The following is a 69,264-nucleotide window of genomic DNA, read 5'->3' as shown; positions in this document are numbered from 1 at the left end:
GGTTTTGCATATTTTCAGCTGTGGTGCTTGCCAGGATCTTTAAGTCAGGTTGAGGTACTCACATACTTGCTCATGGTGCTGAGTGGTACTTACCCATAGGCTAGCTACTTCCTGGCTATGGCACATGCTTTTATTTTTTGAAAAATAGTTTTTATTGAAAAAAATTGAGAGAAATGAGAGCGGGATAGACAGACAGACAGACAGACAGACTGACAGACAGAGAGCTCCAACAAGCAAACAAGCCATACGCACATGTTTTAGTTGTGGTACTTGCCAGGGGTCACATGACTTTTTGAACAATGTGGTGCTTGAACACAACTGGTTGTGATATAGCCAGAAATCATTTGTGGCACTAGGGGATCACAGATTGCAGAGCTGCCAACATCATATATGGCACTTATGGGACACTAGGGAATTGAACTCATGACTATGAGTTCATGTTTGCAAGTCAGATTTAAGTCATTGTACTAACGGCCAACTTAGGTTCGATTCCTCTGCCCCTCTCGGAGAGCCTGGCAAGCTACCGAGAGTATCCCACCCACACGGCAGAGTCTGGTAAGCTCCCCATGGCGTACTCGATATGCAAAAACAGTAACAACAAGTCTCACAATGGAGATAATACTGGTGCCCGCACGAGAAAATTGATGAACAGCGGGAGGACAGTGCAGTGCTACTATTCCTCTGGGTCCAGAAGATGAACATTTAATGGGAGTTGAAGGAAGGGTTGACCCACACTCACCCACACTGACCCCCTGGACATCACTGTATCAAACTAAGTGATACTTATGACTGACTGTGTGACCCCTAGCTATACTTAGGGTACCCTTACACAGTGCTAGGGAATTTGAACCAGGGTGAGTATAATGCAAGGCAAGTGTCTTAAAGAACTATCTTGCAAAAAAAAATGTAGCAAAGGATCTACATTTAATATAGCTGATAGGAGCCAGAGAGATAGCAGGTAAGGTGCTTACCTTACATACAACTGACCCAGGTTCAATCCCTGGCATCCCATATGGCTTCTGAGCCCACGAGGAATGATCCATGAGTAAGGAGTGAGCTCTGAGCACAAAAATAAATAAATAAATAAACCTCTTCACAGCACAGATTCAGTCTGATCCTAACTTTATCATACTTTGAGAAAGGGTCTGGTGAGTTTTATTTGTGTTTTAGAAAGCATTACTTAATAATCCAGGGGGCCAGAGAGATAGTACAGCAGGTAAGACATTTACCTTGCATGTGGCTGACCCAAGTTTGATCCCCAGGATTCCATATGGTTCCCTGAGCACTTCCAGGAGTAATTCCTGAGTACAGAGCCAAAAGTAACCCCTGAGCATTGCTGGTTTTGACCCAAAAAGCCAAAAAAAAAAAACCCAAAAAAACCCAAAACCCAGAAATTAATTCAGAACTGAGAAATAAATACAGGGATAAGGAAATATTACTGTCACTATCCTCTGGTTGTTCATCGATTTTCTCAAGCAGGCCCAGTAACGTCTCCATTGTGACAATTGTTACCGTGTTTGGCATATCCAATATGATATTCCTCCACCTCCGAGAGGGGCGGAGGAATCGAACTCGGGTTGGCCATATTGGCCGCTTGCAAGGCAAATGCCCTACCCACTGTGCTATCTCTCTGGCATGTTTTCAACCCTGGCTTCACCCGTGGCAGCGGCAGGCATAAACTCTAAGCACAGACATAAACTCATAGCCCCTGAACACTGCTAGGTATGGCCCAAACTTTGCCTCCCACAATTGATTCAATATTTATTTATGAAGTATCCACTATGCAGCAGGTCCTTTACCATGTTTAAAGGTACAGGGCACTACATTAAGCAGGAAAACAGCACTAGCTTTTAATCAGGGCTCTCTCTAAAGGAAGCTTTATAACTATATGAAGTTATAGTATGAAACAATTGTTTTTAGTCCTCACAAGCAGTGTATGGGACCACTCCTGGTGGTGGTGGTCAGATTCAGTTGTGCTAGGGGCCACCCTGTCTGTGCTTAGGGACAATGTGGAGACAAAAATAAAATCTGCAGCCTCTAGCTCTTTGAACTATCTACCCTGTGCAGAAAATGAATTTTGGAGAAGGTTATGAGAAATGCAACAATTCACCACACTAAAAAATGTTTTAAAAATAATTTTAAAATGGCCTTTTTTTTTTAAAAAAAAATAGAAAAGAAAAAGAAAAAAAGGTTTTGGCCAGAGTGGCAACACAACAGGCTGTAGCTGGATTAGCTAGACCATGACATGGAGCCGAAGACCTCCAGGACCAGCCACCACCATTCTGAGACCACTCTCCACACACATGAAGGTACTGGCAGAGGGACAAAGTCACGCGGGTTCCGGGGCCGAGATCTCCAAGCCTACTCGGATCGGGGCCGAGCATCCTCCACCCAGATCCTCCAAATTCCAGTAGGCGGGGGTCACACCCACCAACTGGCCCCCTGGCGCCGTGTAATCCCATCAGTGGCCAAGACTCAGAGACTATAAAAACCAGCTCCCGGAACCTATGACATCTCATTATCTCATTCCTTCTTTGGACAAACTGGCAGGCTACCGAATGTAGCCTGCCCACACGGCAGAGTCTGGCAAACTCCCCATGGCGTTCCCAATATGCCAAATACCAGTAACAATGATGGGTCTCATTCTCCTAAAGAGCCTTGAATATAATCTCAGGGCTAGGATGAAGGAGACGTTACTGGGGCCTGCCCCAGGCAATCGACGAATAACAGGATGATTTGTGATTTGTGATTTTGTGACATGCCACATGGTGGCAGTGTTTCTCTAGGAATGATGGTTTAGGTGGTACTGACTAGAAAAGCAAGTAATCCTCTTTTTATACTCTGGTGATACTAAAAATTTAACATGGTGGGCTTTCTAAATTTGTAGAAACAATTTTAGGAAATATACAGTTTAGCAACTTTCTTCAAACTTTCACAAGTCTTTAGGATCTAGTTTTGTTAAGAAAAATATATATACATGTATGTATATATAATATATATGCATATGCTGGGATCAGAGAAAGAATGCAGTGGGTAGGATGGTTGCCTTGTATGTGGCTGACCTGGGTTCAATTCCATGGCACTCCACATGATCCTCAGAACTCTGCTAGGAGTGATCACTGAGTACAAAGCCAGGAGGAAGCCCTGAGCACAGGCAAGTGTGGCCCAAACAACAACAAAAATGCTATTGTATTTTAAGCTAATGATATATCAGAGTTTCTTTAAAAGTATTAGCAAAACAGGGGAAAAGCTAAGATAGTAAATTCTGATGTATAGATTTTTTCACAATGAAGAAAAAGGAAGGGGAAGAATCTACTTTTGTCCGTCAGGATACTAATAAATAGTAAAGGCCCTCCCGTTGATCATCGATTTGCTCGAGCGGGCCCAGTAACGTCTTCATTGGAGACTTTGTTGTTACTGTGTCTAGCATATCGAATACTCTCGGTAGCTTGCCGGGCTCTCCGAGAGGGGCAGAGGAATCGAACCCGGGTCGGCCATGTTGGCTGCGTGCAAGGCAGACGCCCTACCCGCTGTGCTATCGCTCCAGCCCCTACTACTGAGAGTATTCGACTAATAAATAAGTACAAACAAAACTTGAGAAAAGGTTAAGCATGTTAAATCCCATGCTTTTTCTCTTCCACGCTCTTCCCTTTTTACATGACGTTTGTAAGATATAATGATAACTCCTACCAGTGAAAGCATTTCCTAAAACAAATGACCAGATTATCAGCGGTGAGAGGGCGTTATTCTCATTGGATGCCGATTCAGTGTAAAGGATGTGGTAGGGCCAGGCCTTGTAGTCAGTGCTGGGGACACCCAGGTCACCCTGGTGATTCTGGGACCTCCAGGACTGCATTTGGCGATGCTCTGGGGACTGTGTGGTGCTGGAGTCAAACCTGGGTGGGGACTATACTAGGCATGAGCCCTAACTGCTGTACTATCTCCCAGCCCTACCTGACCACGCTGAAGTGTGTCAGTACTACAAAGTATTTCCTGTTGAGTGCCATCCTTCCAAGTGCTCTGTCAATTAAACCCATGTGAGAATTATGAGCTAATTTAAAGGTTTCTAGCTTAAAATAAGGAAAATAGGGCCAGGTAGATAGTTCAATACACTAAGTGCATGCTTTGCGTGCTAGAGTCCTAGGTTTATTTCTTCTATCACATGGTCCTCTGAGCATCAATGGGAGCAACCTCTTAGCACTGAGTAAGTAGTAGCCTCACTGAGTGTAGTAAAAAAAATAAGAAAAACAAAGCTCTTAGAAACTGAATGATATACATAAGGTCACAAACTCACCTTATAGGACAAGTTCAGGATAAATTTTACAGGATAAATCTTATCTTTCCTTTACTGCCATCTATCAGCCTCATAAACAGGACCTGTTATTTTGTGGTTCTTTTTTTGCCACACCCACGTGTGTTTACCTTTGTCTGGCTTTGTGCTCAGGAGTCACTTCTGGCAGTGCTCAGGGGACCATATTGGATGATGGGGATCAAACTCGAGTCGGTCATAAGCAAGATAATGCCTACCTGTTGTTCTGTCTCTCTGGCACCCTAAACAGGACACATTGGATAGTTCACCTTGAGGAACAAGGGAGAGAGAAGCATCAAGGATACTCTCAGGTTTCTGAGTTGGTAAGAGGTGGATAATAGTGCCATTCACCAAATCTGAGAACACAGGTCACTAATCCCAAATGCAAGTTTACTTTAGCTGGGCATAAGCAAATATTAAATCAGAGGTTTCCTCTCCTAGTTCACTTCTTTATCCCTAGTTCAAATCAGACTTCTCTCTCAGCTTCTTAGTGACGAAGAGATGCTTCCCCAAAGAGAGAAGAATGCTAATTAGTTCTGAAAATGCTAATAGCTCATTTATGCACTTCCAGAGGGAATTTAAAAAGAATAATATAGTTGTCAAGTGACTGAATTAATTAGTTCAACAAATATTGATTTCCCTACCATGAGCCAGGTATGTTCTAAGCTCTTGGTTCTCAAAGTGTGAGGAAAGCAACATTAGCAGCATTAGCACCACCTGGGAACTTGTTAGAAATGCAAATTCCTGGGCTTCACATCAGATATATTGAGTCTAAAACTCTAAGAGTGGGATCCAACAATCTGCTTTAACCAGCCCTTCAGATCATTCTGATGTATGCTCAGGTTTGAGAGCAACTTTTCTAGATAGCAAGGATATGGTGTTCAAGACAACTGGTTGCTTATCCTCTTGGGATAATAATATCCAAGACGAATTTTAAAAATTACATTTTGGGGGGCCATGCAATAATACAGTGGGTAGGGTGTTAGCTTTGCAAGTGGTCGACCCTGGTTCGATCCCCGTCACCCCATATGGTTCCCTGAGTACTTCCAGGAGTAATTCCTGAGTGCAGAGCTAGTAGTAACCCCTGAGACTTGCTGGGTGTGACACACACAAAAAAGAAAATTACATCTTGGGAGCCAGAGTGATAGTACAGCAGGTAGGTCATTTGCCTTGCATGCAACTGACCTAAGTTCAATCACCTACATCCCATATGGTCCTCCAAGCACTGCCAGGAGTAGTTCCTGAGTGCAGATCCAGGAGTAACCCCTGAGCATTGTCAGGTGTGGCCCAAAACAAACAAAAATAACATTTTAGGCGGTGGGGATATAGGTCAGAGATAAAATGCATTCCTTGCATAGATGATACCTTGTGTTGTATCCTCAGAACCTCCCCAAACCAAAAGAATAGCATTTCAGGGTGACCCTAGGGGTCCTCAAGCACTGCTAGGAGTAGGCTCTATTTCAAGAAAATAACATTCAGGCTGGAAACACACTACAGTGGGTATGGAGCTTACCTTGCTTGCAGGGTTTGGTCCCTGGCACCATATACGGTCCTCTGGTCCTGCAAGGAGTTATCTGAGTGCAGAACGTGGAGTCAACCCCGTGCCCATCTGGGTGTGGCCCCAAACCAAAACAATAATAAATGAATAATGTTTCATATGGATGATTCTCAAAAAATTAGAATTTGATCTGCCATTTGACCCAGCTATAGCACTCCTGGGAATATATCCCAGAGAGGCAAAAAGGTATAGTCGAAGTGACATCTGCAATTGTTTGTTCATTGCAGCACTCTTTACAATAGCCAGAATCTGGAAAAAACCTGAGTGCCCAAGAACAGAAGACTGGTTAAAGAAACTTTTTACACAATGGAGTACTATGTAGCTGTTAGAAAAGATGAAGTCATGAAATTTACATACAAGTGGTACTACATGGAAAGTATCATGTTAAGCGAAATGAGTCAGAAAAAGCGGGATAGACACAGAAAGATTGCATTCATCTGGGGAACATAAAGCAACAAAACGGGAGACTAACACCCAGGAATGGCTGAGATTAGTACCAGGAATTTTGCTCCATGACTTGAAGGCCAGCCACACGTGCTAGGTGAAAAGGAAGCTCAGATAGAGAAGAGAGCACCAAATAAAGGGAGTTGTGAGGACCCTCCCAGGATGGGAGAGGCATGCTAAAAGTAGTCTATAGACCAAACATGATTGCCACTCAATGCCTCTCTTGCAAAACACAGTACCCAAAAGAAGATAGAGAGAACAAGGGGGAATGCCCTGCCACAGAGGCAGGGTGGGACCGGGGGGATGGGGGGTGGGAGGGACGCTGGGACCCGTGGTGGTGGAGGATGGGCACTGGTGGAGGGATGGGTACTTGATCATTGTATAACTGAAACCCAAGCACAAAAATTTATAAGTCTATAACTGTACCTCATGGTGTTTCACTAATAAAAAAATTTTTTTAAAAACGAATAAAACAATAAATAATGTTTCATGAAAAAGTGTTATCTGGAAAATCAAAAATAGAAGATAGAGGGAGAGGGGCCCAAGCAGGTAGGGTGCTTGCCTTGCTGATCCAAATTTGATCCCTTGTACCTCATATGGTTCCCTGGGACTGCCAGGAGTTACCCCTGAGCACAGAGCCAGGTGTAAGCTATATCCCTCCTCCCCCAAAAATGACAATAATAGAAGGTAGAAAGAGAATGTTGAGGAGTTTAGGCCATGTCTCGGAGGAGTATGAGCTCTGGATCAGGTGGAGCAGGACATGAATATTGGCTCCACTATTACCAGCATTTTAAAGATTTTCTTTCCTCATTGGCTGTCACTGTCACTGTCCTCCCATTGTTCATCGATTTGCTCGAGTGGGCCCAGTAACACTGTGAGACTTGTTACTGTATTTGGCATATTGAATATGTCTCAGGTAGCTTACCAGGCTCTGTCTTGCGGGCGAGATACTCTCAGTAGCTTGCCCAGCTCTCTGAGAGGGACTGAGGAATCGAACTCAGGTTGGCCGTGTCAGCCGCGTGCAAGGCAAACGCCCTACCCGCTATGCTATCTCATAGGCTAAATGAAAACATTGAAATTATTTACCTTAATAGATTACTCTGAAGATGAAATCAGGTTATGTTTACAAAAACTGCAACTATTTCGGTCAGAGGATAATCTGCTGATAAATATTAACCCTGCAAGTATGAGGGAGGAGGGGTGCTGTGGATATACATTTAGGACTCCACATAGAAATTAACAGTAAGGTGGCTACTTTTTCACCCATGTAAGAGGATGGATGGCAAGATCTTGTTGGTAGGGGCAGAGGTGGTTGAAGAGTGGGAAGGAGGTGAGGAAATGAATGAAGGAACTTTATACCTAGTCAAAGCTTGAAACTTGGAAAGGGAGGCAGTGCATAAGGTGAAGAGCTACCCTGCTACCTTGGGACTGAGGAGATTCCTAGGGTATGTGACTCTCAATGACAAAACTGAAAAAGTCCTGGGAAAACTGGGATGAGTTTATCACCCATCCAGTCCACAGAACTGTGAGAAATGAAATCGGAAGTGGTAAAACACTGACCTTTCTTTTCTTTCCTGGTGCCCTTCAAACTCCTCCTCACAGTAATATTGGAGGTGTCACTTAGCAGTTTGACCCAATCCGAGATCAGAAGACAAGGGAGCTTATGTTTTGCACTTGGGAGAGATCAACTTTGCCTGGAAGCCCAGATGAGACAGAGACTAAAGATGGGAGCTCACAAGAAAAATAAGCAGGCACTGTGACAGAGCTGGAATCAGAATTGTCTGCGATTAATCTGACTGCAGAACTTGCTCGCTTTCTTCCCTTTTTCTCCTTTGTAGAGACAGAAGGTCCTCTAAGAGTGGGGTGGGTGGGCATTTTCTGCATCCTCCAATTTAAATGTTATAAAGGTTAACCAGGGGGTAGTCTTTGATATCTAAGCAGTCCATCAAATTTTTCTTTTTTTAAGGTTCAATAGTCTGAGTATCGTGTATAAAGGGCAGGTAGGGTCTAACTGCTCCCGGGGATGGAGTTATTGAAGAAAATCTCCTCAAAGGCTCAAGTACAGGACCTGTCAGGGAGTCCAGGATCGTCTTTCTCTCCCCTCACTTCCGGCCTTAATAGCTTACTCTTCAAATTGCTTCTGATGGAAATGCGTCACATTTTCTGGTTAAGAAAAGACCACGAGCCGCCGAGTAGTATCTTGCAAAGCCTGAGGAGCCGAAGCGGGACAGCGAGGGCGCTACCAATTCCCTCCAGGCTCGATCGACCAGAGGAGCCAAGACCCCCCCCACCCGAGCCAGATTACACTTGTGGCGCTGAGCCGCGGTGCCCCGTGATTGGCAGCGAGGAGGGCGTGGCAGCGTCTAGAACGCCTCCACCGGATTGGTGAGAATCGCCAGGGGCGGGGCCTCCGCTCCGGCTGGGCGCGAAAGCTCGAACGTCGCAGCCGGGCTGGGGACGGCGGGAGCGACTGCTCGGCGAACTGAAGGAGCCCGAGCGCAGCTTCGTCGGCGGGAGGGGAGCGCCGGGAAAGTTGAAGTTATGACGGGCGAGGTGGTTTCTGAGGTGAGTTCACGTCCGTCCCTTCAACCCCGGCTGCCCGGTGCCGGGATAAGGTGGTGGCGTGAGGGGGAGGGGAGCAGGTCGTGCCCCGCTGAGGAGCTCACTAGACCCGGGAACTACAGCCCCCGGCGTGCCCTGCGCTGGCCTGGCCTCGCCGCCGCCGGGTGGTCGAGCTTCTCGTCACGCACTCGCGACCCCCGGGAGCTCCGGACGCTGGACTGGTCGAGCTGCGGTGCCCTGGGTCTTGCCGCCTGGGTGTTTGCGGCGCGCGCAGCCGGCAGCCGGTCCCTCGTCAGCCCGCGCTCTCCTTTGGCGCGTTTCCTGCTCTGGCTCTCAGCGGTCCCCCAGAGCGGCCGGGCTGCGGGGCCGGGGTCTGTAAACCGGGAGGGAGGTCTTCGAGTGTTCTGGAGGGGCTTCTTCTGGCTCGTGGCAGGGTCGGAGAGAGGAAGGGACAGTCCTTCGGGGTCCCCTCACGGGAGGAATCGCGCATCCGAACGGCCGGTGGATCCAGACCTGTATTCTGGGGCCGGGCGGAGGGGGCGACCCACTTTGCGAGCAAAGTTCAGAGGGCCTCCAAAAAACGGTGATCACGGAAAAAATATTTTAAAATTATTTTGAAAATTAAAACGCAAAAAAATAACCCCAAAACTCCTATGGCTTCAGCGTGGACATATTGCCCAAATTTTATTTAAGCGGTAGAAACGTTTACTGAAAAGTAGAAGAGACCGGAGTAAAGTGGGTAGGTAGGGCGCTTTGCCTTATACTAGGTTGACCCGGCTTCGATGCCCGCCACTCCAGAGGGTACCACTACCCCCCCACCACCACCACTCCAGAGGGTCCTCGAGTTCTCCAGGTGTGATCCCTAAGAGTCGCGCGGGGCCTGGCCCACCCAAACAAAACAAAAAAGAAAAGAAGAAGAGAAACTCCTTGCAGGAGAGGAACTTAATTTAAATTAAGATTGGCTACCAACGCTGCATTTGCCTGTCTCCTGTTACCTCACCCTTATTCTAGCTTTGGTTCCAATAAGACTTTGTTTACAAAACCCAGGTGGCTGGCCTTCTGAGCCATAACTTGCTAATTTTTTTAAAATTATTTTATTAGGGGCTTGAGCGATAGCACAGTGGGTAGGGCGTTTGCCTTGCACGCAGCTGACCCGGGTTCGATTCCCAGCATCCCATATGGTTCCCTGAGCACCGCCAGGAGTAATTCCTGAGTGCATGAGCCAAGAGAAAGCCTTGTGCAGTGCTGGGTGTGACCCAAAAAGCAAAAAAATTAAAATCTCTTGAAGGCCAGAGAGATAATACAGCTGGTAAGCATTTGTCTTGCTTGCAGTTGACCTTGGTTCAATCCCTGGCACCACATATGGTTCCTCAAGAGCCACCAGGAGTGGTCCCTTAGCGCAGAACCACAAGTAAGCCCTGTGTACCGCCAGTTGTGCCCCGCAAACCAATCACCAATATTATATCATCTTGACAGTATTTTGAGACCCTGTCCTCTGCCTTTGGAGTCTTACCCGAGATCTGCTGCATACTGCCTAGCATTGTGTAGTTAAGATCTCCCTCTTGTTTTGAAGTGTGTAGTTGCCTTCAGTATCTTTATCCACAAACAACTGATGGTCTTACTGCTTTGGACTTTTGGGAGAATCATCAACTTGCCCCCTCAGTGACTCATGAGTACATGTTATCTTAGGCTATTATTGTTATTACTTTTTTGCTTTTTTGGGTCACACCTGGTGATGCACAGGGGTTACTCCTGGTTGATGCACTCAGGTATTACTCTTGGCGGTGCTTGGGGAACCATATTGGATGCTGGGAATTGAACCTGGGTTGGCCATGTGCAAGGCAAATGCCCTACCCCTTGTGCTATCATTCCAGCCCCTTAGACTAATATTTTGATAATTTATTTAATAATTGTTAGAGAAACTATTAGAGTGAGGCTTTTTTTAAAAAATTTTTTGCTTTTTTTGAGTCACACCTGGTGATACACAGGGGTTACTCCTGGCTCTGCACTCAGGAGTCACTCCTGGCGGTGCTCAGGGAATCATATGGGATGCTGGGAATCGGACCCGGGTCAGCCGTGTGCAAGCAAATGCCCTACCCACTGTGCTATCGCTCCAGCCCCAGAATGAGGCTTTTTTGTTGGGGATTGTGGGCAGTGCCATGCCAGATGTACTCGGGACTTATTCCTGGTTCTATGCTCAAGCTTATTCCTAACTCTGACTTGGAGATCACTCATGGCAGTGTGTGATTGGGGAACCATATGTGGTGCGGGGGATTGAACCAGAGTGGACTCAGTGGAAGGCAAGCTCCTTACCCACTATACTCTCTGGTCAAGTTTTGCGCCTTTTTACATCATAATTGTTAATATTTTCACTCTTGCTAATAAATTGCACCCTATTTGTAAGAACACAGATGGCAGGCAGCTAAGTATATAGGGTTAGCTTGAATCTTATTCAAGTCATGTAACATACTTCTCCTTAGATTTCTACTTTTTTGGTGCTGCAAATTGAACGTAGTACATGACTGTGTATGACGCATGTGCTTTCTTTTTCATCTACATCCACCGCCTTTGTGCATAGATTTTTTTTTTGTTTAACCTGACTTTTAAAATGCCTTTATTTGGAAATTTTTTAACATACAAATGTAGACTGATATAATAAACCCATCACCCAGGTCCAACAATTATCAAATCACAGGCTGAAGAGATAACTCAATGAACTGGATCACATGTTCTACATGTAGGAGGCCCAGTATCGATCTCCAGTACCACATGATCCCCGTCATAATCAGGAGCAAACCCCAAGCACTAAGCTTGGAGTAGCCCTGAGTACCTGGGTAAGACCCCCAAAGTAAAAACCAAACAAAATAATAAAATCTTGCTTGTATGTTTTTTTTTAAAATCTACATACCCACTCATTTTTCCCCCATTAGATTTTTTTGAATCAAATTCTAGACATTTCTTCCATAAACAATTACCTCTAAAAGATAGGAGCTTTCAAAAAAAGATAGCTTTGTTATATATATCATACCTAAAGAATTGAGAATTTTTGTTTAATATCAAATGCTTAGATAATGTTCATATGTCTTTGTCTTGTACATATATTTTCAGTTTGCTTGAATCCTGTTTCAGTTTGCTTGGATCAGGATTCAAAGTCTATATATTAGACTTGTTGATAGATGTCTGCATATAACTTAACTACCTTTTTTTAATAGGTCCCCTCTTTTTTTCTTGCAATTTATTAAGATGCCACATAGTTTATACTCTAGAGTTTTCTGTATCTGGATTACTCTCTTCACTATTATTTAATATGACACTTGGATACACTGAGAAACAGTTCATCTAGTTACCATTACTCAAAATAAGTAGTTGGTTCTGTAGCATATTTTTTGTTTTGTTTTGTTTATGTTTTGGAACCAGAACCGGCAGTGCTCAAGGCTTCCTCCTGGCTCTGCACTCAGGAATCACTCCTTCTGGTAGGGCTCAGTGAACCATATGTGATACCAAGGAATAAAACCCAGGTTGGCTGCATATAAGGCATGCGCCCTACCTGCTACATTATTACTCCGGCCATCTGTAGTATTTTTAAAAAAGTAGACTATTAAAAACTGTACTCAGGGCTTAACTCCAGGCTCTGTGCTCAGGGATCACTCCTGGTAGTGGATAGGAACCATTTGTGGTGCTGGGGATAGAACCTGGGTTGGCTGCATGCAAAGCAAGCACCTAACCTGCAATACTATGTCTTGGGTTCTATACACTCCTTTAAAGTGTAAATTTTTATTTTTCCTGTTTGTCCAGTAATTCTTTATGTCATCCTTTGTTGGGCCTTTATATTATGGTTCTTCTTTATTTCAGCCTGGTGATTATGTATCACTATTTATTCAAAGCTTTCTGTCGCCTACTGGTTAGTGAAAATTATATTCTACTTTCCTAGGTACACCTAGAAATCAACGATCCAAAACTTACTTCACAAGAAGCAAATAGTCTTTCTGACAGTGGACAGGAGAGCTGTGAAACAGTTGGACTCTTGAGTGAAAGAGGTATGTAATACTCAATGCTTTTATTTTTAGGAATAGAATGTAGGAGGTTAGATTGTAAGTGAATTGGACTGATTTTATTATTCTCTTGATGTATTAAATTATTAATGCCAGCTTTATTGTTTGCACCTTTTGAGAACCATTTCTATTATATTATTGAATCTATAAAATGTCTAGCAGCTACTACTTTGCCTGATAGAAAGCATTGATTCTATAATAAAGGTATTTTTAACACCTGTCAGAAGGATTAGAACAACTTTACACATTGTAAATATATATAATTACATTGCTCAGTAAGAGATAGTTTTCTTTGGAAAATGTTTTTCAAGAAGTATTTTTAGATTTGTTTTGCTGCAGTCAGTTCTTAGTGGTAGTTATATAATTTCACAAGGTAACGTATCACTTGGATAATGGGGTGTATTTTTGAGGAATAGTAGGACTAGAAGAAAGACCAAATGACAGTCTTTTAAAAAATTTTGTGTTCCTCCCAGATTCAGATGAAGAGATATGTGTGGGTAAGAAATCAAAAAGCAGGAAAGTGCTACAAGAGAGTGATTCTGAAGAAGAGGACATAAAGGCCTTTTCAAAGAGAACTACTTATGACAGTGTTGAGGAGGAAAATAAAGAGAATTTATATGCTGGAAAAAATGGAAACATCAGAAGGATTTACAAAACTCTGGGGAACAGTGATGAAAGTGACCTAGAGGAGTCTTTGGATAAGGAAAATCTTGAGATTCAAGTGACACCTTGCCTAGAGCTGGGTCTCCAATCTGAAAACATGGTGGACTTTACAGTTGACAGAAAGAGTGTAAGAAAACCCATACCTTATAAAGAAGGAACTGGAGGAAAAACAAAAGTAAAATCAAAAAGAAGACTTGAGAAAGAGGAGAAAAAGATGGAAAAAATTAGGCGGCTTAAAAAGAAGGAAACAAAAACTGAGGTACGTCTTAAAGAATAATTTTCTATTCCCAGGCCCCAGATGAACATTTTAGAAAAAGATGCATCTAGTTCTTTAGTTTTTTTTTTTTCTGTGCTCAGAATATAGCTTTGAGTTGATTGTTTTGTATTGCAAGTAATGGAATATGTGATGTAAAACTTGGCGGTCTCATTTTCCATTTCAGATACACAAATAAATGGGTTTATGATTTTCATTAATCACTTGAAGTAATTTTTGTGTTTCTCATCTGATGAAAATAGTCAGAGGTAAACTTTTCAGGCATTCATCAGTTAGAAGTTTTGTTTGTTACCTTGAAAAACCATACTTGGTATATTCTCCATCCCAGAAGTTGCCTACATCTCAGCTTACAATGGTGTAGTCTAGATTCTCTCCCTTCTGGAGAAGCTCATCTTTTCCTCTTTTTTGTTTTTGTTTTTTGAGTCAAAATGCAGAGGTGCCCAGACTTAGTACTGGCTCTGTACTCAGGGATTACTCCTGGCAGGCTCAGGGGACCATATGGGATGCCAGGGACCAAACCTGAGTTGGCTGCTTGCAAAGCAAGTTCCTTTCCCACTTGATTATTTCTCCAGTCTCCATCTTGTCTTGAGCACATATCACTCTCTCCACTCATATTTCTCTAGATAAAACTATTTTACTTAAAAAAAAAAAAAGAAAGCCAGGCTTAAGTTTATAAACCAATTGATTTATAATTTATAGGTAATTTTATTGTTCAAAAAAAAATTTACTGTTTTGGATAGTTGTGTAAAATTACAGTCTGGACCGTGTGTTAGAAACTAACAAGAGTGTCATCTACCACTGACTAATTAGATAAGGAATATTGCATTTTTTTAATGATTGAGTTTTGCTTTTTTCTTATTGCATTTGTACAGGAAGATGAAGTGGAAAAGTCATTTAATGACAGTGGCTGTCTTCTTGTGGATAATGATCTTTTTGAAACTGGGTTGGAAGAGGAAAATGACTCTCCACTGGATGACGAAGAGTCTTTAGAATCAATAAGGGCATCTGTGAAAAACAAAGTGAAAAAGCACAAGGCAAGTAGATACTAGTAGTTAGAACTAACCAACTGTTTCTAACCTTTAGTTTTTATTTTTATTTATTTTTGTTTTGTTTTGGGTCACACCCGGCAATGCCTAGCGCTCTGGCTTTGCACTCAGGAATTATTCCTGGTGGTGCTCAGAGGACCATGTGGAATGCTGGGGATAACACCTGGGAGGACCTCATACAAGGCAAATGCCCTACCACTGTTTTATTGCTCTGAGTCCTTTTTTAATTTGTTGTTCAAACCTTTTTTTTTTTTTAATCTGAAGAAAAAAAACAGTTATTTAGGTTTTTTATTTTATTTATTTATTTGTTTTTGCTTTTTGGGTTATACCGGCATTGCACAGGGGTTATTCCTGGCTCATGCACTCAGGAATTACTCTTGGCAGTGTTCGGGGGACCATATGGGATGCTGGGAATCGAACCCGGGTTGGCCGAGTGCAAGGCAAATGCCCTACCTGCTGTGCTATCGCTCCAGCCCAGGCTTTTTATTTTAAATTTTGCAGTCTTGCAATGTAAATGATAGATGCTCTCTTGTTTGGATACCAGCATTTTGACAGTCCTTATGGAAATGTTGGGAAAGAACAGAAAAGTAAGATATATTATCTTATTTAAGAAGCAGGTAAGTATTGGGGGAGATATGTATATTTTTAAATTCTACAGCCTCTGAGAAATGAGCCTATAGGGTCTCACAAAGGATATTAAAGAGAAGCATCAGTCAAAGCTTTATTGTTCTGATTGTTTGGAAACATAATTATTCTTCCTAAGAAGACATTGTCTCTGCTAATAAAAAGATATAATAGGGATTCAACCTTATTTGAAACACGTAGTTTGTTTTCTATGCATTGTAGAATACATTTTTTAAAAATAATTGTTGATTTATTATTAGTACAGTCTGGTACTATGAAAATAATCTTTTGGGAGGGAGAGTAAAAAAAAAGTAATTGTGTGTGTGTGTGTGTGTGTGTGTGTGTGTGTGTGTGTTTTGTCTGGAATTTCATCTCAGAGCCTCTTACACATGAGAATTACTTGCTGTTACATACACACTGAGATATATCCCCAGCTTCAAAAAGTGGCCATGCATGCATGCATATATGTGTTAGGGAGGACATTCTTAGGAGACCACTTCTATTGTGGTGCTCAGGCATTGAATCCAGGATTCCTGCATGTATGCTCTGCAACCCTTTGAGCCATTCCCCCAGGTCCAAAAACAATTGTTTAGTATGCAACATCCTCTTGGTTCATTTGTTGGTTGATTTGGTTTTGAGGCTAGCGTAGAAGTTACTCCTTGCTCAGTGCTTAGAGGTCACTCCTGACAGTGCTGGTGATCATATGGTGACAGGGATTGTACTAGGTCCTCTCATATTAAAAGCATGTGCTCCAGTCCAATGAGTTATCTCTCCAGTCCTTCAGTTTAATCTTTTTGTTATTTGTTTTTTGTTTTTGGGCCATGCCCAGTGATGCTTAGGAATTACTCCTGGCTCTGCACTCAGGAATTACTCTTGGCAATACTCGGGGGACCATATGGGATGCTGGGTTTCTAATCCAGGTCGGCCGCGTGCAAGGCAAACACCCTGCCCACTGTACAATCTCTCCAGCTCCCTTAGTTTAATTTTTGTTCATACTAATATCTTAGTTTTTCTTTCAGGAAAAGAAACTGTCTTTGGAAAATGGCATCAGTTCCTTTGAGGAAGAAAATGAATTATCAAAAGGCATCATTAGGAAGGTGAGGCAGAGTCTGATGTAGTCATGTTGATCTCTTTTCAACTCTTGAGATCGTAGATTTCTTAGAAATGTTTTATTGCGCTTTTTATATTTTCCTGGTTCCTAAGATACTACTTTGTACATAATAGCAATACAAATACAAATTCATTTAACTCTTTGTGCCTTGCAAATGTAATTGTGTAGGTTTTTATTGTGCATTAATGCTTACTATACCTTTTCCATCTTTTTTCAAAAAGAGAAAACTCTTAAAATATGTATATATTTTCTTTTTGGATAATAATTAATCTCACCTTTTGTTTTATGTAAGGAAAGGAAGGCAGCCAAATTAAGTAAGGAAGCATTAAAAAAACTGCACAGTGAAACTCAGCGCCTTATTCGAGGTAAAGCAAACCAGAATACTAAATTAGATTATCTTGTAAGTTTAACTTGGAAGTTGGAAAATTTGTAGTGTTTTTTTGGTTATTATTTGGTTTGGGGGTCATACCCAGTGGCACTCAGGGCCTGTTCCTGGCTTTGTGCTCAGGGATTTCTTCCATCAATTCTATAGGGATCATGCGGTTCAAGGATCAAACACTGTCCTCTGACTTACAAAGAATGTGAACTAGCCCATTGAGCTATCTCCCTATCTCCCAAATTTTGTTTTTTAACATTTCTAATATGAATGGATTATAATATCAGGTTTATCCTAGTGAGTGGCTATTCCAATATCCCTTATGGTCCCCCGAACACCCGCCAGCAGTAATTACTGAGTGCATGAGCCAGGAATAACCCCTGAGCATCACCGGGTGTGATCCAAAAAGCAAAACAAACAAACAAGAAAAAAAGAATGGCCATTCTAAAGCTCTTGGAACATTCTGTTTTTGTTGTTATTTGTTTTGGGGTCACATTCAGCTTTTGTTGTTCGTTTTGGAGTCACATTCAGTGTTGCTCAGTGCTTACTTCTGGCTCTGTGGTCAGGGATCTCTCTTGGCAGTGCTCAGGGGGCCATGTGGTGTATCAGGGATTGAACCTGGGTTGGTCAGCTGCCTACAAGGCAAGTGCCCTAGCAACTGTACTATTTTTTCTGGCCCCAGGAATATTCTTATAAAAAGAAAATTTCCAGAATTATAGTGGCAGTGGGAGGAAGTTGGGTTTTTTTTTGTTGTTGTTTTTCTTTTTTTGTGGTGCTGGGTATTGGACCCAGGGTAAATATTCTACTGCTGAGCTTTCCTCAGCACTGAAGGGAGTTTTCTTCCTACCTGCTGTATGTACCACATCTCCATGTCTCTTTTATTTTGTTGCTGTTGTTGTTGGAAGATATATCCAGCCATGCTTAGAGCTATTTCCTGGCTCTGTGCTCAGGGATCAGTCCCTGGTGTGGCTCCAGAGATTCGGGGTCTCAGGGATCAAAACCAGGATTGCAAGGCAAGCACCCTGTCTACAGGGTGCAAATCCGGATTGCAAATCAAGACCCTGGAGAGAGTTTTCTTAGTGGTTGTCTGCGGACCAGCTTTATTAGGATGCCTTTGGGAATTTTTCAAATATATAAATTGTAAGCTCCACAGAAGTTCTGATTCAATAAACTTAAAATGTGGTTCTGAATTTATTTTTTTTTAAATCTCTGGGAACTGGAGAGATTGTACGGTGGATAGGATGCCTGCATTGCATGCAGCCAGTCTGGTTTTGATCCCCTGCATCCCGTGCACCACCAGGAATAATTCCTGAGTGCAGAGACAAGAGTAACCCCTGAGCATTGCCAGGTATGGCCCAAGATACAAACATTTAAAAATTTAAAATAATAAGATAAATAAAGCCACTGTCTTCATAGAATTATAACTTGAATTATACATGAAATGATACTTATATTACCAGCAAGATAGTTTTTATTTTTGGTGCTAACTTTGTACTATTTGTTGAATATAAAGTGACTTCAGAATATACAATATATGTATTTGTTTTATTTCATTTTATAGAGTCTGCACTTAATCTTCCATATCATATGCCGGAGAATAAAACCATTCATGATTTTTTCAAACGTAAACCCCGACCCACTTGTCCTGGAAGTGCCATGACATTATTGAAGTAAGAACATCTTTCTTTATGGTTATGTATTTTCATAAATATTCAGTTTTGCAGCAGACATCTGGTATTAAAAAGTTCATATTTCTGACTTCTAAAACTTTTAAAATTGGTTTTATGATGTGTTGAGGGATGAGAATACTTCATGCTTAGGTACACTTTTCAACTCTAGCTCATTTTCCTTTCCTAGGTCATCTAAATATCAAAAAGTCATAGACTCAGCAAACTCATCGGGAGTGAGTTGTGATCATCATAGCAAAGACTCTGAGCAGACAACAAGTGCAGGATGTGAAATGGAGATTAATACAGCCCCTTCAGTTTCAAAGGAAAGCCAGCTCATTACTGAATCAGCTGAGTCCTGCAGTAAGGATTTGATGGGAAGTGAGGAGCTAGTCATTCAGGAGAAACAGAAGCAGAGTGATGCTGCACTTCTATCTGGGGACTGCTCAGCAGGGCAACAGGAACTCACTTTCGTTAGAAACCAGGACAGTGAGGTGTATCAGGCTGGAGGGCTTTCAGCACCTGAACCTCATGCCCCTGAAGGAGAAGAAATACTGAAAAAAACAGAAGAGGTGGATAACCCTAGGCAGCAGATTAAATCAGCTGCAGGAGTGCCACCTGAAAAAATGAGACGGTTTACACTGGATAGACTCAAGCAATTGGGAGTAGACGTTTCCATTAAACCTCGGCTGGGTGCCAGCGAAGATTCTTTTGTGATACTTGAAGAACCTGAAACCAACAGAGGTAATCTTTTGAATTGTGGGGAATCTCTCCAGAATGACTTATTTTGACAGCTTTTGATTATTTGGGACTGTGAAGAACAGGAAGCACAAAATAATCACAACAGGACTTTATTCTATAGGTATCTAGGAATGAGTAGAATCCCATTAGACAAATTTGGCAGGGTTGCTGAATGATCTATTCCCCGTTTGTTTAAGTTTATTGAAGCCACACCTGGCAGTGTTTGGGGCTATTGCTACTTGTAGCTTTGTGCTGAGGTGGGGAAGAGGGTAGTGTACTGCCCCCTTCAGTCCTCTAGGAACTTTATGATGTGATTGGGCCTCCTGCATGCAGAGCATCTGCTCAGCCCTTGAGCTATTCCTGTGGCCATCTAATTAATCCCTGTTTAAAATGGAAGTGTAGGGTCTGGAAATAATACAGGTGGTATGATGTTTGCCTTCCATGAGTCCTACCTGGGTTCTATCCCTGGCATCCCATACGATCCACTGAGCATCACCAGAAGTAATTCCTGGGTACAGAGCTAGGAATGACCCCTAAACACTGCTGAGTATGTCTCAAAAATCAACGGAATAAACAAACAAAATAATTGGACTCTTAGTGGAGAAATAAAACAGAGTTTAAGCTCTTGTCTTGCCTGTTGCCCTACCCAGCACGCCATCTGGCCTCTGTAAGCCCTTCCAGAAATAAACCTTAAGCACAGGGTATGACCCCAAAACAGAAGTTTTAGTTAAAATGGAAGCCTAGAACTAGGGAGATGGCTTAAAGGGCTGGAACACATGCAAGAACCCTGAGAGCGTTGGCTCCCCCAAGCAAGCTAGGAACAGCAAAAAAATCCCCCTAATCATAAGTAAGTGAAATTTACATTTTTTTTAGATGAAATTTACTTAGGAAGCTATTGGTATATAATACATAGAAGAGGTACTTTTATATTGTGTTATAATACTGAGGAACTTGTCTCTGTCTTTCCAGCCTGAAATTCTAGACCCTCTCCTGGTAATGTTCAGTGTAGTATAAGCCTTACAATTTGGTGCTTGGGCTGATGGTACTAGTGGGTCACCAGCACTACCCCACCAATGCTGCAGGGTGGGAGGCATGCGTTGCTAGTGACTGAACTCAGGACCTTGTACATTATGCATGTGCTCTACCACTTGATCTATCTTCCAGACCTTATCTAATATTTTTACTAAAAGAAGTGCATGTAGGGCCCTGAGTGATGTACAGCAGATAGGGAACTTGCTTTGCATGAGGCCAACTTGGATTTGATCCCTGACACCTCATATGGTCCCAGCAGTATCAGGAGTAATCCTTGAGTACTACTGGATGTGGCCCCCAAATGAACAAAAATATATATTTAGAAACATTTAAGTCCCTCCCCTAAAATGATTTTTCAAAGGGTAAGTGGGAATCCCAGTGCTCAGACTTCACAACAGGGCCACTTCTGGGAATTTGACAAACTGTGTGGGTGGTTCAATGCTCAATTATGCTGGGGCCATCAGGGCAATACCAGGAGTATTTAGTGGCCCATGAGGTGCTAGTACTCAAGCTTGAGTCCTTATGCATGCAAGGCCTATGCTCCTGACCACTAAGCTATCTCTGTAGATCCTCTAAAATAATTTTTGTATATGAAAAAAGGACAGTTGGAACATTCCTTAGTTGGTGTTTGGGTTGAATTGTAGAAGTATATACTAGTGACAAAGGAATTTTTGGTGTCTATGTGGCTTTTTTCCTTCAACCTTTGTTGAACTAAGAAACTTAGTTTCTAATTCCTGTTAGGAATCTTAAGGAAAGAACCTGCATATGATAGACTCATGATTGGTATTTGGGTTTAGAATTGGAAGCCTTAAAGCAGCGTTTCTGGAAGCATGCTAATCCTGCAGCCAAACCCAGGACTCGTCAGAAACTGAATGTGAACATCATAGTGAAAGATACAGGCACTAATGGAAAGGAAGAGCTAAAGACCGATGTGGTACCTGTAACTTTGGCAGCTGAAAAACTGGATGAAACAGGCCACACAAAACCAGGTATGTCCATCCATCTTTTTTTGACTTTACACTTTGTGGTTAGAGATATTTATGGCTATTGAAATACTGTTGTGAACAGTTATAAAATTCTTTTCTTTGGAGACTTTAGAGATGGAATATCTGTACCTCTCCCATGATTCATGTGTATGTAACATTGCCTAAAGTTATGGCATGGTAGAACTGAGTGGTAACACAGCGGTAGAGCATTTGCCTTGCGCACAGTCGGCCCTGCCGAGCCGGGTTCAATTCTTCCGCCCCTCTCGGAGAGCCCGACAAGCTACTGAGAGTATCTTGCCCACACGGCAAAGCCTGGCAAGCTACCCGTGACGTATTCAATATGCCAAACACAGTAACAACAAGTCTCAAAATGGAGATGTTACTGGGCCTGCTCGAGCAAATCGATGAACAACGGGAGGACAGTGCTATGGCATGGTAAGGTGACTTTTTTTTTATGTAGGAGATTCAGCCATTGATTAGGCTGATTGAATTGGGCATGAACTCCACCTTACTTTTTTTTCCCCTTTTTTATAATTTTATTTATTGAATCACCGTGAGAGTGATTCAATAAATAATAATTTACAAAGCTTTTGGATTTAAGTCTCGGTCATACAATGAAACACCCATCCCTTCACCAGTGCACATTTTTCACCACCAAAAACCCCAGTATACCCCCATCCCACACTCTCCCCTTACCTGTGGGGCAGATAATTTCCACGTTACTCTCTCTCTACTTTGATTACATTCAATATTTTGACATCAGACCCACCATTGTTATTTGAGATTTTATCCCAATACTCATGTGCCGAAAAGGCAACTGTAGACAGTTTGTTTTCTATTTCTGGTTATGAATAACATATGATGTCACGCAGCTAGAGTAGTGGCTGCGCAATTTTGGAATTCCGAAATTTTAACAATTAAATCTGGAGGGATTTCTGGCAAAACTTGCTGGGTTCTGAGATTTGTTCCTGAGTCTCTTGGATCATGGCCATTAAGCAGCTTGATCGGGCGCCAGAGAGGCCGTTTGTGGGCAGCGACTGGGAGTCTCGTTGGGGCGGGGGAGAAAGGGCCGGCTCTACCCCCATCCCGTGAGGCCCCGTGTGTCTCGTCAATGCAGGCCCAAATCTCACAGTCCAATGGCCTCTGGAGGATGGCGGCCACAAAGCCTCCAAGGGGGAATAGGCGGAGGGACAGCACCCTTTCCCCCCTGGGGTGGCCGGATGACAGTAACTTACTGCGAGGTCCGGATGCATTCCTGCCAAAAGCCGCTGGGTTTCGAGATTTGTTTCTGAGTCTCTGGGATCATGGCTGTTAAGCAGCTTGATCAGGAGGAAGAGAGGCCGTTCGTGGGCAGTGACTCGGGGTCTCATTGGAGTGGGAAGGAAAGGGCCAGCTGTACCCCCCCATCCCGTGAGGCTCCGCTTGTCTCATTACTGCGGGCCCAAACCTGACTGTCCAATGGCCTCTGGAGGATGGCGGTCATCGAGCTGCCAGGGGGAACAGGCCAAGGCATGAAACCTCTTCACACTTGGGGTGGCCTGGCGCTGATAACCTACTGCAGGGACCGGATGCATTCCTGCCAAAAGCTGCTGGGTTCTGAGATTTGTTTCTGAGTCTCTTGGATCATGGACATTAAGCAGCTTAATCAGGAGCCAGAGAGGCCGTTTGTGGGCGGTGACTCAGGGTCTTGTTGGGGTGGGGAGGAAAGGGCCGGCTCCACCCCCAGCCCATGGGGCCCCATGTGTCTCGTCACTGTGGGCCCAAATCTGACTGTCCAATGGTCTCTGGAAGATGGCGACCACTGAGCTGCCAAGGGGGGGCAGGTGGAGGGACAGCACCCTTTTCCCTCTGGGGTGGTCCGGTGCCAGTAACCCATTGTGGGGACTGGATGCATCTCTGCCAAAAGCCACTGGGTTCCGAGATTTGTCTCTGAGTTTCTGGGATCATGGCCATTAAGCAGTTCAATCAGGAACCAGAGAGGCCTTGCCTCCAATTATATAGCTGAGCCAGAAGTTGTTTGTGATTGTGTCTCCCACATACCTAACTTTTGGCCGTTTACTTTCTTGGTAAACCTTTCTCCAAGTTCTTGGGGTCTGGCCAAAGGCACAGCAGCAATTTTGGGGTATCTGAAAGTCTGAAGGCACCATCAGGCTGCTGATGTACTCGCCTCACAGGTACAGGTTGACCTGCTGGCGGCACCATACCCCCAAGGTGACTATATTTTTAAATAGCTTGTCTTCCAAAAAACAATAATTACCCACAGTAGAAATTATAGATGATATGTATCTTTACATTATATTGGGTTTTTTTTTTTTTTGGTTGGCTGTCTTTAGGTTTTTGTTTTGTTTTGCGGCCACATGGGTGTTGCTCGGGGTTTACTCCTGGCTTTGCGCTCGGAAATCACTCTGGCAGTGCTTGGGGGACCATATGGGATGCTGGGGATTAAACCTGGTCAGCCACAAGAGTTTTACTTGCTGTACTATCTCTCCAGCCCCTACATTTTAGAAACAAGTTATACAACCTTCTATCAGAGACAATAGACAATATCTATAACTATATTGATTATCTGTTCTTTAAAAACTCTTAGTATGCATTTATAAACATATTAAATAATGCCACATCTGAACTTTTATAGTTCAGGGGGGAGATGGTACAGTTATAGACTTACACTGTTTCTTTTGAGGTGCAGAAGCTTCTTAGTTTAATACTTAGTCAGTACGAGGAATTAAACTCTGCCTCACACCTGTGACGCAAGTATTCTTCTCCTGAGCCACATGCCTAGCCCCTAATTTTTTTTTTATTAGTGAAGCACCATGAGGTACAGTTATAGACTTACAAATTTTTGTGCTTGGGTTTCAGTTATACAATGATCAAGTACCCATCCCTCCACCATCGCCCATCCTCCACCAGCACGGGTCCCAGCATCCCTCCCACCCCTCTTCTCCCCCATCTCACCCTGCCTCTGTGGCAGGGCATTCCCTTTTGTTCTCTCTCTCTTTCCTTTTGGGTCCTGTGGTTTGCAAGAGAGGCATTGAGTGGCAATCATGTTTGGTCTATAGTCTACTTTCAGCATGCTTCTCCCACCCTGAGAGGATCCTCCCAGCACCCTTTATTTGACGCTCTCTTTTCCCCTAGCATGTGTGGCTCTCCTCCAAGTCATGGAGCAAAATTCCTGGTACTAATCTTGACCACTCCTGGGTGTTAGTCTCCCATTTTGTTGCTTTATGTTCCCCAGATGAATGCAATCTTTCTGTGTCTATCCCGCTCTTTCTGACTCATTTCGCTTAACATGATACTTTCCATGTAGTACCACTTGTATGTGAATTTCATGACTTCATCTATTCTAACAGCTACATAGTACTCCATTATGTAAATGTACCAAAGTTTCTTTAACCAGTCATCTGTTCTCGGGCACTCAGGTTTTTCCAGATTCTGGCTATTATAAAGTGCTGCAATGAACAAACAAGTGCAGATGTCACTTTGACTATACCTTTTTGCCTCTCTGGGATATATTCCCGGGAGTGGTATTCCTGGGTCAAACGGGAGATCAAATTCTAATTTTTTGAGAATCGTCCATACTGTTTTCCAAAAGGGTTGGACCAGTCGGCATTCCCATCAGCAATGAAGGAGGGTCCTTTTCTTTTCTTTTTTTTTTTTTTTTTTATTTATTGAATCACCATGGGAAAGGTTACAAAGCTTTCAGGTTTAGGTCTCAGTCATGCAAATATCAAGCACATTTCCCTTTACCAAAACTTATTTTTTACCATGAAGAACCCCAATAAAACCCCACCCCCACCCCTCCCAGTCCCTGTGGGGCAGATGAATTCTAGTTAACACTCTATCTGCTTTGATTAGATTCATTGTTTCAATAAAAGATTCACCACTATTATTTAGAGTTTACCCCCCCCCCCCGAATCAGACATGCTGACAAAGCATTGTGAAGTGATTTGCTTTCTACAGCTGGGTTCAAGAATTATATGTTGGTTTTGGATTTCTGCTATTTTACTTATTGACCCTGGAAGTATTTCTACTGAAAGTCAGATAGTTAAGAAATTGGTTTCTGTGTTCTGGAGTCGTGGCCGTGCTGGAGAGCCGCTAGTGGGGGGCAACTGGTGGCCTCGGTAGGGCGTGAAGGGCAGACCGAAACGCCCCCCTTCCCATGAGGTTTTAGTCGCCCCCAGTCCCCCAGCTCATACCTGCTGTCCACAAGGCTCCCATGCGGCAGCCATCTTTCTTTCCAGAGAGGAGAAGGCGACTGGGGCAACACCCTTTCCCCGCCCTGGACAGACCTGATGGCCTGGATTAACGCATAGTCCGTTCACTTTTCTGCTCCAAGCTGCCGGGTTCTGCATTAAGTCCTTGTGCTTCTGGGGCCGTGGCCGTGCTGGAGAGCTGCTCACGGGGGGCAACTGGTGACCTCGGTAGGGCGTGAAGGACGGACCGGAACGCCCCCCTTCAAGGAGGGTCCTTTTCTCGCCACATTCGTGCCAGCATCGGTTGCTTTTGTTTTTTTGGATGTGTGCCAGTCTCTGTGGTGTGAAATGATATCTCATTGTTGTTTTGATCTGCATCTCCCTGATGATTAGTGATGTAGAGCATTTTCTCATGTGCCTTATAGCCATTCGGATTTCTTCTTTGCGAAAGTTTCTGTTCATTTCCTCGCCCCATTTTTTGATGGGGTTGGGTGTTTTCTTCTTGTGAAGTTCAACCAGTACCTTGTATATCCTTGATATCAACCCCTTGTCAAATGTGTATTTGGCGAATATCCTTTTCCATTCTGTAGACTGTATTTTGGTCACTGTTTCTTTTGAGGTACAGAAGCTTCTTAGTTTAAGATAGTCCCATTTGTCTATCTCTGTTTTCACTTGCTTCGCCAGTGGCATGACATCTTTGAAGATACCATTAGCTTCAATATCACGGAGGATTTTGCCAACTTTGTTTTCAGTGAACTTTATGGATTCCGGTCTGATGTTGAGGTCATAAATTCATTTTGATCTTAGCCCCTGATTTTTAAATTTAAGAATAATAGGATCAGGTTATTAATCCACTTCTCACTTTGAAAATAAAAGTGATAGGGCCAAAGAGATATAAAGGGTCTAGGGCATTTGCCTTGCATGCTGCTGACCCTGGTTCAATCCCTGGCACCACATATGTGGTTCTCTGGCCTATTCCAGAAGTGATTCCTGAGCGGAGAGCCAGGACTAAGCCCCAAATATCACTGTGACCCAAAGACCAAAAAAAGAAAATACAAATAATTTATATGATATAAAACAAAAATCAAAACATTTGATTTTGATTTTTGAGGAGTGCCAAGGGCTATGTGTGTTAAAGTGCTAAAGTATGTTCAGGACCCTGGGTTTGATTCCCAGCACTGCATGCCCCACCCTGTAACCCTGGTCCAAGTATCATTAGCCTAAGCACTGCTGGATGTGGCCCCTGAAAATGAAATAATTGCTAGGGATCAAACCCAGACCCTCACAATTTCAAGACAATAAATAACACTAGTATTCTTATTTATATATAAAAAAATTGAAATATAAAAATTTTGAAATAAAGCATTTAAACAACTTGCTCAAGTTTATACAAGTAAGTAGTAGCAGGAAGCTGCAGCTTATTCTATACCACCTCTCTGCAGAGCTCAGGTGTACTTTCTTTTTCTTTGTTGTTGGCCCACATCCAACTGACCCCATAGTACTTACTCAGGTCTCTATGCTTAGAGCTCATTACTGGCAGGACTTAGGAAACTATATGTGGTGTTGGGGATCAAACTCCGCTTAGCCGCATGCAAGGCAAGTGCCTAACCCACTGTACTACCTCTCTGACTAATCAATTGTGCTTTCTATTCGTGTATTACTGCTTTTCGTTTATTTTCTCTCTCTTGTTTTTCAAATGTCTGGAATCAAACCCAGAGCCTCACATATCTAAAATAAGTGCTTTATTATTGAGATTTTTTTTTTCTACTTTTTGGGGGTGGCAGGATCTTGGGGCCCATACCTGGTATTGCTCTTGCATCCCTCCTGTCACTACTCAGGGGAGCATAGGCAGTGCCAGGGAATCTAACTGAGGTTGGATGAATGCAAGGCAAGCACCTTAATCCTTGTATTATTTCTCCAGCCCTTTGTTTGTTTGGTTGACTTTTGGGGAGCAGAGTCTGGGATTAAACCAAGGACCTCACACATGCAAGGCAAGTGCTCTACCACTGAGCTACGTCCCCATCCATTGTTTGATTTATTTATTTTTAAGTTTGGTTTGTTTTTCTTTCATATCCTCCACCACTGAGCTATATCCCCATCCATTATTTATTTATTTTAAAGTTTGGTTTGTTTTCTTTTTCATATCCTACAATGTTCGGGGGCTATTCTCAGGTCTGTATCCAGAGGTTGCTTCCAGTGGTTACTTCACTGGTTCTTCGGACTATGCTGCTCAATGTATTGAATCCAGGCCTCCCACATACAAAGCATACAGTCCAACCTATTGAATTGTCTCTCCATCACTACTGATTGTTTTGTTTTGTTTTGTTTTGGATTTGGGGGCCACACCCAGCAGTGGTTATGACTTACTCCTGGCTCTGAACTCAAGAATTATTCCTGGCAGGGCTCGGGCATCATATGGGGTGCCAGGGCTTGAACCTGGGTAGACTGCATGCAAGGCAAATGCCCTACCACCATCCATCACTTCAGTCCTCCCATTGTTGTTATATCGGAGCTACATCCAGAGGTTTGCTGTACTTGGAGGCCACTTGGGCCACATGCCATGGCGTTATGATGAGAAAGTCAACTGCTTTTGAGATCTTTTCAAATGTATAACAATTCATTGTATGAATACAGTCATGGTTTGCCTAAAGTCATGGTTTTGGTTCAAGTCAACCACATATGTGGCAATGGTCTCAATAAGCTATATCTAAAACATATAACCTAGTTCTGCAGTATACTATGCCAGCATTCGTTCAACTCTTTAATTATTGTAGGTTTTTGGGCTGGAGAGATAGGATAGCGGGGAGGGGTTTGCCTTGCATGAGGCCGACCCGGGCTTGATTCCTCAGCCCCTCTCAGAGAGCCCAGCAAGCTACCGAGAGTATTCCGCCTGCATGGCAAAGCCTGGCAAGCTACCTGTGACATATTCCATATGCCAAAAACAGTAACAAGTCTCACAATGGAGACGTTACTGGTGCCTGCTGGAGCAAATCGATGAACGGGAGGACAGTGCCACAGTGCTGCAGTTTTTGGGCCACACCTGAATGTGCTCAAGTCTTACACCTGGCAGTGCTTGGGGGGCCAAGTGCAGTACTGGGGATCAAACTGGGGTTGGCCATATGTAATGCAAGTGCTTTACCCTCTGTACTGTATCTCTCAAGCCCACAACCTTTTTACTCTCGTGAACCTGTTCTGCATACCAGTTCTTTGACCCACAGTTATAACTAAGATCAGTGATTTTCAGCCTTTCTATATCAGCACTAATCCATGGACTGATTGTTGTAGACCACTAAGCTTGTGTAATTATACTCAGACTTTCTTACAACAACAAATTCATATAAAGTGGGCTAGAGATATGTCACAAAGTGGTGAAGATAGATACCGAGTATGTACAGGGAACAGCATTCAATTCTTGGCAACATACTTACCTCTATTCTTCTTTATCACTACCAGCCAGATATAGCCCTGGTGGGCTCTTGGCCCCTGAGCACCATTGGTTGTGGCCCTGGTGGCTTCCAGCACAATTAGGCCCAAAGCACTGCAGTGTCATGTTCAAACCATTAGGATGATTTTCACTAGGAGTGATAATCCTACTTCAAAAAATACAAAATCACCTAATGATGGATTCCTTGAAGTAATTTTCTTTGTTAAATGATCTTTGGGTATTGACGCTGGAGAGATAGTATAGTGGTTGGGTACCTACCTTGTAAGCAGTAGACCTAGATTCAATCCCCAGAATCCCACATGGTCCCACTGAGCACCAACAGGAGTGATCCCTGAGTGCAGAGCAGCCAAGAGTAAGAAGAGCATGGCTATGTAATCAAACTCATATTAATGGGTACCTTGATTATTTTGGTTTTGGGCTATTTTAACAATATTTCTTATTTTTAAAAAATATAAATCAGTATTTATCTTCATGGTTTCTGGCTTCTGAGCCATAAGACTTTTTTTGTTTTCATTTTTTACAATTTTATTTATTGAATCACCATGAGAGCAGTTACAAAGCTTTCGGGTCTGTCTCGGTCATACAATGAAACACCCGTACCTTCACCAGTGCCCATTCTCCACCCCCAACAACCCCAGTACACCCTCATCCCCCACCCTCTTCTACCCTCCCCCTACCCGTGGGGCAGATGATTTCTACATTACTCTCTCTCTACTTTGATCACATTCAATATTTTGACACCAGACCCACCGTTATTATTTGAGATTTTACCCCAACACTCGGCAAGCTACCGAGAGTATCTTGCCTGCACGGCAGAGCCTGGCAAGCTACCCGTGACGTATTCGATATGCCAAACACAGTAACAATAAATCTCACGATGGAGATGTTACTGGGCCTGCTCGAGCAAATGGATGAACAACGGGAAGACCGTGACCGTGACCCCAACACTCAGATCTGCTGAAAAGGCAACAGTAGACAATTTGTTTTCAAGCTGAAGTGATAGCACAGTGGTAGGGCATTTGCCTTACAAGCGGCCAACATGGCCGACCTGAGTTCGATTCTTCCGCCCCTCTTGGAGAGCCTGGCAAGCTTCCGAGAGTACCTCGCCCGCACGGCAGAGCCTGGCAAGCTACCCGTGATGTATTCGATATGCCAAACACAGTAAGAACAAAGTCTCACGATGGAGACGTTACTGGGCCCGCTCGAGAAAATCGATGAACAACGGGAGGACTGTGCTTCCAAATCCACCTTGCTGGTTATGAATAACATATGATGTCGCATGGCTGTAGTAGTGGCCGTGCGATTTTGAAATTTCAAAATTTTAGCACTAAAATCTGGAGGGATTTCTGCCAAAACCTGCTGGGTTCCGAGATTTGCTCCTGAGTTTCTTGGATGATGGCCGTTAAGCAGCTTGATCAGGAGCCAGAAAGGCCGTTCATGGGCGATGACTTGAAGTCTTGTTGGGGTGGGGAGGACAGGACCGGCTCCACCTCCATCCTGTGAGGCCCAACATGTCTTGTCACCGCAGGCCCAAACCTGACTGTCCAATGGCCTCTGGAGGATGATGGCCTCCAAGCTACCAAGGGGGAGCAGGCGGAGGGACAACACTCTTTCCCCCATAGGGTGGCCTGGCGACAGTAACCTACTGCGGGTTCCGGACGCATTTCTGCCAAAAGCCGCTGGGTTTCAAGATTTGTTTCTGAGTCTCTGGGATCATGGCCATTAAGCAGCTTGATCAGGAGCCAAAGAGGCCGTTCGTGGGCGATGACTTGGGGTCTTGTTGGGACGGGGAGGACAGAACTGGCTCCACCGCCATCCCGTGAGGCCCAACAAGTTTCGTCACTGAGGGCCCAAGCCTGACTGTCCAATGGTCTCTGGAGGATGACAGCGACCGAGCCTCCAAGGGGGAACAGGTAGAGGGATAACACCCTTTCCCCCCTGGGGTGGCCCAGCGACGGTAACCTACTGTGGGTTCCGGACGCATTTCTGCCAAAAGCTGCTGGCTGGGTTTCAAGATTTGTTTCTGAGTCTCTGGGATCATGGCCAATAAGCAGCTTGATTAGGAGCCAAAGAGGCCATTTGTGGGCGATGACTTGGGGTCTTTTTGGGGTGGGGAGGACGGGACCGGCTCCACCCCCATCCCGTGAGGCCCAAAATGTCTCATCACTGCGGGCCCAAACCTGACTGTCCAGTGGCCTCTGGAGGATGGCGGCCACTGGTCCGCCAGGGGGAACAGGCCCAGGCATGAAACCTATTCCCACCTGGGTTGGCCCAGCACCGGTAACCTACTGCAGGGACCGGACGCATTTCTGTCAAAAGCCGTTGGGTTTCGAGATTTGTTTCTGAGTCTCTGGGATCATGACCATTAAGCAGTTCAATCAGGAACCAGAGACCATGCCTCCAATTATATAGCTGAGCCGGAGGTGGTTTGTGGGTATTTCCCACATACCTAACTTCTGGCCGTTTACTTTCTTGGTAAACTTTGCCCCAAGTTTTTGGGGTCTGGTCAAAGGCACAGCAGCAATTTTGGGGTATCTGGAAGTCTGAAAGCGCCATCAGGCTGCTGAAGCACTCGCCTCACAGGTACAGATTGACCTGCTGGCGGCACCATACCCCCCATGAGCCATAAGACTTTTTACTTTTTACTGTAATGAGATTATAGGGTGGTAGAAATACAAAGATTTAAAAAAAATTAAAAAGTTTTACAACAAAAGGCTCAAAAGGGGGGAAATATACTAATTTATAGTCATATTAGTTTTACCTAATAATAAAGACAATATTGAGTAATATTTTAACAGTAAATGGGAATGTAAATTTGTTAGAGAAGCGGCCTGAGTGATAATACAGAAGTTAGGGTGCTTTCCTTGCACTCAGTCAACCCCGGTTCAATCCCTGGCACCCTTTTTGACCCAGTGAATCCTTTCAAGAGTAAACCCTGAGACAGAGCCAGGAGTAAACCCTGGTCACTGCTGGGTGTGGTCCCCTGCAGAAGAAAAAAAAAATTACTGGTGAATAGCCCCTGATCCCTACCAGGTGTGGCCTAACTACCTACTCTCCTGAAAATAAAGCATACTTAGATTCTTGTAATATGTAGTCTAAAACTTTTCTTCATATTTCTGCTTAGGTGAAAAACTTCAGGTGCTAAAAGCCAAACTACAAAAAGCAATGAAACTCCGAAGGTTTGAGGAGCGCCAAAAGCGTGAAGCATTATTTAAATTAGATAATGAAGAGGTGTTTGAGGAAGAGGAGGAGGAAGAAGAAGAAGAAATAACGGATGAGTCTGAACAAGATGGAGAAGAGGAGGAAGAGGAAGAATTAGAGGAAGAAGAGGCCAAAGCAGAGGAAGAGGAGGATGAAGGCAATCAAGAGGTTTCTGGCAATTATGTAATTTTGTAATTGGTCACAATAAATAGGGGAATAGAAAATCATTTGAATAAGAATATGATAAGCATATTTGATTGTGAGAAATTTTAGGATTAAAGATAAATGTAGCTAGTTCATATGTACTTGAAGCTTACTGTGTTAAGTTCTGTCAGTATTATTGAACATCTGCAGACCTGCGAGCCTTGGTTTCTGGCTTCTGCCTGTTTACCTCTAGTAATATCACTGTGATAGTATTGAAATGGCTTTGTATTAATAGAGACTTTTGTTTTTGTTGTTAAGTATTTGTTCCTATTCAAATTCAAAAGCAGGGGACCAGCACCCTACAGTGGATGGGGTGCTTCCTTCCCCATATGGTCCCCTGACCATTACCAGGAGTGATTCCTGAGTGCAGAGCCAGGAATAAGTCCTAAGTACCACCAGGTGTGGCTCTCCCCCACCCACTCCCACAAAAAAATATTTTTTTTTAACCTTAATCAGGTTGAGAGATTGGAATAAATTCTCAGGTAGGCCAGGACCTTCCTAAGTGAATTTCATACTTCATCGAGAAGGATATTTGCAAAAGAGACTCTTACCTTTGTTCCATAATATTATTTTCTGCCTGGCAAAATAGATGGTAATAAGATTTTTGGCATAAGAAAAAGGGGAAAATTCTTATTAGAATGTGAACTCACTTGGAAATAATGGCTAATATTTAACCAGGAGCAAAGGAAGAAGAAAATAGTGACTGAACTGGGCGGCATATTACAGTCTGTGATTGGCTGGAAATTATTAATTGTTCTATAAATCTCAGGCTACATGCAAGGCAAACACCTTATCCAGTATACTATTGCTCCAGTTTCATGTATGGAAGAGTTCTAGAAGCGTCAGGGAAAATTGTTAGTAATAATGGTTAAAACTGAGCCTCCTTTAGTTTTACTTTTTAGATTTAAGGTTGGGACCTGCAACTGAGCACCATCCACACATCCTATATGGTGTGTTTACTTTAAATGGTGTGTTTACTTTTTAAATGTTTTGACTTGTGTTATTTTGTTCTGGGTGTAATGTGATGATGAAGATCACAGAATTCTTCAGTGGTGAAGAAATAGAAACCAAAGATGAAAAAGAATTGGACAAAGAAAATAATGATGGCAGCAGTGAAATTGGCAAGTCAGTTGATCTTCTTTCTATTCCCAAACCAATCTCATCAGATTCTACCTTACTTTTGTTTAAGGACAACTCTTCCAGGATGGGGTAAGTAATTCTAAGGAAAATTAAAAATTTCTGGGACTTGCCCACTTATTAAGAAGCAGAAACAGACACTTAAACAACTTACTTTCTTATTTTGTAGTTACTTTCCTAGCGAGGAAAAATCAGAAACAGATGAAAACTCAGGCAAAAGACCTTGCAAATTGGGTAAGTAGTGCTTCTTATGCAGAACTTAACTTTCTTTGATTCTCCAGATTTGATTTTTTTTAACCTATTTTATTTATTTTTGCTTTTTTGGGGGTTACAATCTGCAATGCTCAGGGACTACTCTGGCTCTGCACTCAGGAAAAATACTCCTGGCAGTACTCAGAGGACCATATAGGATGCCGGAGATTGAACACAAGTTGGCCGCGTGCAAGGCAGATACCTTACCCTCTGTACTATTGCTCTGGCCCCAGATTTGATTCTTTTTTTTTTTTAATTTTTATTAGTGAAACACCGTGAGGTACAGTTGTAGACTCAGATTTGATTCTTAAGAACTACAGTTCCCTAAGGTTCCTTTTGTGTATGTGTTTTCAGAATCCCATCCATGACCTCATACATAGAAGGCATTTTTTTTTACCACTGAGTTACGTTCCTAGTCCTAAGGTTCTTTTTTTGTTTTATATTGTCTTTTAAACCTTGATTTTTTTTTTTTTTGTGTGTGTGTGTGTGTAGGGGGAGGGTGTGTGTGGCAGTGCCACATTCAGCAGTACTCAGAGCTTACTCCTGCCTTAGCATATAGGAATCACTCTTGTTGGGTTCAGGGGCCATATGTGGCACTGAGAATCAAAACCCATGTCAGCTGCATGCGAAGTAAATGCCCTACCCACCGTAAGGTCTCTCCAACACCTTAATTTTTATCATTTTCATTATTTTATCTCTCTTCCCTTTCTTGTTGTAGTTTTTTTTTTTGTTTGTTTGTTTTTGTTTTTTTTGCTTCTTTTGGTCACACCCAGCGAAGCACAGGGGTTACTCCTGGCTCTGCACTCAGGAGTTACTCCTGGCAGTGCTCAGGGGACCATATGGGACGCTGGGAATCGAACCCAGGTCAGCCGTGTGCAAGGCAAACGCCCTACCTGCTGTGCTATCTCTCCAGCCCCCATGTAGTTGATATTTTTGTTGGGGTTTGTGACTGGGGTTCAAATGCAAAACAGGCTGTGCTACTTGTACATTTTTAGCTGTGGTATTTGCTAGAGATCATACATTAGAGTGTGGTGCTCTCACAGGTGCTCATGTAGATTCATAGATGAGCCATAAAAGTGATGCTTATGGTGCTTACCAGAGGTAAGAAGGCATATTTTCTGGCTGTGGTTCTTGCACATCTTTTTTCAGATGCAGAACTCTCTGGAGGTCACACTCCTTTTATACACACCTGACTGCAATGTAGTCAGAAATCACTTGGTGCCAGAATCATTGACAGCAGAGATATTCTAGTTGCACTTGACACATGTGGGACATGGGGGATTAAAATTTGTCACTATGTGGGGCTGGAGTGATAGCACAGTGGGTATGGTGTTTGCCTTGCATGCAGCTGACCCGGGTTCGATTCCCGCATCCCATATGGTCTCCTGAGCACCGCCAGAAGTGATTCCTGAGTGCAGAGCCAGGAATAACCCTTGTGCATTGATTGCCAGGTGTGACCCCAAAAAGCAAAAAAATAAATAAATTTGTGACTATGTGCTACTGAGGCAGATCTCTATGCCAATGTGCTATCATTCCTCTGGGCCCCATATATTTTTTTTAATTATATTTTTCCTCCTCTTCCTTTTGTGGTGACAGCAGTTTACACACTTGGTTATGGTACTCACACAGTTGTGTTTGCTGGAGGTTGTACACATTTCAGTTTTAGGGCTATACCTGGTATGCTTGGGAAATACTCCAGCTCAGTGCTCACAGCTCTCTCCCAGTGGAACTATATGGAAACCATATAGTTCAGGGGATTGTACCCAGGCTCCTGCATGCAAAGCAGGCACTTTGAGCCATTTCCTTAACCCATATTGCACTTTTTGTTGTTGTTGTTTGTTCTGGTGTCATACTCTGCATTGTGCTCAGGGCTTACTCTTTGTTCTATACTCATGGTTACCCCTTGTGTTACTCCTGGGATCTTATGCAGTACCAAGGGTTGAACTGGAGTCAGATGTATACAAGGCAAGCACTTCACCCCTGTATTATCTCTCCAGCCCCCAGAGTGCACTTTTCTGGTGTGTGATCTAAGAATCCCAAACAGCAGTATATAGAGTGTTTGCATGCTGCATATGGGGTCGTGTCAAGGATTAAATTTAGGGTTTCAGGCCTGTAGTGCCTACTCTACCACTGAGCCTTACTCCTGGACTCAAGTTCCAGTTTTTTGCACCATTGTGTACTTTTTTTAGTCTTAGATGCCACAGTGAAGGGTGTTTATAAATTATTTTTCTTTGTCCAGTTTTTTAAAACTAATCTGTAGTTTCTTTATAATTGATATGGGGATATAATAATTCCTTTAGTGAATATATGTTGATTATGTGAGCAGTGAAACAATCTTAGCATATGTAGATCAAAAGAAGATGTGTAAGTGATTAGATAATGGAGAGAGAGATCACAGGTCTTAACTGAATAGTGGATGACTCAAAGGACTGAAGTGTATGTTTTGTTTGCAGGAGCCCTGGTTCCAATCTTTGGCACCACGTGACTCCTTGCCACCATACTAAGTATGCTTGCCTCCCCCTAGGAGACCTCCCTTCAGCGCCCCCCCCAAAAAAAAGACAGTAAATTTTTGATATCACTTAATTCAGAGATAAACCCTGACTGGATAATGCTGTTTAATACTACAATTTGCCTTTAACTTAATGTTTTGGAACATATAACTTGAGAGGGTTGCCTATGAATGTTACTTAACAGTTTCATTCTCAACTCTTTTTCCTAAACAAATCCACCCTGTTTCTGGAATCATGCACTTCAAAGTTATTTCTCTTTCTTTAGATGAAGATGATTCATGCTCTTTGCTAACAAAGGAGAGCAGCCATAATAGCAGCTTTGAACTGATTGGCTCCACAATTCCATCCTATCAGCCTTACAATAGACAAACTGGCCGTGGGACTAGTATTTTCCCTACTGCAGGAGGATTCAGATCTCCTTCCCCTGGGCTATTTCGAGCCAGTTTGGTCAGCTCAGCTTCTAAGGTAAAATGATAATGGTTTTCTAATCTTCTCCCTCCTTTTGCTTCCCACATTGCTAAATAAAGTGTGTTCAAGCCAACCAACTCCCACCACATTATGTGTGTTCAGTTTTTAAAATCCACCCCCTTTGTGTATTAAAAACAAGCCTCATCCAGTGTTCTTACTTTTTTGGAGATATTTTTCTTTATGCTTCTCTTCACTATGCATTGTCCCCCTTAACTGCAGTTGCCTGAGAGTAGATTAAATATTGCAAATAGCAGCTTCTGTTGTTGTCATGACAGTGAATGACATTTGTAAAATGTTTTGTTTTTGTTTGGTTTTGTTTTGGTGCCAGAGTTCAGGAAAGCTGTCTGAGCCTTCACTTCCCATAGAGGATTCCCAGGATCTGTATAACGCCTCCCCAGAACCTAAGACACTTTTCCAAGGAGCAGAAGACTTCCAGTTCTGTTTAGAAGATGACACTCAGAGCCAACTGTTGGATGCAGATGGGTAGGTAGTTTTATATTTCTGTGGGTGGAAATGGTGCTGGGCTCTGCTTAATTTTGTTTTAAAAATAAACTAAGCTTCTGTCGCTCCATCTGTGCTTTCTCTTCTGAGAAAGAAGGTGTACAGGCCATTAGTATTGCATTCTACAAGTTTGAACAAAGTCTCTGGAAAATAAAACGTAAATAACTCTAGCTGGCATTCTGATCCTTCACTCTGCCTTATTTGAAATGCATAGCTCTTATAAGCCTTCAAATTTTCCATTTTTCATTCTACTATTGTGATTATTGGGTAGAGCTGAGAATTAACAGACTAGAACACCAACCTTTGCTCCAATACTTTATAATGCCAAAAGTTATTCTCCACCTTACTTTTTGTAGTATTTAGTCTTTTATAATTCCCCGCTCCTTTCTATTGTTACAGGGGCAAGTTTCAATCTTTTGCCTTCTGGTTTGGGATTCTGTTTCCAAATCTGGTATTGGAAATAAGTTTAACTTTTCATTCCTGCCTTTTGTTTCCCCTAGTCCTTACACTTTTCACTGTGTTTTTAGGTTTTTAAATGTTAGAAATCATAGGAATCAATACCAGACTCTGAAACCTCGCTTGCCATTGGCCAGTATGGATGAGAATGCCATGGATGCTAACATGGATGAGCTATTGGACTTGTGTACTGGAAAGTTCACATCTCAGACTGAAAAGCCTCTGACTGAGAAGAGTGATAAAAAAGAGAACATGGAGGAACTTCTGAATCTTTGTTCAGGAAAATTTACTTCTCAGGGTAAAATATCTAACGGAACATCAGGCTCACCACAACCACATTTTTTTCCTCCCCGGGTCATCACACCCAGTGATGCTTAGGAGTTACTCCTGGCTCTGCACTCAGGAATTACTCCAGGTGGTGCTCAGGGGACCATATGGGATGCCAGGGATCAAACCCTGGTTGGCCGCGTGCAAGACAAATTCCCTACCTGCTATACTATCACTCTGGCCTCACAGCCAAAAATGTCTCAAAGTCAAGTCCTTAACGCTTTTTTTTTTTTTTTTTGCATTTTGGGTCATACCCAGTGGTGCTCAGAGGTTATTCCTGGCTTTGCACTCAGGAATTACTCCTGGCTGTGCTCAGGAGACCTTATGGGATGCTGGGGATTGAACCCGGGTCGGCTACGTGCAAGGCAAATGCCCTCCCCATTGTACTATCACTCCAGCCCCAGGTCCTTAACTCTTGCATGAGTGTTAATTTTGCAGAAAACAGGATTGGTGAATTCTTATGTGTTGATTGAATATGCTGCTTAGCTCCCTGACAGTTAGAGCTCTTACTTTCTTAGAATGATAAAGTATTTGGCCATATGATATGTCATTTAAGGTTTTGTATGTGCAAAACTTAGAACATTGTCTGACATTATTAATATACATGTTAACAGTTTTGAACCTGCACACTCATTATTCCCTGCCTCTTCTCCCTTCTCTTTACCAAATTCAAGATCTATAGGACCTGGGACTTTTTCTTTAGTTCACTACTGTATCTCATATGCCTGCACATGGTAAACAATAAAAGTTTGTTGAATGAACAGGTGAAAAATTCATAACTGTAATACACTTGTATTTCTTAAGATTGCTATTATTTCTTTGTAACAAATCTTCTTTGTCGTGATATAGATGCCTCTACTTTGGCTCCATCAGAATCAAATAATCTGGAGAAGGAGGGTAGCATGGGTGATCCAATGGAAGAAGCACTTGCTCTTTGTTCAGGCTCATTTCCAACAGATAGGTGAGTCTCAGTGATAAGTGGGAACTTGGGAAGGCCTGGTTTTCCAATAAGTTCTTTCTTAGTAATAATAGATCATATTAGGATGTGAGATTCTTATAGTGGGTTTGAGTTTCATATTTACATAGTAGGGAAATTATAACGCGTTTGATTAGTTGGTGATGTACAGGCTTTGGTTGTTGTTGTGGTTGTTGTTGTTAAAGTCAAGAAGGGGGCTGGAGAGATAGTAGAGGAGGTAAAGTGCTTGCCTTGCATGCAGCTGAACTGGGTCAACCTCTAGCACCCAATGGGTCCCCATGTCCCATCAGGAATGATCCATGAGCAGAGAGTCAGGAGTAAGCACTGAGAACCACTGGGTGTTGCTAAAAAATAATAAAATTCAAAATTTAAAAGAAGACAAGAAGGAACGAGTGAGATAGTACAGGAGGCATGCAACTATGGCAGCTATGTCTTGTTCGAATCCCCAATTCCACATAGCACCACCAGAAATCTCTCCTAGCACAAAGCCAGTAATAGCCCTTGATCACAGGGTATAACCCCCAACCCCGGGGAGGGGGGGAAAAGTTTACCATCTAATGATATTTTAGGACTGGAGAGATAGTATAGTAGGTAAGGTACTTGCCTTGCTCATGGCCAATTCTGGCTTGATTCCCAGTTCACATATTGTCCCTCGAGCCCTGCCAGGTGTGATCCCTGAGTGCACAACTAGGAGTAATCCCTGAGCCTGAGTAACACTGGGTGTGGGCCAGATTCACTCCCCTCAAAAAAAAAAGAAGGGGTGCCCAATAATAGGCACATTAAAGATACTTAATGTAACTAATAATTAGGAAAATATTAAATCAAAACCACAAGATAATTATGCATACCTTTGAGAATAGCTACTATCAAAAAGGACAAATGGGAGCCAGAGAGACAGTACAGGCCTATTGCTTGCCCTGCATGTAGCTAACCTCAGTCCCCTATACTACGTATCTCCCAAGCATTGCTAGGCATCACTTCTGAACACAGAGCAAGAATTAGCCCCTGAGCACTGAGTGTGGCCCAAACCCCTTTGTACCACCACCAAAACAAAAAGTGGATAGAGACGCAATGATAGTGCTCAGTGGTAAGCAACATTTGCCTAGCAGAGGCCTCGATTTCAGTCCCTGGCACTGCATCACAGGCTGAGTACAATCCCATTGCCACTACTTTCTGGAATCTGGTGCCACAACAAAATTGTGCAATCTCCGTGCACCAAAACCAGGAGTGTATGAGCACCACAACTTAAAGTGTGTGACCCTTGGGCAATAAGATATCCACAAAAAAGGGTTATTTTGATTTTAGAGAAAGAACAGGAAGGAAATTTTTATACTACTAATGCATTGGTGAATTCAGAGAACATTATGCTAAGCTAAGTGAAGTTAGCCAATCACAGAATTACAAATGAAGTGTGTTCCTCATTTAAATGAAGAACCTTAATAGTTGGATTCATAATAGAAAGGCTGGGGGCTGGAGCGATAGCACAGCAGGTAGGGCATTTGCCTTGCATGCAGCCGACCCAGGTTCGATTCCCAGCATCCCATATGGTCCCCTGAGCACTGCCAGGAGTAACTCCTGAGTGCAGAAGTGCAGAGCCAGGAGTAACCCCTGTGCATTGCCGGGTGTGATCCAAAAAGCAAAACAAACAAACAAATAAACAAAAACATAATAGAAAGACTTTAGGAAGGTTTACCAAGGGCTATAAGAAAAGAATGGAAATTTGTTATTTAATGCATACAAGATTCCACTTTTACATGATGCAAAGTGTTCTGAAGAATGGTTGCACAATGTGATTGTACACTTAACAATTAAGGAGTTTGGAGAGACAGTTCATGGGTAGGGCACTTGCCTTGCACATAGCCAACCTGGATTCGGTTCCTGTCACCCCATATGGTCCCCCTAGTCCCAACAGGTAGGACCCTAAGTGCAGAGTCAGGGATAAGCCCTGAGCACTACTACTGGGTGTCGCCCCAAAATATACAACAAAATGAAGAGGTTGTTGGTACTATAAAGTATTTTCAGTTCTTTTTTTTTTTCTTTTTGGGTCGCACCCAACAATGCCCAGGAGTTACTCCTGGCTGTGCTCAGGGGACCATATGGGATTTTGGGAATTGAACCCAGGTCGTGCAAGGCAAACACCCTACCCACTGTGCTATTGCTCTAGCCCTCAGTATTTTCAGTTCTTAAGTTAACCCAACTACTTGTAATTAAACAAGTTTATAATTTGTATTTTAGGGAAGAAGGTGAAGAAGAGGAGTTTGGAGACTTTCAGCTTGTCCCAAATGATAATGAGTTTGATAGCAATGAGGTGAGTTTGAAGGGAACAAACTCGTCTTACTTAACTTGATGCATTGATCTTGACTGTTTCCCTCCTGATTTGAGTTACTGAGAATTCAAAGTGTAACACCTTAGAATTATTCTAAGTAATATTCTATAATGAGATGTTTGGCAGAAGTTTGTAATTCCCTTTGTAATTGAGTCCACATTTTATTCTGTTTAACTTTGGGTATGATACTATATGATTTTACAGGATGAACAAAGTGACTCTGATAATGAAGATGAGGCACTAGAAGACCATGAAGATGATGATGATGAAGAAGATCTCCTGCAGCAGTCTGAGAAGTTGAAAAGGCAAATGTATGTGTTATGTTCATTCCTTTGATTACTAGAAAGTTCTTCTAACAGTTAAGTTGTAGCTTACAATCTTTTAAATTTAATGGTTCAATTTTTGCTTTTTGTGGTTGACGGATTATTTTTTTAAATAAGCATTTTTATTTAGTTGTTTATTTGGGGGTTTGGGGTCACACCCGGTGATGCTCAGGGGTGTTACTCCTGGCTCTGCACTTAGGGATCACTCCTGGCGATGCTCGGGGGACCTAATGGGGTGCCAGGAATCAAACCCGGGTCCGCTGCGTGCAAGGCAAGCACCAGCCCTGCTGTGCTGTCGCCCTGGCCCCTGGTTGACAGATTTTAAAAATTCTTTTCACTGGGGAGATAGCTCAATGGCCTAGAGCCCCTGTTAAGTATTCTTTCCAACCCTATGGATATTTTCTTTGTCCTAAGATGTTGTATAACTACTTCTGTAGGTATTGTTATAATTTCTGTCCTTGTACTAGATTCATAAAGCCTACAGAAGCACCAAAGATTGTGGAAACTAAGTCACTTTAGATCCTGAAGATCTAGTAAACAACTAAAAATCTCTGGTTCGTTTTTCCTAAGATTCATTATTCAAGTTTTTCCTCATGCCAGTCTTGGGCAAATAATCTTCCTTCCTTCCTTCCTTCCTTCCTTCCTTCCTTCCTTCCTTCCTTCCTTCCTTCCTCCCTCCCTCCCTCCCTCCCTCCCTTCCTACCTCTTTTCCTCCCTCCCTTCCTCCCTTCTTTATTTCCTCCCTTCTCCTGAAAATAAACCATTTACTTTAGAATATTAAAAAGAAACAAGGGGCTGGAGAGATTGCCCAGGAGGTAAGATACTTTGCCTTGCACATGACCAACGTAGCTTAGATTCCCAGCACCCCATATAGTCCCCCACAGTGATCTCTGAGCACAAAGCCAGGAATAAATCCTGAACACCACCAGGCATGGCCCAAAAGGAAAGAGTTATTTCATGTCCACCATTTCGAATATTTTGTGAAAATATTTATTGGTGATTATTGCCTTATAACTTGTGTGCGTGGTGTGCCAGGGGCTGATTCCAGGTCTCACAAATGTGAGGCATGTGCTGTACTACTGAGCTGTATCACTGGCTTTAATCTTTATATTTAGTTGAGATCTATATAGGTTTTTTTTTATGTACAGTTTTGCATCTTGCATTTTTCCCTAGTTATTTCCAAAAATATTTTCCCATGACATTAGAAGTTTGGGGCCAAGGGTATGGCTTGTGTGTTGGACACATGCTTGGCACTGTAAAGCCTGGCACTGCGTGGCCCCCAACACTGCCAGGTGTGGCCCCACAGCATCACAACAGTGAAGGTTTACAGATAGCCCAGATGTCTATTAAATTAGATACCTATTTAATATAGAATATTCAGATTTTGTAGAAATAGATATGTAACATTATATTTGGGGATAACTTTTGGAATTTTTTATATATAGGACATCATATTGCTCATTCTGTTTATGTTTTTAGTCCATTCCATTCTATTAAGATTGGTTTTGAATTCTAATTTGTCACCTGTCAAACACACCCCTGGGTAATCAGTTGATTTTTTCTAAGTCAAAAAGTAATTTGATGGGGCTGGAATGATGGTACTAGTGGGTAAGGGCACTTGTTTTTCAGGCTGCTGACTCGGTTTTCATCCCCAGCACCACATACAGTCCTCCAAGCCCCACCAGGAGTTTGAGCCCTGTGATTCCATATTGTTCCTCAAGCCCACAAGGAGTGACTACTGAGTGTAAAGCCAGGAGTAAACCCTGATGAGCACAGCCAGATGTGACCAAAAATAACAACAATAAAAATTTTAAAATATAGAAATAAAAAAAATTGGAGGTGGGATACAGAGGCAATAGTATTTAGAGCTTACCCTTGGCTCTGCTCAGGGGGTACTCCTAGTGGTACTTGGGGAACCATATGCAGTGCTGCGGATCAAACTTGGGTCAACTACAGGCAAGGCAAGTGCCTTTCTCATTTTACTATCTCATCAGCCCAAAAGTAACATAAATATTTGATATAAACAGTCTTTCAGCTAGCCACCAAATTTTTGCCACTCATGACCACAGATAATAGGACTTTGAACCCAGGCTCAGCATACTTGTTCTCTATGGGAACTAACTAGTAGTTGTTTTGATTATCAGTGACTTTTTTTTATTTTTGAGTCATACCTAGCAGTGCTTGGGGAACCATATGGGATGCTGGGGATCAAATCCGAGTTGGCTGCGTGCAAGGCAAACATTATAACCGCTGTACTATCACTCCAGTTCCTATAAGTAACTCTTAAGCTTCAACCATCCTTCTGATTTGGGCTATCAAAGAATTGGTGGGCTATCACAGATCACAGTCTATTATTTTAGAATCTCCTGGAATATATATCTACATATATATGTATTTATGTATACATATATATGTATATATTTGTATTTTTTGTGTGTGGAGCTGCACCTGGTAGTACTCAGGGCTTACTCTTAGCTTCACACTCTGGAATTACTCCTGGCAGGCTTGGCGAACAGTATGTAATGAAAGGGCTCAAACCTGGGTGTGCTGCATGCAAGGCGAGTGCCTTACACCTGTACAGTCTCAACAAAATAACTGAGCTCCTCACCCTTCTCACCCTAAAATCTACTTTCTTTAAGTAAACAAACAGAAAATGTCCTCCAGTCACACCTGAGGCTACTACCTCATCCCCCCACTCGCTTCATTTCATTGTCTCTTTGAAGGGATAATATCACTCACTTTGGAAAACACTGATCTAATTGAACCCAAGCTCTGTTGCTTCTTCTCTGTGTGAACCTGGATAAATTTGCTCTCTCAGTTTCAGTTCCCACATCTTTGAATTGAAGGGAATATCAGTATCTTCTGAGGTAATGTGAAGATGCTATATAGCGCAGTTATTGGCACACAGACTTAAGTATTATCAATTTAAGTTCTAAATTGACAGACTTAAGTATTATCAATTTAAGTTCTTGTTTTTAAAAATTCCATATTCTGTGTATATAATTGTTATATTTTCTAATCTTCAAAATTATTTTCCAGGAGATTGAAAAAATACCTGGAAGATGAGGCGGAGGTGTCAGGGAGTGACGTGGGAAGTGAAGATGAATATGATGGGGAAGAGATTAACGAATATGAAGAGGACGTAATTGATGAAGTGCTTCCTTCTGATGAGGAGCTACAGGATCAAATCAAGAAAATACACATGTCAGTGTCCCAGCAAGCCCTTCTGAATAATGGAAATTGTCTCAAGGCAGGCCCTGTAACCAGACTGAATGGTCCTGGTTTCAATGACCAAATCTCTTCCATTGTAGGAAAACGATGTTGGATGATGATAAGCGACAGCTACGTTTATACCAAGAGCGTTACCTTGCTGATGGGGATCTGCATAGTGATGGTCCTGGACGCATGAGAAAATTCAGATGGAAAAACATAGGTATCTTGGTTTTTACCTCTAAAAGCAAATGGCACACCAAATATGTTTGTCCAGTGTAAACTGGCAAAACCATAGCAGGCTGTGGAGAGAGAGCCTAGTTATAACCATTACTTACTATTAGCAGATGGGGAAAGTTGGTGTCTGTTTGTGGTGAATAATATGGGTTCACTTGTGTCTCTCTAGGCACCTTCTTCTGTGGGGATTGCAGTATACTGACAGCCTTAATTTTTCTTTAGATGATGCCTCCCAGATGGACATGTTCCACAGAGATTCTGATGATGATCAAGTTGAAGAACAGATTGATGAGACCGAAGCCAAATGGAGAAAGGAGCGAATTGAACGAGAGCAGTGGCTTAGGGACCAAGTAGGAAGTCTACACTAAATTGACCTTTTCTGGCCATAGTTTATGAGGAGAGAACCCAGTCATCCAAATATCTCATTTTCAATGCTAATTTTTAAATTTTGGGCAACATGTTGCTGTTCCTTGTAATTCTTGGGTTTTCTCTTATGCTTTGAAAAGGTTACCATAGCTAAGTCTCAGCATGTTTTTCCAAAATCAAATAATCTTTTTGTGCATGTTTTAAAGACCATAAAGTTGCAAAAAAGTATATAAATGATATTCCAGGTATGGGACCTGGGCTAAGCTACTTATTTTGGGAAATTCTAGGCTTTTATTAATTCTTTCTGATTTCTCTCCTCAGGTACAGCAGGGGAAAATAGCAACTGAAGAAGAAGAAGAAATTGGGGAAGACAGTCAGTTTATGATGCTGGCCAAAAAAGTTACAGCCAAAGCACTGCAGAGAAATGGTGAGATGTTCTCCTCCCTCCTCCTCTCTATGGCCTTGTGTTTGGGGCTGCACCTGTTAGTCCCTCTGGACCTCCTCTCCTAGCCTTGTTAGTGCTGCAACCTTGCTGGCAACTCCAGTGTTCAGAAGCTCTTGCAGCATAATCATAGACCTGTGACTAAGAGGTCAAAAGAGACAACTCACAGACGTCAAAGAGACTGTATTTTTGGATGCAAAATTATTGGATAGTGTATATCATACTTGTTAAGTGTGTATTAATGGTTTTCCTTTGTGTTCCTAGGCAGGTCAGAGTAGTGAATTCTGGCTTCTTTATTTGGTTGACCAGGATTAATATACCTATTAGAATAAGATCTGAATCTAGATATAACTGACTTCCGAGCTGAAACTCTTAAACACATACCATACTCTTACCACTCTTATTTTTACTTGTTGTAACTGGTAATGACTGGCTGCTAAAGTTCAGCTTGATAAGTTTAAGTTGTCTGTCTTCTTGTAGCCACTTGCTTGTTTGGTTTGTTTTGGGGCCATACAGTGCTACTCAGGGGCCATTTCCACTTTGGTGCTCAGGGGTTGATTTCAGAGGTATACTTCAGATTCTGAAGTACCAGGGATTGAACCCAGGACTCCTGCATGCAGAGTATGCACTCCTGCCCTTTGAGCCATGTCTCTGGACCCACTTTATATGCTTTTTTTTTTTTAATAAAATAGAATAGTTTTTATTGAACAAAATTTACTTGGAAAGATGTGAAGGAAGAGAAAGAGAGGACTGTGTGTTCTGAGAGAACACAGACTTCTCCAGAGTGGAAAAAAGCAGAAAGAGGGAGATAGATGTTGAAGGGAGAACACAGGCTTAAAAAGACAAGGAAAAAGACAGAGAAATAAATATTCAAGGGAGAACATACTCACGGGCTTCAAAGAGCAAGCCCCACCTCATATACTTTTTTTAAGTCACATTAAAATTAATCAATTTTGCCATGGTTGAAATCTTGCCATAAGTGGAAGGTACAAGGGGGGGAGGGGCAGTAGTTAGGACAGAGAAGGGACTGCTCTGACAACAATAGTTGGAAATGGTGACTGAATTGAGTGCTGAAAGGAGGTAAACTAATACATTTAATAACCCTTCAGTACTTGTATTGCAAACTATAATGGCCAAAAGGAGAGAGAGAAAGAGAGAGAGAGAGAGAGAGAGAGAGAGAAGTGCCTGCCATAGAGGCAGGCTGCAGAGTGGGGGGTGGCAGGAGGGAAACTGGGAACAGCTGGAGGGATGGTGTTGGAACATTATATGATGGAAACCCAATCATGAGCAACTTTGTAACTGGATCTCACAATGATTCAATAAAATTAAAATAAAGTAAAACTAATCAATCTTGGATGAAGAGATAGTATAGGTGTTAAAGTACCTGTTGCATACAAGTCAGCCCTGGTTCAATCCCCAATATTATGTGGTCCCCTAGCACTACTGGTATACCGCAACTCAAAGCATAGGGATTGGAGTAGCCCTTGAGCACCGCCAGGTATGACCCCAAACAATATCAAATCAAAATGTATAGCTCTGTCATAGATACCTTGTCTTGCATGTGTGAGTTGTAGGATTAGATTCCCACATGTCTTCTGAAATATTGCCACATGTAACCTTGGTTGCCCCCATAACTGCCTAGGAAGTTCCAAAACAAAACAAAAAAAATAGAATTCCTATAGTTTACTGGTTTAGTTAATGTCTTCTTTTGATTTTTTTTTCTTTTTGAGTCACCTGGCAATGCTCAGGGGTCATTCCTAGCTCTGTACTCCTGGTGGTCCTTAGGGGACCATATGGGATTCTGGGGATTGAACCCAGGTCAGGCGCATGCAAAGCAAATGCCCTCCCTGCTGTACTCTGGCCCCTCTTATTTCAATTTTGAAGTCATTTTGCCTAAGTATGTAGCCCAGTGATTAAGTACAAGATTTCCATGTGAGAGACCCAAATCCTCAGCACCAAAAACGTTAAAAGTAATTCTACCCAGTTTGCCTGGACAAACCTCTCTATTTTCTTTTTCTTCTAGTTAATCGAACTGTGGTTACTCAAGAATCAGAATCCTTACTCAGAAATCCCTTTGAAGCCATCAGACCAGGAACTACTAACCAGGTTGGTTGGGAACTTGTTAGTATGACTTCATGATCAGCAGTGTTATAAAGGCCCAGGTCAAGCTAAGGGACAACTTTCACAGAAGGAGGGGGATTGCTATAGGAAGTGGAAGTCAATGTAGTCAATGTGTAAGAAGTCTTTTTGTTGTTGTTGTTCTATATGAATAGGTTAGGAATGTGTTCCCTCAGTCTAGGGTAGGGAGGGAGGAACTGGCTTCTTATAATTTCCTTGGCCCTTGGAATTTGATACTAGATGATTCTTCTTTTCTTAGCTGAAGATGGGCTCTTTGCTAAACCAGCCCAAAGCTATGCTTCAGAAACTGGCTGCCCTTTCTGACCTCAACCCCAGTGCTCCTCGAAATTCACGAAACTTTGTTTTCCATACACTTTCTCCTGTCAAGGCCGAAGCAGAAAAGGAATCATTGAAGCCTCAGGTAGGAAATTTGAGAACTGATTTGGTTAGCTTTCCAAGCCAGAATAAATATAATTAACTGTGTGTGTTTGTATTTCCAGCTAACAGATTTATCCTGTAGTGTTAATCCTTTACTCCCCAATAAAGTACAAGGGGATTGCTGTCCCCAGAAGATAGTGACTTTGAAACTTGCCTGGAAAGTTGATAAATTACATTTGTAAAGCAGGGGTTGGTTACACCAAGTGGTGTGCAAAACCAGGGCTCTCACAGGCAAATCATTTGCTTCAATCCTTTGAGCTATCTTCCCAGCCCAAAGATTTATATTTTCTTACTCCCTCACATATACCCTGTTGTTAACCATTCATAATTTAACTTTGAATTGCTAAAGGACTAACTAAAGTAAGTAATTATATGAGGGTCATGAGCTGGGCCTGACTCTTTGTTCTCTAGGTGAGAAAAAAATGTTCATCTGGAATAACAACAACTCCTTCACCTAAACGCCTCAAAACAGATGATAGCACTTCAGGACTGAAGCGAAGTGTCTTCAAATATTTGGAAAGCTAACATCATTAAGAATGCCAATACTAATGTGGAGACTGCTTTGAGAAGATTCTGGCATTGAAGGTTGGATAAATGTTCATGTGGGTGATACCACTTTTCTGTCGTAATCAGTGTGTTACAGTTCCAAACTGATTCAAGTTCATTCCACTGCATCCCTCTGGACATCTTTTTTTTTCCCTTAATATTATTTTTCTGAGTTGGTCACTAATTTTAATTCTGCAGTGTTTACAATATTAACTCATAGAGTATTTGGTGACAGCTCATTTCTCCATTTATGTATTTTACACTTTATTCTAGCATCTTCCTGGGTTGACACCAGGAATGGTTGCAATATTTTGGAGTGATTGCAGGAGTAAAAGAATGGCATTATAGAAAGCAGTGAATGTCAGTACCAGAATGACCCCGCACGACCCAAAGATCTGTACTGTGGTAACCAGGACTTAGAGAGAGGCTTCATAGACAGAGGAACTAGGAACCAGCAGATGAGCTATTGTTTTTTATTTTTTATTTTTCTTTTCATTTTTCTATCTTTTCCCAAAGCAAATTTCTAATTAACTTTTTGTTTTGGAGCCACGCTTTCAGGTGCTTTAGGAAATAGGTGGTGCTGGGATTTGATCTCTGGGCTATAATGTGCAAAGCATGTGCCCTTTGAACTTTCTGGTCCTTCCGATCCTTTTCTTGCTTTCTTTACAATAAGGACGCAAACTGAAAGTTAGAAAGACCTTGGCCTTTATTTTCTGAAATGTAAGGAGGAAGAGAAAAGGTGACATCAGCCCAGTGTCTGTCCACCTTAGGTATTCCACGAGAAAGAGCTCTGTCTCATGATTAAATTCTCTGCTTCAGACACGGTTGTTTAAGGAGCCTTTTCATCCTAACAAAAAGAGATATCAACATCTGTTGTATTCAGCTGGTTGAGTGTACCCAGACTAATCAGGATAATTTTATATATTGGTACTTTTTTTTGAGAGAAGACTACCGTGGATTTATTAAAAAAATTTGTTGAAGAGAATTGCCACCAATGCCAAATCATCTGAACTATCCACACCCAAATCATCCACTATTACAGGCTCTCAGAATTTTAAATACTTTTTCCCCATCTCAGAATGGAAGTCACTACTGCTTTGGACAAACATTCTATACACATACTGAAATTCCCTCTCAGGAGCTGGACTTTGAAAATTAGATGTATTGTGTCAGTTTTTAATTGGCAGATGGGAATACCAGTTTAATGGAATTAGGATGTAAATTTTCAAAAGTTTCCAATGCATAAAATGCTAGCTTTGACAGAAACTATATTTGTATATTTGTAATCATGTATTGGGAAAAATGTATATAAAGATGTTTTAATATGCATGTAGAATTTTCAATAAATGTAATGCCTTAGGGGCGAATTTAGTGTCCGGAGTGGATGCTCATTCTTAGTAGGTGCCTGTCTAATGTCTCAGCTGCCTCTTTCTCAGCAAGTCTTATCTGGCCTAAGTGAGAGGCTGCTGTTAGTCCCTTCATTGACTTCTCAATTCTACCCCAGGATCAGATGAACTTAAGTGGTTTGATTCAGGGGCTAGAGAGAGAGTATAGGACTTAAGGTACTTGTCTTACACATGGCTAACCCCTATTTCATCTCTAATCCTTCGTATGGTTTCTCAAGCAGTTCCAGGAGTGACCTCCGAACACAGAACCAAGAAAAAGCCCAGAGTACAGCTGAGTATGGATTTGTCCCTCCTCTGCCCCCCAACAAACCCCAGGTGGTTGGGTTCAGTGCTGATGAGGAGAGCTTATATAAAAGGTATTTTTTATAGGGAATTTAAGATAACGATGGTGCAAGGTGAGAGTTATTGTCCCTCTTTCTGCATTCTTACAGTGCCCAAGGCAGTTCTTGCTGGCAAAAGAAAACTGGGAGAGAGAACTAGGTATTTCTCCTTTTTTCTCATATCCTTTCTTATGTGGGAAGATGATTCATATTGACCACTGAAGATAAGAAAATGAATGATAGGATTCTGGGGTGATTGGCTTTTATTTAGGCTTCAGAAAGAGTGTACAGTGGGAAGAAAGAAAAGTCGAGTCATGGACTGGGGGATGGTTCAGTGGGCTGGAGCACATGCTTTGTATTTTGGAGCCTTGGATTCAGGTCTCAGAAGTGTATGATTCACCAAGCACTCCTAGGAGCGGCTCCCAAACAAAACACCATTAGCAACCCCCAGAACTACTGGTGTGTTTTTTCCCCCATTCACCCGTCCCCTCCCCCTAAAAATTGAATCTTGAATACTACGTCACTTTTCCACATACTAATATAGCTATCATAAAGCAAGCTAAACCTTGACCTTGGTAACAAGATGGAAATAAAGACTTGTGACTGACCCTTAGACCTGATGTCCAAAGCCCTGAGCCATCAGCTTCAGCCTCGTCTACATGAGTGGCAGCACCAGGGCCTGCTGCTGTGGCTCCTGCCAGGACTCAATTTTCCTAGTTTGGGAATTACACATTCAGAGCAACGAGAACCCCAGGAGTCTGGGAGCTCCAGAGTATGTTCAACGTCTGTCCTTCTGCCTCCTCTTGTTCCACACTCGGGGGTAGGGACACATGGTATCTCCTTCATTTAAACAGGTTTCTGATCTCATTAATTCAGTTCACAGTTACATAAGCTGCACTAAAAATCTCTTTCATAAAGCATCAGGTTTTATTCACCAGAGCATTATGGAGACAAGGTATTCAGCTCTGTGTGCTTCCTCACCACCTAACTGCTTCTCTACAATCTGGACTCCACTTTGAGAATTTATTTATTTATTTATTTTCAGCTGCTCAGGGTCACACCTGGCGATGCTTAGGGGTTAGTGCTTAGGGGTTACTCCAGGTGGTGCTTGGAGAACCATATGGGATGAGATGCTGGAGATCAACCCAGGTTGAAATAGAGCAAACACTTTACCCGCTGTACGGTCACTCCAGCCCCCTCCATTTGAAAATTTCTAATAATTTTCTCCCACTGGAGATTTTTGATTGTTTAATCTGAAATTAGTCTAATAAGTTGTGGTGGTTCCTGTCATGAGACTTGGACACCTAAGGACTGCAAAGGATATTTCTAGGAGGAATACTGTCATTTTATCTGATTATGCATCCTTGAGACAGTATTGTCTCTTCTATCTTTGTAACCTACTCCCTCCTGGCATGTGGCCTGGAATGCAGAGTTGCTCAGTAAAAGTTAAATGACTACCTTTCAGAGCTTCCATTTATCTGTAAAATGCAGATAGAAATTCAAGCCTGTTTTGGAGGTGCTGTGAGTCTACACTTGGCAACTATCTGTGAATATATTATGTCAAGTACTACACTGCAAATGTAAGAAGTTGCCAGTGTCATAACTGCATTGTGTTTTTTGAATCACTTTATAAGCAATTTTTTTTTTTGGCTTTTTGCTTTTGGGCCACACCCAGGTGTGCTCAGGGCTTATTCCTCGCTCTGGCTCTGGCTCTGACTCTCTGCTCAGAGAGGAAAGTTGTGGTGCCAGCAATTGAATATAGTTCACCTGCATGCAAGGCAAGCCTTATCTGCTATGCTGTCTCTCCAGCCCCTCAGAGACATCTTAAATGTAACATCTTTAAACATATTCTCTAAGACCTGCTCTTTCTCCTATGTTTCCTGTTTTCATGTTAAAGGCATATCCACATACACAGATACTTTGGCTTGACATTTGAAGGGTATTTCTGACACCTTCCCTACATACTATCATTTTAGGGGACAGAGTGAGAGCACAGCAAGTAGGGTGTTTGCCTTGCACGCGGCTGACCTGGGTTCAATCCCTGGTACCCTAGCCAGGAGTAAGCCCTGAACACTGACAGATGTGACCATCGCCTCCCCCCCAAAAAAAAATCAAGTTCTATTTCTCTCTAATTTTATCTTGAATCAGCTCAGTTTTCCAGCTTGTAGCCATTGTCCTACTCTAAAATTCCATTATTTTTTGCCAGAGTTCTTTAGTAGCCTCCTGACCACCCCTCTCCCTATTTTCCTTCCCTTTCATCCAGTCTACACAGCACTGGGGATGGGATGGGGGGGATGACCTTTTTATAATAAAAACTCAAAGGTGTTACTTCCTCATTTAAAGCCTTTCAGTGACTTCTTTTGCACTGAGAATTAAGTTCACATTCTTAGGGCCAGGTGATGGTTCAATGGCCTAAGCTCCTGCCTTGCAAGCGTAAGGTTGTGAGTTAGATCCCAGTGGTCTTGATTCTGGTAGTTTTGCTTCAGATTGCCTGGTCCCACAAGTGATTTCTGGCTACACTTCAGCCAACTGTGTACAAGCACTGCAGCTAATAGAGTGTGGCTCCTGATGAGCATAGCAGCTGAGTGTTTGAGCACCAAATCCGGGGGGTCTGCTGAGAGCACTAAAACTGTGTGTGTGCAATCCCTGGTCAATGCAATATCAACAGAAAGCAGGTAAGGGGGAATGACTCTCTGGCCTGCCCTTCAGACAGTCATGCACTGCTGAATGAGAAAGGAAGCACTTTTGATGCTGTGTGAACATCACGGAGTAAAACTCCATAAACCTAGATGATGCGGCCACTACCCACCTAGAAAATACGGGATCACTTGTCTATGAGGCCCTTAGACATCCTCAAGCATCATTAGGCCTAAATGGATTACCCCATTTCCCAAATGCCAGTCCACTCTTCCTTCACATTAGTCGACCATAGGACACTCCCAAATTTCTCTTCCTTTTTTTTTTTTTTTTTTGGCTTTTTGAGTCATACCTGGTGATGCACAGGTGTTACTCCTGGCTCTGCACTCAGGAATTACCCCTGACGGTGCTCAGGGGACCATATGGGATGCTGGGAATCAAACCAGGGTTGGCTGCATGCAAGGCAAACGCCCTACCCGCTGTGCTATTGCTCCAGCCCCTTCTCTCCCTTTTCTATCTTTACCTTTTCCCCTTCATTCTTTGCGTAGCAAGGTATAATAAATGGGTGGGTTTTTTTTTTTTTTTAATTTCTCCTCTTTCTCTTTGGTGTTTGTGTTTCTGGTAATGGTGCCTGTACATTTTTGTTTGGAGGCCACAGCCAGTGGTGCTTGAGGATCGCTGCCAGCATATTCCTGCAGGTTTGCTCCCCACAGTGCTGGGGCTTAAGTACAGGGCTCCAAGTCTGCAAAGCATACACTCGAGCCCTTTGTGCTGTTGCCCTAATCTTTGCACATTTTTTAGCTGAGATGCTCAACAGCAGTCACACTTGTAGCAATAGTGCTCTCAGAGGTTTGCTTCCCTTTAGTTGTGCTGTTTGCATATGGGCTGACTGAGAGTCACACTCTGTTTTTGGTTTTGGGTCCACTCAGTGCTGCTCAAGACTTACTCCTGGCTCTTCACTCAAGGATCACTCCTGGGGGGCTCAGGGTGTGGGGACTGAAACTTGGTCAGCCATGTGTAAGGCAAGCACCCTACCTTCTATACACTGGCACCAAGGTGGTCACATTTTAGTTGAGGTATGCATGTTGTGGTTGTGATGCTCTCTAGGGATAGCACTTCCTGGCTGCAGCACTTGCACGTCTGATTTTTCGTCGTGCTCGTCAAGGGTCATACCCCTTTGTGGTGCTTACACACACCCAGTGGTGGTGTAGCTGGAAATAGCTTGCAGATCACAACCAGACAGACTCAAACAGCTGAACTACCAGGACCATGCTGGATGCATGTGACATCACCAGGGATTCGAACTCATGACTATACATTTGCAAGGCAGGTGTTCTATGCCATTCACTACAATTAACATTTGGTTAGAAGTGCCTTTCCCATTGACTAAATTCTGAAAGCAGAGGCCTTATCTGTTTTTTTAAAACAAATATGCTTTGGGTAACAGTTACAGACCCGGCACTTAGAGTTGTTCCATAGCACTGTAGCACTGTAGCACTGTCCTCCGGTTGTTCATCGATTTGCTCGAGCAGACCCAGTAACATCTCCATTGTGAGACTTGTTCCTGTTTTTGGCATATCGAATATGTCACGGGTAGCTTGCCAGGCTTTGCCATGTGGGCGAGATACTCTTGGTAGCTTGCCGGGCTCACCAAGAGGAGCAGAGGAATGGAACTCGGGTCAGCCGGGTCGGCCACATGCAAGGCAAATGTCCTACCCGCTGTGCTATTGCTCCAGCCCAGAGTTGTTCCATAGACAATGTATTTTCTTTATTGAACCACAAGTAATTGAAGTCTAGAAGAGTTCATGGTCACCAACTTGGAGCTGAATTACTTAAAATGAAACTTTTTAGTGTTTAGAGCTTGTTGAATAGAGCTTGTTGCTATGAGACCTCTTTTCAAAGGACAAGTGGCATCATATTGGATATGTCATTTTCTCAGAACTTACTTCCTTATTCTGGAAAAATGAGACCAAATTGAAATGGCTTGAGTTGGGGAAGTAGTTCAAAGATGAAATGCACACCTTGCATGTGCAAGTTTGATCTCGGACACAGCATGGCCCCTAGGCACCACCACCTGCCCTGATAATCTCCGAGCACTGTGGGGAGTCCTTCGCCCCAAAATAAAGTGAAATGATTTGGTGTAACTTACAGGGTTACAGTAGGATCAAAGGTACCAATTTGTGTGAAATGATTGAAGCCGTACTACTGCTTGTTAACTCTGCTGAAGAAGCAAGGACTGATACTGCATTACCGTCTGAGTGGGAAGGAAAGACTGAGCTTCCCAGTACCCCTCAGCCTCGGGGTTACTGTAGGCCCAGTATGACTAGTTCTGTGTTGGGGTTGGTGCTGCTATATGGTTGGAGGTTTGCTTGTGTGTCTGAGGTCTGGAGGGGAACAGACATGGCTTTGTGTGATGCCTACTGCCCTCTCAAATTTTACCTTTTGAAACCCAGAGGCCAGATCTCTCTGTTCCCAGTAGTCATATTGTCTGGATCTGTCCTAGCCGCATCCTTCCCATCCCTCTTTCTGTTCTCTCCTCTCACCTTAAAGGTTTTTCATTTTCAGTTTATTGATCCAGTTCTTCCCTGTGGCGGGATACATAATGGGAAAAGGAGGGTTTGAAGTAGCTGCAGCCTAAGGGTGATGGGAGTAAGCTTTGGAACTGGACACCAGGGTTCTTTCCCCTCCTTTTAGAGAGACACACTGTCTGGTATTCTTTGGGGCTGGTGGGCTGGAGGTGGGGTAAAGACGAAACTCGTAACTCCCTTCGGAGAGTAGTCTCAGGGCAGGAAGTGTTGGGGCAGGATTAGGGAGTGAGTCATCATGTGGGTTTTTCAACCCCCATCTTTTCTCAGAGGCTGAGGGAAGGAAAAAGCAAGCTGCCCACCCCTCTCTTTGTCTTGTCTAATTTAACTTACGTTATTTATCAAAAAGACAGGTTATTTGGAAAACCAGATGGACCCAGGCAAAAATCATCTGGGTTTTCCAAACGTGAAAAATTAGGTTCTGAGGGCCTAGGAGGAAAGATGTGTGTGCGTGCATGTGTGTGTGAGTGTGTGTGTGTGTGTGTGTGTGTGTGTGTGTGTTTCATCCCTCAGTTTTCTTCAAGTTCTTTATGATTAGAATCTAAAAATCTAAATGAGAAAACTAGAATTTCTATATTGGTGGCTGGGAGAATGCTGAAAGATTTAATTAGCCAAGGATGAAAATGTGGCAGAGCTATAAAAGAACAGCTCATGGTTTTCTGTTTCTTCAGACCCTGTCTCCTTCCTGTGCCAATGGCTTAGTAAGCGATACAGGTGCAGAGGTTTCTAGAGCAGAAACTTCCTCCTCTGGCCCCTTTAATGAGATTTTCCAAAAATCATCACGGCAGCTATGAATGTTAGACATAAGGGAAGAACTCACCCCTTCATAATTTTCTGATGCTTAGATGCCAAGTGGGGGGATTAAAGGTTGTGCATTCATTAAATTCGTTAAATTAAATTCATTAAATTTCCAGAAAAGGAACTAGTTTGGCAGCTACAACCAGGAAGTTAAAGCTTATGATCCTGTTACTTCTAGGCAGCAACATTACTAAGGAGGAAGGAAGAGGCAGGTGTGGACATCTCTCTTGGCTGTGCAGGAGGAAATGTTTTGTCTGGAAGCAGAGGGAGAGCCAAGCCATCTCTCTCTACACACACACACACACATATACACATGCACACATCACACAACACAGCCAAGACCCTTTGTGGCTGGAAGAACCTACGTGTCCCATTGTGTCATTTTTAAAAGTGCCATTGAATGTGAAAGCTACTTAATACCATAATCTCATCTGAATAATCTGAGTTAATACTAGCTCCACAGTTGTGAAAATTAGATAAACATGTTTAAGAGTTGGAGTGATAGTACAGCGGGTAATGTTTGCCTTGCAGAGTTGTATCCTGGGAATCCATATGGTAATCACCAGGAGTGATTTCTGAGTGCAGAGCCAGGAGTAACCCGTGAGCACCACTGGGTGTGGCCCAAAAAGAAAAAGATAATGTTAAAAGTGTCTGGCTCCAACCCTGGCATATAATAACCTCATTGAGTGCTTGTTGAATGAGTAAATCTATGAATCTGAGCATTTAGCTTTTCCTGACTCTTTTTTTGTTTATTTTTGTTTTTGAGCAACAGTGAGCTTAGAAGATCATCTGGGGTACTGGGGATTGAACCCAGGTTGGCTAGGCAAGTACCCTACCTGCCATACTATCTCCAGCCTTTCCCCTGACCCCTTTTAAGAATCTTCATAGCTTAAATAACCAATTTGTGGTCTCTTCCATTGAGCTTGGTCTAACCTTACATTCGATGAATTTGTGTTTTTTGAGTATCCACAGCGTGTGGGTTAAAGGCCTTGTGACGAAGGCCTTGGCGATACAGCTGCTGGAATACTAACTTCAGGCAGCCTTCTATGACCAGCCCCTTTAAGCACAAAGAAAGACTTGCTCAAGGCCAGCATCCCATCCAGCACAGGCTGCATCCAATGACAACAGGATTAGAAAAGCCTGGCCATCTCTTAACTCATTTGGGGGCAAATTTGAAGGGTTTCAGAGTTGGGGAGAAGGGGGAGGCAATAGAGGATGGTCTGAGATTAACCCAGGCCTATATTGCAGTTCACCTTCTCTTGTCGCCTTCCCTTGACACTGAATGTGGGTGTTAAACATCCTACATGCTAACGGTTTCAAAGTCTTCTTCCTGGGGTGTGCGAATCCCAGTGGACAAGGACTTAAGATAGGAAAGGATGGGGCCAGAAAAGGTAAGGTTCTTGCAGGCAGCCAACCTGGGTTCATCCCAGACACTCTGGTCGGCTGAGCACCTACAGGAAAGGACTCCTTTGCAATTTCCAGCGGGGCGGCGCTGCTGTCTTTTGTGTCCACCAGAGGGCAGCAGCGTCCCACACCTGTCCTGAGACTCTGGCGTGGGCCTGAGGTCTTTACCCTGTCCCCGCTGTGCAGTGTTTTCAGCCACCTTCCTCAGTGTTGCCTTCCAGTCTCAGGAAGAAAACTTTCTGAAACTGTCTCGGGCCTCAATTGTGTTGGGCTCAGCACCCCACCCCCATCCCCAGCAGGGGGAGGCCAATCAGTCTTCCTGTGGCAACCCCTTCTCCCTCCTCAGCCAGGCCACCTCCTCCCGAGGATCTCCCACCTCGCCACACTTACCACTCGCCATAGATTTGTTTTCTGTGTGACAAGGTAATTATGAGCTTGGGGCCAGGAGGCCCAAGGGCCAGTCTGAGGATGGTCACTTCAATCTGGTTCTCCCTGTTCTGCTAACGGTATTGATTTTTAGTTTTATTTATTACATGATTGTGTGTGTGTATGTGTGATCTAGCCCTGGTGACATGAGGTATGGAGGCGAGAGGGAAAGAGCAAATTTATTCTTGTCACAATTTAGCTTTTTGAAACCACCTACCCACCCAGCTTTTTTTTTTTTTTAATCTACTGGTTTTAGCATCTTTGCGTACCTTTTTTCATTCTGCCCCTAATCCCTGAGATTCTGCCGGGAATCAGAGCCAGAGGTAGTTGGGGTTGGGGGTTGGGAAGCAGGTTGGGGACCGCAGGTATGGCCTCTTTGCTTTTATTGCTTTCATTTTGCCTTCAGTTTTATCTATGCTAAGCACTCCCTGTCCTCCCCTCTCCAATTACCGGCTCCTTTGTTTCACCCCTGGGGCAACCCTGAGACAGCCAAGTCATGTGACTTCTTTTTTTCCTTGCATCAGTTTCTCTGACTGTGAAATGGGTGTGAGGAGGAGGTGTCTGGACAGAATGGAATTGAAATTGAACCTCCTGTGAATCCTCTACTATCTTATTCCTTATAGGGAAAAGAAAGGACAAGCTTTAGGCCAAAAATTACTTTAAATCTGGAGGTGTCCTCTGAAGCATGGGTGATTACTGTGGAAATCAGCCAAGGCCAAGGGCAATTTGTGGGGCCACATTCCCCTCTGCCTGTTTTCTCTGAGTGCACCATGAGAATGAATAAATCATTGTTCCAGGGCGGGAGGCAGCTGCCGGGCCCCGCCCCTCGGCACATGCCAACTCCAGCTCCTGCATTGAGGGCTGCTGGGGCAAAGCAGTTTATGCACCCTTCTCCCCAAATCCTATTGAAGCCTCTCCCTCTGCACGAGCCACTGCTCCAAGACCATTCAGCCTAGTCCTTTGTGTTGGAGCTTAAGTAGTTACTTGTGGGGGGCACCCAGAAAGGCCCTGTCAGACCCAGAAAGACTGTGCTGCAGCACCTTCCTTCTGATGAATGGGGTGGGTGGAGGAGAGGTGGGCAGCCAGAGGGTGGAAGGGGGACCAGGACAGAAGGATTATAGAGCCCACAGAGGCAGCTGCTAGGAAGGGGGTAGGATGAACACCCTTCTTTCATTTCTCCTGCAGATCAGCTTTTCTTTCTTTTTACTTTTTTTGGGTTTTGGTCTACACGCTGCAGTGCTCAGGACTTACTCCTGGCTCTGAGCTCAGGGATCACTCTTGGCAGGCTCGAGGGACCTTATCAGGCTGCTGATGATGGATGCTAGGTTAGCTGTGTGAAAGGCAAGCGCCCTACCGCTGTACTATCTCTCTGATCCCCAATCAACTTTTCTATCTAGAGCACTTTCTTGGCATGGACTCTAGTCAACAGCATGGGAACTCTGAATTTGACTTTTCTGCTCTCCTTGTCAGATTATCTATACTTCCTCTTGTCCTTCCAGAGCTCCAAAACACCCTTCCATTTCTCCTTTTTTCCTGTAGGGATGGGAGGCCAATGGAGAAATCCATTTCCTATTTGGTATCTGCCCCACTGAACTTCAAAAGTTTCCTGTGAGCCTCCTTGGGAATCTTTAAAGGTGGAGAGTTCAGGGGGAGGGGAGAAGATCTCAAATAGGTGTATTGCAAAGGTTTCCCTTGTTATGTATTTTTGCCACATCAAGTTGTGCTCAGCAGTCATTCCTGGCAGTGCTTTCTCTGGTCTGTTTTTGGGGTGTGTGTGTGTGTGTGTGTGTGTGTGTGTGTGTGTGTGTGTGTTGGGGGGGGTGTTCGTGTGATGTCAACTCAGGGTTTCACAAATGCAAGGTACATACTCTATTACTGAGATACAACTCCAGCCCCTCAAGTATATGTGTGTGTCAGTTGTTATTTTTAAACTCTAAGACTTTAAAAAAGCTTTATAACTTTAGATTGAAGATACTCCCCCACATTTTACAGCTGAGAAAACAGCTAGATTGGGGTAAAGCAAGGACATGTCTTAAAGTAATCAGTGTGTGTGTGTGTGTGTGTGTGTGTGTGTGTGTGTGTTGCCAGGGACTGAATCCACATGCAAGGCAAATGCTCTACTTCTGAACGATATTCCTGGCCCCAACATTGCAATTTCTTTACAGACCAGTAGCAGTTTACCTTTAAGAGACAGAAGAGAACTGGATGAACAAAACAACTAGGTCACCAGCTTCCTAGCCTTCCTTCTGCTACTGAATCAGCTCATTCTGGAGAATGAGTTTCCTTCTAAGCTGCCATTAGATCTCTCTGGTACATCAAAAGTCCTGGAGAGGCTGGAGCGATAGCATAGCCAGTAGGGCGTTTCCCTTTGACGCGGGCAACCTGGGTTTGATTCCCAGCATCCCATATGGTCCCCTGAGCACCGCCAGGAGTAATTTCTGAGTGCAAAGCCAGGAATAACCCCTGTACATTGGCAGGTGTGGCCCAAAAAGCAAAAAAAAAAAAAAAAAAAAAAAAAGTCCTGGAGGGCTGGCCCTGGTTGGGAAGGCCAAGTAAAAATGTTCACAATTATAATTTGTTTAACAAAATGCAAGGCCTATTATCTAAATTCTCCAAGTCAGATAGTGAAACTTGTCAGGAAAAGAGGAAAAAGCAGGGGCTGGAGAGATAGCAGGGTGGGGTATATTTGTCTTGCACACAGCCAACCCAGGTACCATTCCCAACATTCCATGCAGTCCCCAAGCACCACCAGGAGTAATTCCTGAGTGCAGAGCCAGGAGTAAATCCTGAGCACCTCCAGGTGTGACCCCCACACCCTCCCCATAAAAGAAAAAGAGGAGAAAGTAAGTAACAATGGAGCTTGTCCCGAACTAGACGCTGTGCTTTGATGTGGAAACTTTAGGGTTTCCTTGGTTATTTCTCTACTGCCCACAGGATGAAGCCCAAACTCTGGAATATAGTCAAGATCTTTCACAGTGGAACCAATTTTATCCTCCAGCCTCACCCTTATCTCCATTTTCTCCCATGTCCCAGTCCCACCGGCCACCTCCATGTCTGACCACTCACTCCCAGATCACTGCCTTCCCCCCCCTCCTCCTGGGGAGTTTCTCTGCATCATTTAGGGTGGACTCAAACACCATTTCTGCAATGCCTTTCCTTGTCCTCTTGTTCTGATTACCTTTGCCTTTAGCTCCATGCTAAAGGCAGGGAGGGAACATCACAGTGGCTAATCCACTCTTTTCTATCCTCTTCAAAACAGGGAGTATTCCAAGATGCCACCATTTGCAAGTCTGCTCAGATTCTCCTGTTCAGTAGCTCAAACACAGTTAACACTCTGTGCACTGAATAGAAATGAATGAAAGAGAAGAATTTGGTCTTTGAAGCTGAAATACCTTGATCCTCCCCGCTCCCCTTTTATTCTGTGAGAAATGATCCATCTGTAGAGGAATCCTTATGCCTATCCTATTTCCTGGGATGAAATTCTGCTTCTCTTCCCTCATCTCCTTGGGGCCTTGTATCGAAACCTCAGGACCCCAGGGCTTGGATCTGGCTCAACACTCCCAGTCTCTGGGGACTAACACCTGTCAGCTTGTCTACTCTTAGACCCTCAGGACTGGCTGGCCCACTGCAGAGCTCTGTCCAGGTGGTACTAGACTCCTCTGATTTCTGTGCCCAAGTCCTGAGTGTCAGTGGCTGGCATCCTGACTGGGGCCCTTCTGGTGAGTAGCAGAACCCATACATCTGCTTTTCTGTGTTCATGCAGACATGGAGGCCCCTGCCCTTCTGAGCTGTTTCTGTTCCTCAGGCCCTAAAACTATAAGAAGTGGCCAGTACAAGTCTAAGCATTAGCTATTTTATTGCACTAATGATAAAGGACGGGAGTGTGTCACACAATGACCAACTAAGAAAAGCCCGAGGCCCGGCCAGAGTAATAGTACAGTGGGTAGGATGCTTGCCTTGCATGCAGCCAACCTAGGTTCAATACCTGGTACCCCATATGGTACAAGATGGGCTTTAAAAGCATTCGTCCTTTTCTGCTGCTATACTGCTGCGGAGATCCTGGCTGGCCAAGGATGTCAGCTTTCAACCCTCCCTGAAGACCCCTCCCCATTAAAATGCTTTGATTTCTGTTCCCCTTCCCCCAAAGCATTTAATATGAAGCTGAAGAGATAGTTACAAGCGGTAGGACACTTGCTGGACATGTGACTGATCTGGATTTGATCCCCAGCAGCCCAAATAGTTCCCAGAGCCCACCAGGAGTGATGTCTGAATGCAGAGCCAGGAGTCAGCCCTGAGCCCAGCTGAATGTGGCCCAAAACCAAACCAACAAACAATTATTTGTCATTATAGAACTGATAAGATATAATACACAAGAAGGTAGTGGTGAGTTGTTTCTCAACTTTCTCCTTGTTTCTGACATTTTAGATTTTTTTTTTTTTTTTGCTTTTTGGGTTACATCTGCCTTTGCTCAGGGGTTACTCCTGGCTTATGCCTCAGGAATCCTGGCGGTGCTCGGGGGACCATATGGGATGCTGGGAATCGAAACTGGGTTGGCCGCATGCAAGGCAAACGCCCTACCCGTTGTGCTATTGCTCCAACCCCACATTTTAGATTCTGTAGACTGGAATATTTTAACATCTAGGGAGAAATTTTCCTCTTGGAGGTGGGGCAGAAGTGTGTGTGACATACCCCGGTGGTATCAGACAGTACTCAGACAGGATCACTCCTGGCAATGCTGAGGGACCATGCAGTACCGGGGATTAAACCAGGGCTCTCTCATGCCAAACTTGGACCCTCTGCACCATCTCCCTGGCCCTAGGAAGGAAGGTGGCTAACCAGAGAACACAAAGATTGTCCTGCATTTCAGGCTTCTTGTAATGCAGAGAAACAGAGGAAACCAGGTCACTGTGTAGGCTGGACGGCTAATGGCTGCTCAGGGCAAAGAGACTCCCAGCTGCTCAGTGAGGACTGAGAGGTAACTGTAACGCAAGGGGCCCCTTGCTCTGTTGGATCAGTCAGGATTTTTTTTTATTAAAATTTTTCATTAAGGCACCATGATTTACAAAGTCATTCATAGTGGAGTTTTAGGCATAAAACTAGTTCCAACACCAGTCCCACCACCGGTGTCAACTTTCTCCACTGGTGTCCCTGGGTATCCTCCCATGCCCCACCTTCCCCTTGACAGCACTTTTGTTTTTGCTTCTTTTGGGCCACATCCAGCAATGCTCAGGGGGTTCTCCTGGTTCTGCACTGGTGGTGCTGGAGGGACCATAGGGGATGCCTCGTGGAGGGGATCGAACTCAGGTCAGCCGCATTCAAGGTAGATGCCCTTGAATGTGCCAGGTCTACAGGCACATTTTAAAGTTTGATTGTGTATGTAGTTTGGGTTTCCTACTTTGATTGTTGTTGGCTCTATGGTTTAGATGGATGCATGTACCACACCTCTACACCACTGCTGTGTCAGAGGTCTGGTACCCTGTTCCCCCTACCCTCTTACCTTCCATCTGATTTCATCATTCCGTGCAACTGCATAGTACTCCATTGTGTGCCTATATCTCACACCTTCATTATCCTTTCATCTGCCATTGGACACCTAGATTGATTCCACAGTCTAGATATCATGCTATAATGAATAATGGTGTATGCGTGTCCTTTTGAATGAATGTTTTAGTATTCAGGGTTTTTTTTACATCACCAGGGAAAGAATTCAACTCAGGGTAGGCTTGGCAGAAAGTGATTGTATTGGATGGGAGACAAAAGTGTATGTCCTCTATACACAGAAACTAGAACCGTGCCTGACTTCTTTTGTTTCTGCTTCTGTGGGTCAGCATCATTATCTCTCACTGCAAATTAGCCTTTGCTTCCAGGGAATGTGGTCTCTACTGTCCTAGACACACATCTTCCCTGCCCTGTCGTGCATTGATGCAGGCATTGCAGTTTGTGTTAATTAAGCCGCAGGCAGATGTTAACCACCAGTGATATTCACTGCTGTTAAGTATTAACCATATTTCAGAAAGACCCAGGGAATGACTCTGACTTGAGTCGTCTGACATGGGGTTTCATTATGGACACACCAGAATCCCTTTTGAGCCACGGGGAGCTAGAAGGGATGGAGGAGAGGCGGGGAGAAACAGTCCTGGGGTCACTGAACTATCAGACGAAATAAAGGAAGTCTGACTTTCAAGTCCCACATACCTTCAGCTCAGTGTTTCTCATCCTTTACCAACCATGGCCCGCTTCCAATCTTGCTTCCTTCCAGTGGGTCGTCTGTCCTACAAAATGAGATACCTAGTCTCATGCTGATTTTTATCTGCAATTCCCTGGGATACCCTGAGAGGGTCCACAGGGACTTCATATGGTCCATGGTTGAGAAATGCAGCTCTAGTGTTTTTTGGAGCCCGGCGAGATACTCTCGGTAGCTCGCCCGCACGGTAAAGCCTGGCAAGCTCCCCGTGACGTATTCGATATGCCAAACACAGTAACAAGGGTCACAATGGAGATGTTACTGGGCCTGCTCGAGCAAAGCGATGAATAATGGGAGGACAGTGACAGTGACAGTTTTGGGTTTTTTTTTTGGGGGGGGGGTTAGACTACACACTTGGTGGTGTTTGGGGGCTATTCTTGTCTGTGCTCAGGAGTGACACATGGCAGTGTTCAAGGGATCATGGTATTGAGAATCAAACCAGCATCGGTCACATGCAAAGCAAGAGCCTTCCTCCAGTACTATTCCTCCAACCTAAAAAAAGCTGCTCTAGACAACCAAAGCTCAAAGCCTTCATTAGCAAGTTTTGGTTTATCTCATAGGGAAGAAAACTCTGGTGATGATAAGGCTAACTTGAACTTGTGACTATGGGATAGGAAAACCAGTTAATCCTTATTGAAGGATGAAGAATACAGACTTCTCTGAGTACGTTCTTATCTGGAAGAGAATCCAAATTTTGAATTTTTTCTGCCTTTTCTTTTTTAACTTCTTTCCCAATTTTAAGGAGAAAAGTATTTTCTCCTTCCATTTTTCCATAATTTTTGTCCGTGTAGGATTTGCGGGTGTGATTAGTTTGCCCTTTAGACTTTAGACTACAGAATGGTGAGCTGGAGCAAAGTTGGAGCTGGAAGAATGAAAGCCTCAGGTGGTTCTCAGACTTGAATTCTTCCTCGCTTTCAAAAAATGAAGAAAGAAAAATAGGGGCTGGAGTGATGGCACGGCGGGTAGGGCATTTGCCTTGCACACGGCCAAACAGGGTTTGATTCCCAGCATTCCATATGGTCCCCTGAGCACGGCCAGGAGTAATTCCTGAGTGGATGAGCCAGGAGTAACCCCTAGTTACTTGTCAGGTGTGACCCAAAAAGCAAAAAATGAAAAATTTAAAAATGAAGAAAGAAAAATAAAGAGGTATTTTCAGATATGTTACGACTCAAAGATTATTAATTGCCTCACTTAGTTTTGTTTTCAAAGGGCCTGGGTTGAGGGAACATAAGGAAATTACAATCTATTGCTTGGTTCACTCATCAATTGGGGACCCTATAAAATGGCCCCAAAGGCCAAATTTGTTCCAGTCTTCTCTCTAGGGTTGCCTCCAGAGAAAAGTCTAAGAAGTCTTAACCTTTCTCACACAGCCACTGCTTTTGGCTTTTATCATTACAGTCTATAATTCTTCTGTTCTCTCATTGCAAACAGAGTTCTCAAACTCTAGCCACTTGTCCTAATGAAGCAGGAAGTGAGGGGACTCAGGCTCAGGTCTCAGATCCCTTGGAGGGGCTCACTCCCCTACAAGGAGGAAGTCTTGGGAGTAGGCCAGGAAGGGAGCCCCAGACCTGTCCGGGAACAGGTTTTTCTTTTCTTTAAACATATAGCTTTGCTCAAAGGGCTGAGAACATACTTTGCCTGGGGTAGGGGGTGGGGGATGAGGGTGCACATTCAGTCCTCAGCACCACAAGATCCTGTGATTCCACCCAGAACAGCCCTGAATTCAGAGATGGGAGTAGCCCCAGAACACTGCCTGGTATTTTTTGTTGTTTTGGGGCACACCTTGCACTGTTCAGGACTTGCTGATCCAAAAAAACAAACAAAATATATTCACCATCATTAGTCATAAGGGAAACATGTAGATTGATTACAACCATGATGAGATACACGCGTATTAGAATGAAAATATATGAATAGATTTCCTGGAACTAGAAGGATAGTACAGGGGGTAAGACACTTGCCTTGCATGCTGCCTCTTCTGTCTCCACCCTGGTTTTATTGATGGGCACCACATATGGTCTCCTGAGCACTGCCAGAAGGTTATTCCTGAGCACCACTGAGCAGCCTCTGCCCCTACCCCAAAGATATGTGTGTGACTATATATCTGTATTTAACTTCCCTGTAGCCAGAGAAATAGTACAGGGGTTAAGATGCATGTTAGGGATTAAGGCCGGAACCCAATCCCAGTTTCATTACAGCACCACAAGTTCCCTGAGCATTGCCAGGTGTAGCTTTAGAGACCCCTGAGCACACTGACTGTAGGCCTGGAGAACCCAGAGACAACCAGGCCACACAGGGACATCCTCAGCTCTAGCATTCAACTGATTTGCTCGATTGGCTAAGAATTGCTGGGCATGGCCCCTGAGACCTTCTTAGCACCACTTAGGAGGTCCCAAATACATAATTTAAAATATACATAGCTTTTCTACCTGTGATGTGGCTGAGTGGTAGTGTACAACATTTGCATATGTTAGTACTACAGACATACATATGAATGTGTATGTACACACATGTATACATACATATACACACATACAGAGAGAGAAAAGTGAGTGAGAGCCCTTGGCACTGCCAGGAACAAGCCCTGGAGTAGCTCCTGAGCACCGCTGTATGTGAACCAAAAAATCAACCACAAACAAACAACAAAAGGACAGGGTCAGAGAGATATTACAGAGACAAGTAGCACTTGCTTTGCATGCAGTTCATGGGCTTTTATCCTAGGGACCCAGTATGGTCCCTTGAGTACCTCTTTTGAGTGATCCCTGAGCATAGAACCCTGTATTAAGTCCCGAGAACTGCCAGGTTCACAAACAAACAAATAACAAATAACAAACAAACAAATAACAAATAACAAACAAAAAACAGGCTCACAAACAAACAAATAACAGCAACAAAAACGGACATTGTTCTGAACAGAAAAAAATATTTGCATACCATATAACTTACAGAGGATAAAGAATTTGCAAAACTCAGGAACAACAACAACAAAAAATACACATATCCCCAACAAAATTGGGGAGCTAGGAGTTGGAGAGATAGTGGGTAGGGCATACGGTCCTTGCATGTGACCAACCTGGATACAATCCAGGGTACCACAAATGGTTTCCTGAACCCTGCCAGGAATGATCCCTAAGCATCGAACCAGGAGTAAGTCCTGAGCACAGCCAGGTGTGGGCCAAAACCCAAGGAAGGAAGGAAGGAAGGAAAGAAGGAAGGAAGGAAGGAAGGAAGGAAGGAAGGAAGGAAGGAAGGAAGGAAGGGAGGGAGGGAGGGAGGGAAAAGAAGGAAAGGGAAAGGAAAGGAAAAGAAAAGAAGAAAAAGAAGATGCTCATTATTGCTACCAGGAAAGTTCACACAAGACGAATAATGAGATCTCAATCACATCACAGCTGTAAGAATGACACAGTGGAGCAGTATTCATTTACAAGAAAAGTTGAAATCTTGCCTTTGGCCACACCATAGATTAAACTAAGGGGGCCCAGACTTAGTGAAATAAGTCAGGACGAAGCAGTATGGGACGAACTTGCTCATAGGTGGGCTCTAAAGCAACTGAAGGGCGGACAGATCGTATAGCCATCAACCTGCATGCGGAGACCAGGGTCTGATTCCCAGCATCCCATTTGGGTCCCCTGAGCCTCTGCCAGGAGTGATCTTTTATAGTGGACTCTGGTATGGTCATAATTTATCCCTAAAACAAACATTTATGATTTTATAGATGAGTAGCTCCTGAGCACAGCTGGCGTAGCCCTAAAATCACAAAATAAATTCTTATAAAATTTTAAAAAATGGAGCACCTATCAAGAGACTTTAAACAAATAAGCACAGATCATGTATAATTTCAAATTTTGATAAATACCGTGAAAAAGGGAGTCAGTCTACTAGAGTTTGCGGCCAAGAGATTTATCTGCGGCCAGTGACAGTATAATGGGTAGGGCCCCTGCCTTGCAGGGGGCAGACTCTGGTTTACTCCCTCCCTGGCACCCCATATGGTCCCTCCCCAACCTTCCCAGACTGCCTGAGCACAGAGCCAAGTATAAGTCCTGAACACAGCCGGGGGTCGTCCAAAAGACAAAAAGAGAGATTTGCGGGGAAGAGAACTTTAGGCAGAGGGTAGAAGTCTGCAGAGGCCTAGTCCCAGCTGCAGAGCTGCAGGGGCTGAAGGTGCGGGGACCGAGAAAGGCTCTTAGAGGGTCAGGGAGGAAGCCTCGGAGAGATCGAGCAGAAGCGAGAGGAGGTGAGATTTGCAGGGGTCGAGCAGAAGCGAGGGGAGATGTTCCTCTTCCAAGTGTATCTCAGGCAGGCGAGCCGACTGCAGGGGCCCAG

General features: G+C 43.4%; 1 protein-coding gene across 1 annotated transcript; it reads left to right on the top strand.

Annotated features, from left to right (window-relative positions):
* Positions 1 to 8,801: 8,801 nt before the first annotated feature.
* Positions 8,802 to 50,189, top strand: CLSPN (claspin). The gene is made up of 25 exons (XM_056122753.1): positions 8,802 to 8,876; positions 12,805 to 12,910; positions 13,399 to 13,847; positions 14,735 to 14,896; positions 16,552 to 16,629; positions 16,936 to 17,008; positions 18,581 to 18,689; positions 18,877 to 19,430; positions 21,257 to 21,448; positions 32,208 to 32,452; positions 33,522 to 33,697; positions 33,795 to 33,859; positions 36,653 to 36,852; positions 37,184 to 37,338; positions 37,884 to 38,110; positions 38,989 to 39,100; positions 41,351 to 41,423; positions 41,646 to 41,752; positions 44,804 to 44,968; positions 45,076 to 45,197; positions 45,434 to 45,561; positions 45,899 to 46,004; positions 48,043 to 48,125; positions 48,397 to 48,558; positions 48,987 to 50,189. The coding sequence occupies exons 1-25, from the start codon at positions 8,853 to 8,855 to the stop codon at positions 49,098 to 49,100; spliced, it is 3,987 nt and encodes a 1,328-aa protein (XP_055978728.1). The 5' UTR covers positions 8,802 to 8,852; the 3' UTR covers positions 49,101 to 50,189.
* The last annotated feature ends 19,075 nt before the right edge of the window (positions 50,190 to 69,264 follow it).

This window comes from Sorex fumeus, unplaced genomic scaffold, assembly GCF_029834395.1.
Source record: "Sorex fumeus unplaced genomic scaffold, SorFum_2.1 ptg000047l, whole genome shotgun sequence".
Classification (NCBI taxonomy): domain Eukaryota; kingdom Metazoa; phylum Chordata; class Mammalia; order Eulipotyphla; family Soricidae; genus Sorex; species Sorex fumeus.
The sequence above is the reverse complement of the archived record's forward strand: the minus strand, read 5'-3'. Positions and strand labels throughout refer to the sequence as shown.

What these genes read in the sequence shown, in the direction of transcription:
- CLSPN (XM_056122753.1), top strand. Translation starts at nt 8,853, where the DNA reads ATGACGGGCGAGGTGGTTTCTGAG. An exon ending in AGTGCCATGACATTATTGAA is followed by an intron (nt 18,690 to 18,876) that starts GTAAGAACATCT and finishes TTCCTTTCCTAG; the next exon opens with GTCATCTAAATATCAAAAAG. An exon ending in ATGAGTTTGATAGCAATGAG is followed by an intron (nt 41,424 to 41,645) that starts GTGAGTTTGAAG and finishes ATGATTTTACAG; the next exon opens with GATGAACAAAGTGACTCTGA.